At 32.8% G+C, this 60,948-nt stretch overlaps 4 protein-coding genes across 5 annotated transcripts; 2 read left to right on the forward strand and 2 right to left on the reverse strand.

The window, feature by feature from the left end:
- The first annotated feature begins 33,798 nt into the window (after positions 1–33,798).
- LOC139859961 (uncharacterized) lies at positions 33,799–39,288 on the forward strand. The gene is made up of 12 exons (XM_071848746.1): positions 33,799–34,013; positions 34,871–34,998; positions 35,135–35,197; positions 35,306–35,427; positions 35,711–35,826; positions 35,920–36,727; positions 36,938–37,669; positions 37,990–38,211; positions 38,294–38,389; positions 38,485–38,679; positions 38,773–38,886; positions 39,003–39,288. The coding sequence occupies exons 1-12, from the start codon at positions 33,907–33,909 to the stop codon at positions 39,261–39,263; spliced, it is 2,964 nt and encodes a 987-aa protein (XP_071704847.1). The 5' UTR covers positions 33,799–33,906; the 3' UTR covers positions 39,264–39,288.
- Positions 39,289–40,088: 800 nt separating this feature from the next.
- On the reverse strand, positions 40,089–43,941 carry LOC139871041 (TOM1-like protein 9). The gene is made up of 10 exons (XM_071858807.1): positions 43,841–43,941; positions 43,087–43,165; positions 42,736–42,834; positions 42,528–42,641; positions 42,279–42,427; positions 42,055–42,136; positions 41,882–41,967; positions 41,733–41,803; positions 41,028–41,666; positions 40,089–40,690 (listed from the first exon to the last, which is right to left on the reverse strand). The coding sequence occupies exons 1-10, from the start codon at positions 43,939–43,941 to the stop codon at positions 40,089–40,091; spliced, it is 2,022 nt and encodes a 673-aa protein (XP_071714908.1).
- Positions 43,942–46,054: 2,113 nt separating this feature from the next.
- Positions 46,055–51,790, forward strand: LOC139859972 (transcription factor MYB3R-1-like). 2 transcript variants are annotated; one of them, XM_071848748.1, is made up of 12 exons: positions 46,055–46,158; positions 46,384–46,527; positions 46,864–46,918; positions 47,303–47,360; positions 47,510–47,604; positions 48,027–48,130; positions 48,487–48,615; positions 48,896–50,195; positions 50,293–50,633; positions 50,995–51,103; positions 51,259–51,456; positions 51,613–51,790. In XM_071848748.1, exons 2-12 carry the CDS (start codon positions 46,451–46,453, stop codon positions 51,736–51,738), a joined length of 2,592 nt encoding a protein of 863 aa, XP_071704849.1. In that variant the 5' UTR covers positions 46,055–46,158; positions 46,384–46,450; the 3' UTR covers positions 51,739–51,790. The 2 variants fall into 2 exon arrangements, with proteins under 2 accessions (XP_071704849.1, XP_071704853.1); XM_071848752.1 differs by having other exon boundaries at positions 50,296–50,633.
- Positions 51,791–52,440: 650 nt separating this feature from the next.
- On the reverse strand, positions 52,441–59,234 carry LOC139871105 (ABC transporter B family member 11-like). The gene is made up of 12 exons (XM_071858862.1): positions 58,929–59,234; positions 58,452–58,506; positions 58,182–58,357; positions 57,873–58,094; positions 57,547–57,785; positions 56,608–57,133; positions 55,674–55,947; positions 54,415–55,235; positions 54,058–54,324; positions 53,692–53,955; positions 53,300–53,593; positions 52,441–52,800 (listed from the first exon to the last, which is right to left on the reverse strand). The coding sequence occupies exons 1-12, from the start codon at positions 59,232–59,234 to the stop codon at positions 52,441–52,443; spliced, it is 3,804 nt and encodes a 1,267-aa protein (XP_071714963.1).
- Positions 59,235–60,948: the final 1,714 nt, after the last annotated feature.

Here is a 60,948-nt window from a genome sequence, read left to right on the forward strand (position 1 = left end):
TTTCTCAGCGTACGAAGGGACACTCGAAAAACTGGAACCGGGACATAAGTCGCGTAACAACGTATGACTTATCAGAACAAAAATTACAAGTTAACTATGCATGTGAATTTAATATAATATATAATTAATTATATAAATTAAATATATTATATATATTATTAATAATTATGTCAACAAACAAAAATACAAAAAAAATGTGAGCTGGATTTTGGGGCCATGCGATCGCATGGAAAATAGGCATAAAACCCATGCGATCGCATGGGGTCAGATTTCAGGAAAAGTTTATAAATTGAATTCATTTTGCTTCGAGACACACACACACCAATCCATCTATCTCCCTCTGTAATATATATTTATATATTATTATTATTATTATTATTAATTAATTAATATTATAATTAATTTTAATACTATTAGTAGTATTATTATTAATTAATATTATACATAAAATACTACGACGAGGTCATGAGCGTGTCACTTCAAAACAAGTTTTTCGAGCGGGATAAAGCTAAGGAAACTATGTGTTATAGCTATGGAGGTTAGGGGTAATATTCGTGGGTAATATTCACAAGTCAAACCTAGTGTTTATCATCTCCGTTACATCTACGTACTTTTTTGAAATATTGAATCACAATAATAATACGTAAGCATTTATATTTTATAAATTAATTATGTATCCATGTCTAGTGCTCGAGTATATATATTTATACAGGCTTGTATGCTAAATTTCGTCATTAAACAGTTTATAATGAATCACGAATTAAATACATATATTATTGGTAAAGGTATATGATATACATGTTTTTGGAAAGCTGACAAAAAATCAATAACTTTTCATTTAGAAATCGCGTAATTTCGATGAACGAAACAAAAGATATGGTCAACTGAATTATAATTGACGTTAATTGGAATTGCTTTTGAATCTGCAATTAATATTTAAACAACTTGTTGGTAAGATTGATAAATTGAATTTTTGAATATTACCAACCGAGTAAATGAATCCTTATATAAGGTACGTCTCGTTTTGTTGAACTATTGTCAAAATTGACCTTTCGAAACGACTTTGGATAACTTTTGTATGTCGATCTCGAGCATTAGAATTGTGATACACTATGACCATACCTAGCTTGTTAAACATTTATTGACCAACATATGTTCTATAGGTTGAGATCTACGGTTATTTGGGTATTCCGAGTTTCGATCACATTTTGGTGAACAACTTTATGTGCTGCTAAGGTGAGTTTCATTGATCCCCTTTTACTCTTTACATTTTTGGGGCTGAGAATACATGCAAATTCTTTAGTAACTGTTTTACAATAATTATATGCGTGAGTTTCATTTGCTCCCTTTTTAATTGCTTTTGCAATCTATATTTTTGGGCTGAGAATACATACACTTTATTTTAAACAATGGACACAAGTACATACTAAATTCTATACTGAGTTTGAACCGAAAATCCCTTAGCTTTGGTAACTAGTAACTGCCGGTTATAAGAACTGGTGGGCGCGAGTAGTAGTATATGGATCCATAGGGCTTGATATCCCCGTCCGAGCTAGAGCACTAGCCTTTTAACGGACGTATGCTATTTGAGAAGCGTACACGTTGGTTTGCGTGTATTGTACATGTTGGTTGCATGTATGTTAAAACAGGGGTACTTATTATAGACGTTAAAGCTTAGTTACCAGGGTGCTCAATCTTGTAGAATCTTTTGATAAACGTTTCAGGTGAAACAACTGAAATCTTGTGATCCACCTTTATATACAGATTATACGAAACATTAAAAGTATGAACTCACCAATCTTTGTGTTGACACTTGTTAGCATGTTTATTCTCAGGTTCCCTAGAAGTCTTCCGCTGTTTGCTTATATGTTAGACAAGCTATGTGCATGGAGTCTTACATGGCATATTTTTCAAGGAAACGTTGCATTCACCAAATCATCACCATGTATCTTATTTTGACTGCATTGTCAATGGAAGTACTATTGTAAATTATTATTTATGGTGATTGTCTATATGTAGAAATCATCAGATGTCGAAAACCTTTGATTTAAATATTCATTTATGGTGTGCCTTTTCAAAAGAATGCAATGTTTACAAAACGTATCATATAGAGGTCAAATACCTCGCAATGAAATCGATGAATGACGTGTTCGTCCATATGGATTTGTAGCAATCGTCACAGTTGGTATCAGAGCGTTGGTCCTAGTGAACCAGGTCTTGCATAAGTGTGTCTAACTGATAGTTGTTAGGATGCATTAGTAAGTCTGGACTTCGACTGTGTCTGCATGTCAAAAGTTTTGCTTATCATTTCTTGTCAGAAATTACCTGTCTATCATCTTAAGTCTAAACGCGTCTTATTGCATTGATTGCATAGATAGTGTATAGACAAAATTCATATCTTGGCATATCTATTACAGTAAACTTTGACTGCCATATTCCGAAAATTTCTCCGTAATTTACGGGATTTTGGTATTATATATACATATGTAAATTATGTATTGAAGAGTACCAATCTAAATTCTATAATCTATTTCATATCAAAAATCATCTCTCTAATTATACAAGATGGATCCCGTATCTAGTTCAAATTCCTTAAATTCCGACAGCTATTCCGATATGGATATTCACCTGAAATCTGAAGAAAGTGTAACCGGAATGGATCAACCAATCAGCCATCACCTATTCTGGATGAATTGGGGATGGGTCCGTAGCCTACTTAATCATTGGAGACAAGAAGAATGTGATCCCTTCCATCCACCACATTCACCTCTTGGCGAAGAACCTGAAGCACTTACCGGTGAACCTATTCGTAATACTATTTTCTCTCTCATTTCCAGAGTATCTCATCATGATTATATACTATCCCATATTATAAATCTTATTTATCCGATCGTCCGAACCACCGATCATCCCGGTATAATAGAAGAAGTCAACGAGCTTCGTGCTCGGGTAGTGGCTTTGGAGAATATGGTGCAAGGGTTACGAACACCAGCAGCAGCACCCGCAACATAACCGGTACCACCATCATCCACACCAACAGGATCATTACTACCACCAACAACCACATCCGCATCACACGCCTCAAAATCATAATCTGTACCTCGGATATCAACATCATACGCACCATTGGTACCAAGAAGTACCAGCAACGACAAACGATGAAGTATGGATTCATAACTTCATCGGAGAAACATTCTACGACGATTATGTAATTTTTAAAGTTTAGAGATTATCTATTCTAGCCTTAACCCTAAATCAGATAGAGTAGAAACCCTTATCCGAATGGTTTAAGATACAAGCTAGACTTGTTTACCAACAGCATCAACAGTACCCTTAGCCTCACCAGCACAGTCAGTGCTGTCAACATCGTCAGAATCAGTAGCACCTCTAACATCACAAGCTCCGTCAGTTCAAGAAAGCACCGTGGACATCATTATGAGTCAACAACGAGTATATTGTATCAATGAGTTATGAAGTAATAACTCAATTCATCTAAAGAATTTATATGTATATCTTATATATATATAAATTTTAAAACCATCATGAATCTTTTCGTACTAAGCTATTACGTGTGAATTTTAAGGGGTAGATACTACTCGGTTAATTCATATTACTAATATGCTATGATGTACATCCTTCGTTAACAACTTAACCATCGTTAACTACAAATATCTGTTTCAACTCAATGAATTCCATTTCATAATGAACTTAGTGTATTAATCAATTACATGTTTGATTTTACACTTTTATCTTCGATGTACTCGAAACTTTCTAGAAAACATCATTTATATCTTATGAAGTTCATAAGAATTCCACGAGCATCAACATCCTTCACCGAGGAATAAGAATAAATAATGAAGTATTGATTTCATTAGTGAAATACTCCGCGAAGATTATGTAATCCTTAATGTTTTAGAGATTATTCATTCAATTCAAAAATCAAATGAGCTTAATATGATATTAACTCATCAAATCTGTATTACATCTGAAGAAAATATACATACATATATTTTCATAAAGACGGTAATAAAAAAAAATCTTTTGTACAAAGTATTAATTGTGAAATCTTTAACGGGTAGGTAATACTCGAGAAATATATAAGTTCACAATTAATATGTTATACTGTACATTCTTCAACTTTGATTCAAAAATTATTAACTATGCTTACAGCGATATACAATCGTTTCCATACAAATTCAATTACACATTCTGATTTTGAAAAATCAGAATCCAAGCCAAGATTTAACAAAAAACATCACTCTTAGATTCTTACATCTTTCAAATGCTATACTTTGACTTCAAAACTGTGCTAGAACATCACTTCTATTCATAAACCCAGAAAAAAAAAATTTGTATCGTTCAAAATTCTAGAACATCATATGTATCTTGACAATTACAATCTTCATGCAAACCCTTCAAACTTTTGAAAACACCTCGAATTAATAACTAACGATCCGGTTATGATAACTTTGAATGCTGATGAAGCAGCAAAAACTGTAAACGACCTTAACAGCCAAAAGTTTGATGATAAAGAATAGTGTGTTGGCAAAGCTCAGAAAAAGAGAAGGTTTGTACTGGAAAACGGATTGAGCAAAGTATGAAGGAGGCTGTGGATAAATCACAAAGACTAAACCTGCCTTCTGTGAGGACCCGTCCTTATCCACCTGGACGAAATCTTCAACATTTGGTCCCATTGCGATGATCGACTCCAAACAATGTCCTTAAAATGAGCAAATGCATAGCGGAAGACTTAATTCGTACCTGAGAATAAACATGCTTAAAAGTGTCAACCAAAAGGTTGGTGAGTTCATAGGTTTATCATAACAATCTTTTTAATATATTAATAGACCACAAGATTTCATAATTATAAACATAATACACTCGCAAGTGTATGTAAAGCATTCTAAGTGGTTGAGCACTTGGTAACCATACTTAACATTTAATCACGTCGCATATTCCCTTTATTATGAAATCTCCCTACACTGTACCAAGTGTAGTCACGGAACGAAGTACTGTGCAACCGTTGAATACTGGTCGTCCAGTCCGGTTAGGGTTGTCAGGCCCGATAGATCTATCAACAGGATTCGCGTTTACAATACCCATGCAAATAGTAGTTACCAAGCTACAGGGAAGTATGCCAGTGGTACAACTCAACGTAGAACGTAGTTTTTAGTACTTGTGTCTATTTTGTAAAACATTTATAAAAGCAGCGCATGTATTCTCAGCCCAAAAATATATATATATATATATTGCAAAAGCAATTAAAAAAAGAGCAAATGAAACTCACCATAATGTATTTTGTAGTAAAAATACATATGACATCATTGAACAAATATAGGGTTGGTCTCGGATTCACGAACCTATATTATTCATATATATATTAAAATATATAATCGTGATCGAGCAATTTAGTTATGTATTAAGTTTAATATTCATATATAATTTTATTAATATTCATGATGTATTATAATGCTTACTTGTTATATAATTTAGTTGACTTTATATCAATATAAATAATATTATATCATAATAGTAAGTAATATTATTATACCTATATAATAAATATATTTTCATATAATTTTCTTTTGTTTGCAAAATAATATTTATAATAATACTAGAATAAGTATAATAATAGTAATGAATGCTTTAATACAAATAATAATAATAATGATAATAATAATAATAGTTTTAATAAAAAAATGATGATATTGATAAGATAAAAATGATAGTTTTTATAAAGATAATATTTTTAATAATAATGGTAATTCTATTATAAATGATAGTTTTAATAGCTTTTTAATAGTTATATTAATTATAATACTGATGTCAATGTTGAATGAGAGTTCTAATACTAATAATACTAATAATAATAATAATAATAATAATAATAATAATAATAATAATAATAATAATAATAATAATAATAATAATAATAATAATAATAATTAGCATTAATAAATAATAGAGTAAATAAAAAAAATATTTATACGGAGTATTATCTTACTTATTGAGTATTCCGATTTCTAGGTAACCAATTTACCCCAATTACTTCCACCGGATCCTTCTCCCACCTACGCACAATTACGAACCCTAGAGTCTTCTACCTTATTTCATTCATCAATCCTAAATCGTTTGTTCGTTCATTCGTTCAAGATTCTTCACAAGGAATGGGGACAATTCATAGGTATTTTCCTTTCATTCGTTCTAAATTAATAGATAGTCACTGAATTAAAATACTGAAAAGGATTTTGATTTCTTTGAATCAATTGAAATTCGGTTACCTGATTGAAGGCGATTTAATTTATTAATTATTGTTTGAACGAATTGATTGAATGATTGAAGCAGAATTTTTGATGATGGAGATTTCGGTTTGTTGAGTGACGATTGAGCAAGCAACAACACAGTAGCAGTTTGATTGCAGCTAATAGCAGGTATTGATACTGTTTTGATGATTATTTTTGGTTATGGTTTCTATACGATAGTAACAATGATCGAAAGATGATGATTTGTTTGGTGATGTGTGGAGTGGTGGCGATTGATGGTGGCTTTATGTTTTGTTTGCTTGATCACAGAAAAACAGACACAACGATATTGGTGATGGCTATTTGGTGGCGGTGGTTTTCAAAGAAGACAGTAACAAGAATATAATAGATAGAGCAGTAGCAGTTTTCTTTGGTTCATTGGTTGTGAAGTTCTTCGAATAGTAGTAGCAAGTATAACATAGCAGTAGCTCGATCACAGTGTTTATTGTTGGTTGTGATTAAAAGATTACGGTTTAATAGTTAGGAACTAATGATGGTTTGATGATTATTGATGGTCAGACAGTAAAACAGAAAGCAGCAGTTCATGATGATAAGGTGGTGGTTCTTGGTTGTTTTCTAAATGGGTTTAGATGGTGGAGATGGAGAGGTGATGATATCCGGTGGTACAAGGTGGTTGTGATCAGCCTGTTAACAGAATTAGGAGTGCAGCTACACAACAGTGGTGTTTGGTGTTGACGATTGGTGGCTGCAGGTGATGATTCTGAACAGGAAATAGACGTGATTGTGTGTGTGGTTGGTGATTAACAATGGTGGTTTGTAGTGGTTTGTTGGTAGGTCGAGGTAGACAGACGTGGTGATGGATGATGGGTCATGAAGAAGTAAACAAGAAGAGGATGTGTTTTAAAATGAGTGTCTGTGTATGTGTATAAGTATAAATATATATAAAGAGAAGATTAGCTCGATGGTTTGATAAGTCTTGATAAGAGGGCATCTATTAGCTCGGCTATCATCTTGTGTACCCGATATTATATTTTCATATATTTTAAGATGGTGGGGCTTGTGAAGCTTTTTAAGTAGCTTTTGTAATAATGTGAATTAAAAAAAATATTAGGTGATCATAATAATAATAAGTTAATCAGTTTGTATTTATATTCATCGGATGCTTTATCTGAGTCATGGTTTTGACGGATGGATAAATGTAAATATCTATATCTATTATGTTATTATGCTAAGTGGAGACAAACACAGTAACACAATTATTAGCAAAATATCTAGATTTCACATGGGTAACAGTATGGGTCGTGTTTCAAGAAAACAATAAACAAATTTTGTATGTGGTTTTAGTGAATGAAATGGACAGGTGCATGTATTATATTAACCAAAAGAAAAGATGTGTAAAAAAAATATAATTGTCTAAATTGAATAACTAGTCATTTCTTTAAATAAATCTTAGAGTAACAACACATAATCTAGACTTATGTTCCAATTGTATTATATAATAATTCGTTTGAAATGGACATACTAGTCGCTAGTCTAATAATAAATTAGACTATCCATTAAACTTTAGTTAGTACTAGCGTCCCTTGTTTTAATTCATGATTTTAATTTATGTGAAGACTTTGCCACATTTTCTCAAAGCTACACGTAGTCATGTCCATCTAATAGGTCATCCCTTTAATTATAAATGAAATTGTACTATTAACAACAATACATATTTATTTACAAACAATTGTCCGTGAATCGTCGAGAACAGTCGAAGGTCAAATGCATCTATGAAAACAGTTCACAATTTTTGAGATGCAACCTAACAGACTTTGCTTATCGTGTCAAAGATATTAAATCATATCGAGAATTTGGTTTAAAATTAGTTGAAATTTTCCGGGTCGTGACAGTACCCACCCGTTAAAGAAATTTCGTCCCGAAATTTGATCGAGGTTGTCATGGCTAACAAAAAGAATGTTTTTATGACAAATATGAGTTGATAAATAGAGTTTTATCATTTTCGATTAATATGGATAAAACGATTCGATCATGCGAAGCGTACGAGTGAAGCTATCGGAAAGAGTGAAATGAGAAATAAAGATTTGTCTTGACTTTTGACGTAGTCATGGTTGATTTCCGGAATTCAAGGAATTTAAGGAAATCTTCTAATCAGAAAGAGAATGTAATAGCACGATTTATTAGCAACTGTTGGAATTACGGAAAAACAGAAATATAAGGAAATATTTCCGTGATATGCTTAGAGATTAAGTAGAATGAAAGAGTCGTGTAACACGGCACATGATGAGGATAAGGTATGTGAACCATCATCACATTCCATTAGAAATTTAGCATGACTTACTGTAATATAACCACGTTGGCCCGGCGTCATTATATTATACTAACTCATGCTTCAATTTCCAACACTCCTCTAGGAAATCATTCATAATTTAACTTGAATTTTTAAAGAATATAGAAACTAAAACAGTTTCTTTTAGGATATAACACAGATAGCACGAAAAGATAGATATTTTTTGACAAAGATATTTATGAAGGTATCTTCAGAAATATCGAAGATATTTATAACGAAAAATGCGATGATATCTTAGAATTTAAAATATTTAAGATCAGAAGATGATGAAGAAATTTGTCCGCAAGGATTTAGAATAAGTAAGGGATAAGGTATTCGCTAAAGATTTCATCAGAATCAGAATTATCTGGATTCTTTAAGTACAGGTTTAGTCCTGGTGATTTGTCCACAGCCTCCTTCATGGTGTGCTCAATCCGATTTTCAGTACCAAATTTTCTATCGAGCGTTCCTAACACTTCCTTCTTTATCATCAACTTTTGGCCATTAAAACCATCTACAACATGCTGCTTCATCAGCATTTTCAAAGTTAATGGATCGGGGTTATCGGTTATCAAATCGAGGTGTTTTCAGGAGAATTGCATTTTGAGATGATTAAACGCTGATGGTGATATAGTGGAGTGTAAAAGGTTCCCTGGTAACAATAAAGAGCACACATATATATCAAGGTTATAATAAGGTTGTTTTGGATGAAAAATCGAAGTTGACTTGCTGGGGCTGTGACAAAAACTGGCTAATTTGAAAAGGATTTGCAAAGTTATTTTCGATAATAAAAATGCCAAAGAAGCTAACACGGATATGTGTTAAACTTTTACTCAGGTTCCAAGTGTTTTCAGATGTATAACCATACATGCATCAATCTTTTCTTCCTTAGATGAAGTGCGGTTGGTTCATTTTCTTGATTGAGGTATTTGCAAGAGTTATGAAAGGTTGAACATAGATAGGAATCGTCAAAATACAAATGAGGTTTATGATGAAATCAAGTGGCAAACTTGAAGAATTGTTTAGTTTCATATGTTATAATCAATATTTTAATTCATTTTAATATGTCCAATATTGATAGTCCTCAGTTGATAGTCCACAGTTAGCAATTCAATAATTCATATATATATAATAATCGATTTAATTGATACGTATCGTGACCCGTGTACCAGTCTCTGTATTGATCACAACTCAAACCATATATATATTTTGGAATCAACCTCAACCCTGTATAGCCAACTCCAACATTCACATATAGAGTGTCTATGGTTGTTCCGAAATATATATATAGATGGGTCGATATGATAGGTCGAAACCTTGTATACGTGTCCCGTTATTTAAAGTGCGTAAAATAAATAAATATATATCATGACCCATGTACAACGTATTGTCTCAGATTTAATCCGACGTATTGTGTACATGTGTCCCGATTTAAGGTGCGTAAAAGTAAATAACAGAAATTAAATGACGATAAATAAAATTGCGAGAATGTAAATTGCGATAATGTAAATTGCGATAAATAAAATGTAATCAGTTAGCTGGGAACAGTTAGCTAGGAACAGTTAGCGTGGATCCTTAACAATATTTCAATTAATTAATCCGTTTGTTTCTAACAAATTTTATTTTATTCAACGTTTTCTTCATTATGCCACTTGTTGGATTCTGATAGGTCAAAATCCAAATATGAAATTGAATTTGAATGAAAATAGTTTTTTTTTTTTTTTTTTTTTTGTGAACGGATACGTACATGTGTGGATTTGAGCAGTATAGTTAATGATTGTTGAATCTGAGTTGAAGAATGTACAGTGTAACATATTAATGTGAAATCTAAATATTCCTCGGGTATTACCTACCCGTTAAAATATTTTCATCATTAACAGTTTGTACAAAAGAATTTTTAATTACAATCTTTGTGAAAATATACATACATATATATTTTCTTCAGATGTAATCATGAATTTAATGAGTCAATAAGATATTAAACTCATTTGATTTATCGTTAGTACTAGATTACATAATCTCTAAAACTTTAGAAATTACATAATCGCCATGTCAAGCGAAGATAATCAATGTAGAACGATATGTAGAACGAAGATAAAGTAGAAAGAACGATACGTAGAACGATGATTATGCTCGAGGTACAGAATGAGATGTTGAGGCATGCGATTTTGAAACTTGGGTTATTGGTGGTACTGGTGTCGATGATGTTGCTGGTGCTGGTAAGTTTTGCACCATATTTTCCGAAGCTACAACTCGAGCGCGAAGTTCGTTGACTTCTTCTATTATTCCGGGATGATTGTCAGTCAGAACGAGCGGATGAATAAGGTTGAGAATTGTAGATAGAAGATAATCGTGACGAGCTACCCTGGAGATGAGGCTAAAAATGGTGTTTCGGATAGGTTCACCGGTACGTGCTTCAGGTTCTTCGCCGAGGGTACAGGTTGGTGGGTGGAAAGGATCGCCTTCTTCTTGTTTCCATTGGTTAAGTTGACTACGAACCCATCAGATGAATTGGGGATGGCTGATTGATTGATTCATTCTGGTGACGCTGCTTTCGGAGCTTAAGTGAGGCTTCATATCAGAATCCAAGGGATTTAAACTAGTGGTGAGTTCCATTGCGTACGATTGAATAAAGGATTTTTCGATATGAAATGATTTTCGGATATCGGATGATATTATAGAATACCTATATTTAGTATAGAAGATCTCGTGGATTATGGAGGGAATTAAGGGAACGTGTCAAGCAAAGTTTACTGTAACTGATACGCTAGGATATGGATTTATCTATACACTATCTATCAAATAAGTGCAGGAAGTCGTGTCTAGACTTAGGAATACTAAGCAGAAATTTTCCGCTAGGAATGATAAACAATACTTATAATATACAGCTAAGGTCGAAGTCCAGACTCGCTAATGTATCCTAACAACTATCAGTTAGACACACTAATGCAAGACCTGGTTCGCTAGGACCAACGCTCTGATACCACCTGTGAGGACCCGTCCTTATCCACCTGGACGAAATCTTCAACATTTGGTCCCATTGCGATGATCGACTCCAAACAATGTCCTTAAAATGAGCAAATGCATAGCGGAAGACTTAATTCGTACCTGAGAATAAACATGCTTAAAAGTGTCAACCAAAAGGTTGGTGAGTTCATAGGTTTATCATAACAATCTTTTTAATATATTAATAGACCACAAGATTTCATAATTATAAACATAATACACTCGCAAGTGTATGTAAAGCATTCTAAGTGGTTGAGCACTTGGTAACCATACTTAACATTTAATCACGTCGCATATTCCCTTTATTATGAAATCTCCCTACACTGTACCAAGTGTAGTCACGGAACGAAGTACTGTGCAACCGTTGAATACTGGTCGTCCAGTCCGGTTGGGGTTGTCAGGCCCGATAGATCTATCAACAGGATTCGCGTTTACAATACCCATGCAAATAGTAGTTACCAAGCTACAGGGAAGTATGCCAGTGGTACAACTCAACGTAGAACGTAGTTTTTAGTACTTGTGTCTATTTTGTAAAACATTTATAAAAGCAGCGCATGTATTCTCAGTCCAAAAATATATATATATATATTGCAAAAGCAATTAAAAAAAGAGCAAATGAAACTCACCATAATGTATTTTGTAGTAAAAATACATATGACATCATTGAACAAATATAGGGTTGGTCTCGGATTCACGAACCTATATTATTCATATATATATTAAAACATATAATCGTGATCGAGCAATTTAGTTATGTATTAAGTTTAATATTCATATATAATTTTATTAATATTCATGATGTATTATAATGCTTACTTGTTATATAATTTAGTTGACTTTATATCAATATAAATAATATTATATCATAATAGTAAGTAATATTATTATACCTATATAATAAATATATTTTCATATAATTTTCTTTTGTTTGCAAAATAATATTTATAATAATACTAGAATAAGTATAATAATAGTAATGAATGCTTTAATACAAATAATAATAATAATGATAATAATAATAATAGTTTTAATAAAAAAATGATGATATTGATAAGATAAAAATGATAGTTTTTATAAAGATAATATTTTTAATAATAATGGTAATTCTATTATAAATGATAGTTTTAATAGCTTTTTAATAGTTATATTAATTATAATACTGATGTCAATGTTGAATGAGAGTTCTAATACTAATAATACTAATAATAATAATAATAATAATAATAATAATAATAATAATAATAATAATAATAATAATAATAATAATAATAATAATAATAATAATAATAATAATAATTAGCATTAATAAATAATAGAGTAAATAAAAAAAATATTTATACGGAGTATTATCTTACTTATTGAGTATTCCGATTTCTAGGTAACCAATTTACCCCAATTACTTCCACCGGATCCTTCTCCCACCTACGCACAATTACGAACCCTAGAGTCTTCTACCTTATTTCATTCATCAATCCTAAATCGTTTGTTCGTTCATTCGTTCAAGATTCTTCACAAGGAATGGGGACAATTCATAGGTATTTTCCTTTCATTCGTTCTAAATTAATAGATAGTCACTGAATTAAAATACTGAAAAGGATTTTGATTTCTTTGAATCAATTGAAATTCGGTTACCTGATTGAAGGCGATTTAATTTATTAATTATTGTTTGAACGAATTGATTGAATGATTGTAGCAGAATTTTTGATGATGGAGATTTCGGTTTGTTGAGTGACGATTGAGCAAGCAACAACACAGTAGCAGTTTGATTGCAGCTAATAGCAGGTATTGATACTGTTTTGATGATTATTTTTGGTTATGGTTTCTATACGATAGTAACAATGATCGAAAGATGATGATTTGTTTGGTGATGTGTGGAGTGGTGGCGATTGATGGTGGCTTTATGTTTTGTTTGCTTGATCACAGAAAAACAGACACAACGATATTGGTGATGGCTATTTGGTGGCGGTGGTTTTCAAAGAAGACAGTAACAAGAATATAATAGATAGAGCAGTAGCAGTTTTCTTTGGTTCATTGGTTGTGAAGTTCTTCGAATAGTAGTAGCAAGTATAACATAGAAGTAGCTCGATCACAGTGTTTATTGTTGGTTGTGATTAAAAGATTACGGTTTAATAGTTAGGAACTAATGATGGTTTGATGATTATTGATGGTCAGACAGTAAAACAGAAAGCAGCAGTTCATGATGATAAGGTGGTGGTTCTTGGTTGTTTTCTAAATGGGTTTAGATGGTGGAGATGGAGAGGTGATGATATCCGGTGGTACAAGGTGGTTGTGATCAGCCTGTTAACAGAATTAGGAGTGCAGCTACACAACAGTGGTGTTTGGTGTTGACGATTGGTGGCTGCAGGCGATGATTCTGAACAGGAAATAGACGTGATTGTGTATGTGGTTGGTGATTAACAATGGTGGTTTGTAGTGGTTTGTTGGTAGGTCGAGGTAGACAGACGTGGTGATGGATAATGGGTCATGAAGAAGTAAACAAGAAGAGGATGTGTTTTAAAATGAGTGTCTGTGTATGTGTATAAGTATAAATATATATAAAGAGAAGATTAGCTCGATGGTTTGATAAGTCTTGATAAGAGGGCATCTATTAGCTCGGCTATCATCTTGTGTACCCGATATTATATTTTCATATATTTTAAGATGGTGGGGCTTGTGAAGCTTTTTAAGTAGCTTTTGTAATAATGTGAATTAAAAAAAATATTAGGTGATCATAATAATAATAAGTTAATCAGTTTGTATTTATATTCATCGGATGCTTTATCTGAGTCATGGTTTTGACGGATGGATAAATGTAAATATCTATATCTATTATGTTATTATGCTAAGTGGAGACAAACACAGTAACACAATTATTAGCAAAATATCTAGATTTCACATGGGTAACAGTATGGGTCGTGTTTCAAGAAAACAATAAACAAATTTTGTATGTGGTTTTAGTGAATGAAATGGACAGGTGCATGTATTATATTAACCAAAAGAAAAGATGTGTAAAAAAAATATAATTGTCTAAATTGAATAACTAGTCATTTCTTTAAATAAATCTTAGAGTAACAACACTTATGTGCCAATTGTATTATATAATAATTCGTTTGAAATGGACATACTAGTCGCTAGTCTAATAATAAATTAGACTATCCATTAAACTTTAGTTAGTACTAGCGTCCCTTGTTTTAATTCATGATTTTAATTTATGTGAAGACTTTGCCACATTTTCTCAAAGCTACACGTAGTCATGTCCATCTAATAGGTCATCCCTTTAATTATAAATGAAATTGTACTATTAACAACAATACATATTTATTTACAAACAATTGTCCGTGAATCGTCGAGAACAGTCGAAGGTCAAATGCATCTATGAAAACAGTTCACAATTTTTGAGATGCAACCTAACAGACTTTGCTTATCGTGTCAAAGATATTAAATCATATCGAGAATTTGGTTTAAAATTAGTTGAAATTTTCCGGGTCGTGACACCTTCAAAGAATCCAAATTATTCAGTATCTGCTGAAGCCATTAACGAATACCTTGCTTCCGAATCTAAACCCTTGCGGACAATATTCTTCATCATCATCATTATCTTAAATATTCTAAGATATCATCATATCTTTCATTATAAATATCCTCAATATTTCTGAGGATAATTTCGTGACTATCTGAAATTATTCATTCCTTCACGCTATCTGTGTGACATCGTAACAGAGACTGTGTTAGTTTCTAAATTCTGAAAAATTCGAATTTAAAATATGAATGTTTTGAAGTAGTGTTGGGAACTGAAGCATGAATTAGTATAATATAATGACACTTGATCAACGTGATTATATTACAGTAAGTCATGCTGAGTTTCTAATGGAACGTGATAAAGGTTCACAGATCGCACCCTCATCATGAACCATGTTACATAACTCTTTCATTCTATATAATCTCTAAATATATCAAGAAAATATACTTCTTGATGATTCGGTCTTTTCCAGATATTCTGGTAATTTGACAAATCAAGATCGTGTCATTACAATTTATTTCTTAGAACATTAATTATGTTCATCTGAAATTCATACCTACAAATTCTGAACCATTATCCGCTTGACATAAGGTCGAGAAGAGAAATTGAAAGCATGGAGCTCTGAAATAAAAAGGAGAATATAAGCCCGATAACAACTCTGAAATTTACAAACCGTGTATATCAATGCGTATAGCAATATAAAGACACGGAAGAATGAAAAACACTATAACCCCAAGGTAATGGTAAAAGAAAGTATCTTCCTCTGGTGGTAGATGAAAAAGAAGAATGACAGATATAAAAGTTAGGAGTATATCAAGAATCAGAACTGGATGAAGCATTTCACAATCTTTTGGAAGTATGAAATGAGGAAGAAGATGTAGGAGTGGTGAAAATAATGAAACAGAAGAGGTCAATTTATAGCGAAATAACAGACAGAGCAATCAAGACAGATGACCGCATATAATTAAAGAAGATCTTAATCTCCTTAATTCCCGAAGAATCAAATCTTATTTAGATTATGAAGACTTTCTATTCCTTAAATTCCAGAAATCAATCGTTACTACGTCAAGAGATAAGACGCATCTCTATTCTCTATTTCACTTTATTACGATAACTTCCCTCATACGCTTCAAGTAATTGGATTGTTTTATCCATATTATTCAACGGTGATAAAACTCTATTTATCGACTCATATTCGTGATAAAAACATTTTTATTGTTAGCCATGACAACCTCACTTAAATTTCGGGATGAAATTTCTTTAACGGGTAGGTAATGTGATGACCCGGATAATTCTGGCCAAATTTAAACTTAATCTTGTATGATTAACGTTTCCGACACGATAAACAAAGTCTATGAAGTTAAATCTCAAAATTTTGAACTGTTCAATTAACCTTCGATTGTTCTCAACGAAATGCAAACAATTATATATAGATACATATATTATAACTTGAAAATGTAACAAAGTGTTGAGGATATGATACTGTGCATTAAACTTATTGGTTTGATTATCTGATTGATATATTTAACTACAGAGTTAAAAGATTATGCCAAATGATTCTAGTAAAAGATATTTACTGAGTCTCTTAAGAATTATGATATTATTACATGTCTCTGTTGAGAGGTCCACGTTGATTTGAGAAATCATTCATTTTTAACGGTATTTGGAATAAATGGTGAATTATTTGTTTAAATAACGTAATTTGGACACATACAATAATAAGGAATATTAACTGATAAGAATTAATTATATGAATAACTTGCGATACGTATTTTAAAACGTGTTTATAAATATTGAGAATAGATATTAACTTGGTTATGAAACGTTTGATAAATACTATTATATTAATAAATAACGAGACAATGATTTATAGAAGTAAATGACCAAAATACTCGAAAGTTTAAGATATACTTTGGGTGGTATAATTTAGGGATAATTTAAGGCTATATTTTGACAAAGGTGCGTGTCCGAGAATGTAAATTACAAGTTTTCTCAGCGTACGAAGGGACACTCGAAAAACCGAAATCGGGACATAAGTCGCGTAACAACGTATGACTTATCGGAACAAAAATTACAAGTTAACTATGCATGTGAATTTAATATAATATATAATTAATTATATAAATTAAATATATTATATATATTATTAATAATTATGTCGACAAACAAAAATACAAAAAAATGTGAGCTGGATTTTGGGGCCATGCGATCGCATGGAAAATAGGCATAAAACCCATGCGATCGCATGGGGTCAGATTTCAGGAAAAGTTTATAAATTGAATTCATTTTGCTTCGAGACACACACACACACCAATCCATCTATCTCCCTCTGTAATATATATTTATATATTATTATTATTATTATTATTATTATTATTATTATTATTATTATTATTATTATTATTATTAATTAATTAATATTATAATTAATTTTAATACTATTAGTAGTATTATTATTAATTAATATTATACATAAAATACTACGACGAGGTCATGAGCGTGTCACTTCAAAACAAGTTTTTCGAGCGGGATAAAGCTAAGGAAACTATGTGTTATAGCTATGGAGGTTAGGGGTAATATTCGTGGGTAATATTCACAAGTCAAACCTAGTGTTTATCATCTCCGTTACGTCTACGTACTTTTCTGAAATATTGAATCACAATAATAATACGTAAGCATTTATATTTTATATTTTATAAATTAATTGTGTATCCATGTCTAGTGCTCGAGTATATATATTTATACAGGCTTGTATGCTAAATTTTGTCGTTAAACAGTTTATAATGAATCACGAATTAAATACATATATTATTGGTAAAAGGTATATGATATACATGTTTTTGGAAAGCTGACAAAAAATCAATAACTTTTCATTTAGAAATCGCGTAATTTCGATGAACGAAACAAAAGATATGGTCAACTGAATTATAATTGACGTTAATTGGAATTGCTTTTGAATCTGCAATTAATATTTAAACAACTTGTTGGTAAGATTGATAAATTGAATTTTTGAATATTACCAACCGAGTAAATGAATCCTTATATAAGGTACGTCTCGTTTTGTTGAACTATTGTCAAAATTGACCTTTCGAAACGACTTTGGATAACTTTTGTATGTCGATCTCGAGCATTAGGATTGTGATACACTATGACCATACCTAGCTTGTTAAACATTTATTGACCAACATATGTTCTCTAGGTTGAGATCTACGGTTATTTGGGTATTCCGAGTTTCGATCACATTTTGGTGAACAACTTTATGTGCTGCTAAGGTGAGTTTCATTGATCTCCTTTTAATCTTTACATTTTTGGGGCTGATAATACATGCAAATGCTTTAGTAACTGTTTTACAATAATTATATGCGTGAGTTTCATTTGCTCCTTTTTTAATCATGCACTTTATTTTAAACAATGGACACAAGTACATACTAAATTCTATACTGAGTTTGAACCGAAAATCCCTTAGCTTTGGTAACTAGTAACTGCTGGTTATAAGAACTGGTGGGCGCGAGTAGTAGTATATGGATCCATAGGGCTTGATATCCCCGTCCGAGCTAGAGCACTAGCCTTTTAACGGACGTATACTATTTGAGAAGCGTACACGTTGGTTTGCGTGTATTGTACATGTTGGTTGCATGTATGTTAAAACAGGGGTACTTATTATAGACGTTAAAGCTTAGTTACCAGGGTGCTCAATCTTGTAGAATCTTTTGATAAACGTTTCAGGTGAAACAACTGAAATCTTGTGATCCACCTTTATATACAGATTATACGAAACATTAAAACTATGAACTCGCCAATCTTTGTGTTGACACTTATTAGCATGTTTATTCTCAGGTTCCCTAGAAGTCTTCTGCTGTTTGCTTATATGTTAGACAAGCTATGTGCATGGAGTCTTACATGGCATATTTTTCAAGGAAACGTTGCATTCACCAAATCATCACCATGTATCTTATTCTGACTGCATTGTCAACGGAAGTACTATTGTAAATTATTATTTATGGTGATTGTCTATATGTAGAAATCATCAGAAGTCGAAAACCTTTGATTTAAATATTCATTTATGGTGTGCCTTTTCAAAAGAATGCAAAGTTTACAAAACGTATCATATAGAGGTCAAATACCTCGCAATGAAATCGATGAATGACGTGTTCGTCCTTATGTATTTGGAGCGATCGTCACACGCATAATCTGTATATAAAGGTGGATCACAAGATTTCAGTTGTTTCATCCAGAAACGTTTATCAAAATATTCTACGAAGTTAAGCACCCTGGTAACTAAACTTTAACGTTATAATAAGTACCCTATTTTAACATACATGCAACCAACATGTACAATACACGTAAACCAACGTGTACTAAACTCAAATAGCATACGTCTGTTTTATAGTTCATGCTAGGGTTTCTATACCTGGAACAGACGGGGATGTCAAGCCCTATGGATCCATATATAACTACTCGTGCCCACCAGTTCTTATAACCGGCAGTTACTAGTTAACAAAGCTAAGGGATTTTCGGTTCAAACTCGGAGTAGAATTTAGTATGTACTTGTATCCATTGCGTTTAAAATAAAGTGCATGTATTCTCAGCCCAAAATATAGATTGCAAAAGCAATTAAAAAGGGAGCAAATGAAACTCACCTTAGCAGCACATAAGGTCATTCATCGAAATGTGATCAAAACTCGGAATGCAAAACAATCGTAGATCTCAACCTAGAGAACATATGTTGGTCAATACATGTCTAACAAGCTAGGTCAGGTCATAGTGTATCACAATCCTAATGCTCGAGACCGACATGCAAAAGTTAACAAAAGTCTTATCAAAAGTCAACCTGACCCAATATGATATTTAAATCTATACATGTTTATTATATTAACATAGTATAAGTCTTGATAATTGAACGAATTTATAGTTTATCAAACTCAAAATATTATTTATTTCAGGAGCTATATTATATTTGAATTATCATGGCAATCGAAAATATTTTATTATTTCACATAGTTTTCCAATACTTTAAAAATCAGATTATAGTGTTTATAAAGTTTTAAAACATGATAAGACAGTCAACTTTGACAATTGTTCAACAAAACGAGACGTGCCTTATATAGAAATTCATTTACTCGATTAGTAATATCTAAAAATCCAATTTATCAATCTCATAGACAAGTTGTTTAAATATTAATTTGTAGTTTCAAACACAATTTCAATTAACGTCAAACATAATTCAGTTGACCATATGTTTTAATCCGTTCATCGAAATCACGCAATTTCTAAATGAAAAGTTATTAATTTTTCGATAGCTTTCCAACGACATGCATATCATACACTTTATATTAGTAGCATATGTATCAAATTCGTGATTCATCATAAAACTATTTAACGATGACATTTAGCATACAGGCATGCATAAACATATATACTCGAGCACTAGACATGGATACCCTATTAATATATAATAAAAAAAAGATATAAATGCTCACGTATCAATATTGTGATTCAATATTGCAGGAAAGTACGTAGACGCAACGGAGATGATAAACACTAGGTTTGATTTGCGAACAATACCCACAAACATTACCCATAACCTCCATAGCTATAACCCATAGTTTCCTTAATTTTGACTCATTTGAAAACTCGGTTTGAAATCATTTGAGCAGTACTTCGTCGTAGTATTTTATGTATAATACTAATAATATTAATATTAATACTACTGATAATAATAATAAGATTAATAATAATATTAATCTTAATAATAATAATAATAATAATAATAATAATAATAATAATAATATATTTTAGAGAGCAGAGAGATGAAAGATTAGGAAAGATTGAATGAATTCGTGCAAAATGATCGAGCTTTATAGATGTGGCCTGGACCTGGCTGTCATGCGATCACATGGCTTCCAAGGCCTTTTCCCATGTGATCGCATGGGGGTGTTTTACAGCTCACTTTGTTTTGTACGCTAGCTTGTCGACATAATTTTATAATACATATATATTATATATATAATTTATATTAATTATATATATATATATTATATTCTATTCTCGTAAATTGGTGACTTGTAATTTTAATTTCGATTACTTGTATTTGTCACTTGACTTATGTCCCGGTTCCGGTTTCTCGAACGCATTTTCGTACGCTTAGAAAACTGGTACTTTATGTTTCGTGTAATGTACTTTTATACATAACAAGACTCAAATTAATGAAAAACTATCCCACTCAAAGTGTAACTTATTCATTTGAGTGTTATGGTCATTTGCATCTATAAATTAACGTCTTAATATATAATAATATTATTTTAAATCAAAACGTTTTATATCTAAGTTAATATTATATTTTATAACATTTTTAAAATATACATACATTTTCATTTTGAAATAGTGTTTAACTGTAGCAAAATGATTTTTACTGTAGCAAATAGTGGTTTTCGAAAACACTGTAGCTTTTCGGGCACTGTAACAATTCGAAAATACTGTAGCAAATTAGTGTTTTACTTGTTCATCTTAAACGTTTTAGTTAACTTATCTAAATATCAATCGAATAAATAAACGAATGTTACTATCGTTTACTAAATAACTTGAAATTATATATATATATATATATATATATATATATATATATATATATATATATATATATATATATATATATATATATATCTTTATTTAATATACATAAATCAGTTTTTAAATACACATTGCAAGTTATTTATAATTAATTTTCCAACTTATTGTGTATATATATATATATATATATATATATATATATATATATATATATATATTTACAAATAGATATTCGTGAATCGTCGGTCAATAGTCAAAAGGGTAATTGATTACATGAATAAAATTCCAAAAATTTTGAGACTCAACATTACAGACTTTGCTTATCGTGTCGAAATCATATAAAGATTTAATTTAAATTTGGTCAGAAATTTCCGGGTCGTCACAAATATTCAAGCATCAAGATGCATAAAACCCATTTAACCTCAAAACCCAATTTCAAGCAAGAATCATTACACGAATATGAGTAATACTAACCTTATGATGATCACTAGTATACAAGGAACTGATTTCTAACTTGGATTCCAACAAATTAACAAACCTTAATCTTATGGTTTAGAGATGAGGAATGATTAGGTACAGAGTACTTGTTTTCTAATTTAGGGAAATGAGAAGAAACCTCCAGAAACATACATATAAATGGGTTATAAACCCATACCCCATATCACACAGGTATTTATCAGTTATCTTATAACTTAATTACTTCGTTAGGCGGTCCTAACGAAGTCCAAATCTAGCAAACAAACTTGTTTTGTGACCCTTATCACAAACTGGTCTTAACCAAATAATCAAATAATCAAAAATATACAATTATTAAAATCACTTTTAATGACACTTAAGGGCAAAATTGGTCTATTTCATGTAGGCCCGATCACAGGATGTTACAATAACAACTCTCAAAAAATAGCTTGAACCAAATGGAATTCGGTGCTCGTGGATATAGACAAATACGGGTTGGGGATTAATAGTCTTAAATCTTTTAACCATGCCTTACTTCTAAAATGGCATTAGAGGATCGTTAACAACCCGGACTCATTGTGGGCCAAACTCATTGTTGCAAACCATGGTGATAATGTTGGTTTAGATGATCAAGGATGCCAAACCAAATGAATATGGTATGATATTGTTACTGTTTTAAGTCCAAGTTATCATTAAACCACATTCCATTGAACACTCTTTCTTGTGTCCTTAGCAACGGTACTTTTACAAAATTATGTTTCGACTAATGGATTAATAAGATACCCCTTGCAGCTAAATTTTCTAGATTGTTCATACTTGAGGTTAATCCTAATTGTTTTATCATTGAAAAATGGAATGGTGATGGATGGTTACGGGAGTGGCACCGCCCTCATAGTACTCGTACTCTTTTACAGTTTTATGAGCTTCATGAACTTTTTAATAATTTCATCATTGGAGACGTACCGAATTCATGAGGTGGAACTTATGTACATATGGTGTTTTTACGGTTAAAGGTACAAGAGGCTGTCTACATAACATTCTACTGCCATCTACTCACAACGCTGCCAGATGGCATCGTTTCTTTCCTATGGATTAACATTTTTGTGTGGCATCTTCTTCTAGATCGCATCCCTAATCGGTCCAAATTATTGATGTGTGGAATTGATATTAACTCCATCATTTGTCTCACTTGTAATGTGGGAGGTGAATCATCGAATCACACATTTTTAACATGTAAAATGGCATGCTCCTTATGGCATTGTGTGAGGTTATGGCTAAACATGGATTGGCCTACAGTTATCACCATTAACGACCTCTTCGAATGGCTTGAGCCATATTTGGCTTCGATTACAAAAAAGAGTCGGCTTTATTGCATCTTCGTGGCTACTTTATGGTGGATTTGGCGCTACACAAATGACAATCACTTTGGTAACGGGTGCATCAAGAGAAACAACATTTTCGATCGTATCAAATTGTCCACGTATTCTTAGTTGAAAGCTAGAAGCAAGATAGCTCCGGGATGGACGAATGGGTTCATTATCCTTTGCAATTTTCTTTTATTTCATGTTTTTTGTTCTCTATGTGCTGATATTCTTTTCTAGCGCCTTGCTAGTTTTTTATATAAATTAATAAAATTATGCCGTTAAAAAAACCAATAACATTCAATTCTTATTTATATATTTATTTTTTCTGTTATATCTTATCTCATTTGTTGGTCGAACGTCCTTTGAAAGCGATTAAACCACCTTTAGATATAAGGTGATTAAACTTTCTCTAACTCGTAGATAGAGTAACATTTTTCTGTACACATTGGTAGAAAAACAAGTAAATGAAATATTGTTAACATCCTACTACGAATACTTCACACCTTAAATGTGTGAGATTTGTTATTGTTGTTATATATTAAATTATTTATCTTAATCTTTTTAATTATTAATTATTATTATTATTATTATTATTATTATTATTATTATTATTATTATTATTATTAATATTATATTATATATTATTATTTGTTATTGATAATTAATAATACTATAAACTAAAAAAAAAAAAATATGGCTCCTGTTATAATTCAGTAGGCTTATAACTACCTTTAGTGGTTTGATTCTTATGTTATAATTCAGTAGGCTTATAACTACCTTTAGTGGTTTGATTCTTGATTAAGAATACTAATAATGAAGTGTGAAAATAAATATGATAATGGAGAGAAAGAAAGAAACACTTTGTAAGTATGAGAAATGGTGCAAGTGTTTTAGCTTGCAATACATGACTATTTATACAAAAATAAAGCTACCCAATATTGACTAAGTATTGGTACAAAATTGACTATCCACATATAAATAATATTGTTATTATTATAACACTCCCCCTTGGATATCAATTTTGTTTTATTGAAGATCAACTATAAGTTACTGTCTCGTTAAAAACCTTGCTAAAGCAAACTCAGTGGGAAAAAACTTTAGCTAAGGGAAAAAGAGTGCAGCATGGAGTTGACTCCCCCTCAAGTAGACATCGCTTCAGTTGTTACATCTTTTGAACATGTCTCATGCCAATGTTATGAATGTGTGTTCTGAAAATAGCAGTTGGAAGTGCTTTGGTGAAAAGATCAGCAGAGTTTTTGCTGGATTAAACATATCTCATTTCAATCTGGTTATCCTTGATGAGATCTAGGGTGTATGAGAAGAATCTAGGAGGTATGTATTTTGTTCGGTCATTTTTGATATACCCTTCTTTCATCTGTGCTATGCAAGATGCATTATCTTCATAGATAGTTGTTGGACTTTTATCGCGTTCTAGTCCACAAGAATCAGTAATGAGTTGTGTCATTGATCTCAACCAAAAACATTCCCGAGTAGTTTCATGTAATGCAATCACTTCGGCATGATTTGATGATGTTGCAACAAGTATTTGTTTTTGAGAACGCCATGATATTGCGGTAGCTCCATTTAGGAATACATATCCAGTTTGAGATTTAGCATTATGTGGATCAGATAAATAACCTGCATCTATATAACCAACCAAATCTTGTTTTGAATCGTTAGAGTAAAATAATCATAAATCAGAAGTTCCTCAAGGGTATCGAAACATGTGTTTGATCCTATTCAAGTATCTTTTGGTAGGAGCAGAGCTGAACCTTGCCAACAAATTAACTGGAAAAGAAATGTCAGGTCTTGTATAATTTTTAAGATATATAAGAGTCCCAATTTCACTAATATATGGAATTTCTGATCCGTTAAGATCTTCATGATCTTCACAGTGATAAAATGAATCAGTGTCAATATTGAGTGATCTAACAACCAATGGTTTTGTCTTTAAAAATGTTTTAAAATCTTTTCGGTATAAGTTGTTTGATGTACAAGTAAACCATTAGGCATATGATCAATTTGCAATCCAAGTCAATACTGATCTCTTTATTTGTTCATATGATGTTATGATCATTGACATAAACAACTTACAATCACATATCCGGACATTGTTTTCTTAATAAGAACACGTATGCAAATAAGATTATTTGTATACCCCTTTTTTCTTATCAAGTAATTACTTAACTGGGTATACTATATGCGATCCGATTGTTTCAACCCATATAAAAATCTTTGTGATTCAATGGAATACATTTCCTTATGTTTTTGCATTAGATGCTTATGATACCTTAAACCCTTCAGGTATATTCATATATATCACTATCAAGTGATCCATACAGATAAGTAGTAACAACATCCATGAGATGCATTTAAGTAACTACTAGATTGATTAAGTATCTAATAAGTAATTGTATCCATTACAGGAGGATAAGTTTTCCTCATAATTCATTTCTGGTCTTTGTGGGAAATCTTGAGTTACAAGTCTAGTTTTGCCTTGTAACTTCATTTGCATATTTCTTTTTCTGATAAAAAATTCATTTGTATCCCATATGTTTCACATCTTTAAAAGTAATAACGATTGATCCAAAAACTTTTCTTTTATTGAGCGATTCTAATTCAGCTCATATTGCTCATTTCCATTGAGCTCAATCATGTCTATTTTGATATTCAATGACAGATTTTGGTTCTAGATCATCATCTTTATTAATGATGTCATTGTAATATTATATAAAAATATCTCATCAAGATTTTTCATTTCATTTCGGTTCCATAATATTGCATAATTTATCGAAATTTACGTATTGACATCATCAATCTCCTCTGCAGAAGGAGTATTGATTTGTGGTTCTTCTTGAACACTTTCTTTTACCTCATTATCAGCTGATTTTTTTTCAAGGATTTTTATCTTTGAAACCAATTGGTCTCCCACGTTTCTGGCGTGACAAAAACTCATGAGTGACATTATTGTCAGCTTTTAGAATTTCAATTCTAGCTGAAGCATTTATTGCTAGTATATATGATTTAGTCACTACTTTTTGTATATGTAAATACATCAGGTAATTTATTTGCAAGTTCTTGCATATGTATTATTTTTGAACTTTCTTTTCGCATTCTTTTGTGCGATGATTAAGATACATTAATTTATGTTTACATCATGAAACATCTTTTTCTTTATTTATCATTTCTCCCCCTAATATAGGGAACAATTTTTCATTATAATGACAATCAGCAAAATGTGCTGTAAAAACATCACCCGTCATGGGTTCAATATATCTTATAATTGAATATGTTTCATATCCAACATATATTCCCATCCTCCTTTGAGAACCCATTTTAGTGCGTTATACACTGCACAATCAAATGTCTTAATGGTGTGAAATATTTGGATCTTGGCCAAGATCAAGTTGTAGAGGAGAATATTTATTAGTCGCACTTTGTTTAATGTGAAATAAAGTCGCAACATGTAAATTTGCATGTCCTCATATAAATTCTTAGAGTTATGTACTCATTTTTAATGGTCTAGCTATTAGTTGCATGCTTTTAATTATTGATTCAGCTATACCAATTTTTTTTATCCACATGAGCAACTGATGTTCAATAACAATCCCTTTAGACATATAATAATCATAAAATGTTTGAGATGTTGACTCACCAACATGATCAAGTCTCACCCTTTTAATGTTGTAATCGAGAAATGTGCTCTTAATTTAATAATTCGAACAACAAACTTTCCTAATGCCACATTTTGATTTGATGATAAACAAATATGAGACCATCTGTTAGATGTGTCTATTAGAACCATGAAATATCGAAATGGTCTACATGATGGATGTATTGATCCATATATATCACCTTGAATTCTTTCAAGAAACATTTGTGATTCCTTTTCACAATATACTTTTCATTAATCACCACATGTGCTTTTCATTAATCACCATATGAACTTTTTCATTAATCACTATATGCGCTGCGCTTTTCATCATATGCGCTTTTCATCATATGCGCATTTAATCATATGCGCTGCGCTTTTCATCATATGCGCTTTTCATCATATGCGCTGCGCTTTTCATCATATGCGCTTTTAATCATATGCGCTGCGCTTTTCATCATATGCGCTTTTTATCATATGCGATGCGCTTTTCATCATATGCGCTTTTGGCGCTTTTCATCATATGCGCTTTTCATCATATGCGCTGCGCTTTTCATCATATGCGCTTTTAATCATATGCGCCGCGCTTTTCATCATATGCGCTTTTCATTAATCACCATATTATTATATGAAACCTAATGTTAAGTTTCTTCATAATCTTCAAATGCAAATCATTTCTAAGATACAATTTTCGACTCCCTGACTCGGTTCGTTAGTATAAACCAAATTTAACAATTATTTGATCAAGTATCCATCTTTAATCATATAACAGTACTTGGGTATTAAAGCTACTTTTATAAGCCACCCAAATGTATATTCGTATACTTTTAGCTATATCAAACTAGACCAAGTAACAAATGAAAGATGATTTTGAATAAAAGAAAATAAACATAATTTGTCCAGGGCTCAATAATTTTAGGGGCCCAATATCTATTTATATTTAGACGGCCCAATATATTTATATTTTAGACGGAAGTTACCAAGCTCAAAACTTTTATGTTAGTACAGGGAAACAAATTCTTATCATAAGGACTTCTTTATTTATATAATATCTTCTTTCTCTTTATCACCGATGTGGGATTTAAAAAAAAATAGCTTATCATTACTCAATAAATAATAATACAAATCCTTATTATCTTATTTAACTCGCAAACTCATTTCATAACTTGTGATCAGTCTCACTATTTTTATGGTTACATATAATATATTTTTGTTTAGTTTAGAAGAATCTATTACATACGGAGTAACTTTAGTAAACTATCTGTAAACTGTAATTTTATAGTTCTAGAAAACTTACAAGATATACTTTATGAGTTAAGTTAAAATTTAATAATTATAGAGACATAAAATCAGCTATAATGCTATTGAAAATTCGTAGTTAGTCTAATTCAATATGACACGTTACATATAACTAACATAACTAAAATCCTACTTTAAAATGCTGTTCTTCACTTAGAAAAGCATAAACTATTTTTCGAGTGATCCTTTTTTTTATTTTATATTATGATTCAAAGTTTATCATCTTAGTCTAAAGCTATGGGGCATATCTCTATATTTTCGCTTAGGGCATCAAAATTCGTAGGACCGGCCCTGAGAGTAAGTACTTACAAATCTTCGGTGGACGGATCGACATCACTTCCCACCATATAAAAATTAAGAAGCTACCTAGCAGAATTAGTAGAGCTTCAAAGAATATAAGTTTTAAGTTTTTAACACAACTTCAAGTTTCTAAAGAAGAAACTAAAACAAGGTGGGAAAAAAGGGTGTTTGTGAAGTAAACGGAAGGTTAAGTGAACAAAACAATAACACGGATCTCAAGAGAACAGGGACAAATAAATGATACACAAAACCACACAATGCAGTATATGTTTATGTTTATATGTACTCCGTATGTGTTAATATTAATTTTAATAAAAGAATTTAATTAGTATAAATACGATTATTATAAATACATTTAGTATAAATATGTTTAGTATAAATACGAAGATTAAGAGAATAAACATATTATGCATAAATAATAAATTTTAAGAATAAACATTAGTATGCATGAAATAAATAATGATTAATTGCATAAGTAATCATAAATGTTAGATAACATAAATATAAATGTTAGTGAAGTTAATAAGAGTTAGATTACAGAAATATAATTCAGGCGGTATAACCGACCATATATAACATAAATATAAATGTTAGTGAAGTTAATAATAGTTAGATTAAAGAAATATAATTCAGGCGGTATAACCGACCATATATAACTTAAATAACATAAATATAAATGTTAGTTATGATGATAATAATATTTACCTTATTAATAAATAATAGAAGATATCGTTAAAATTTTTTTTTTATTATTACCTTGATTAGTGACTTGTGCTTGCTTAGATAAACCTTGATTATACGGAGCACTTCGTGCTGATAACGTGTTATAATTCAGTAGGCTTATAACTACCTTTTATGGTTTGATTCTTATGTTATAATTCAGTAGGCTTATAACTACCTTTAGTGGTTTGATTCTTGATTAAGAATACTAATAATGAAGTGTGAGAACAAATATGATAATGGAGAGAAAGAAAGAAATACTTTGTAAGTGTGAGAAATGGTGCAAGTGTTTTAGCTTGCAATACATGGCTATTTATACAAAAACAAAGCTACCCAATATTGACTAAGTATTGGTACAAAATTGACTATCCACATATAAATAATATTGTTATTATTATAACAGCTCCTCCTTTTTTCCTCCTTTTTTCTCTCAATCTGTACAGAGGTGTCTTCGAGCATAGGCAAGATAGGCAACCGCCTAGGGCCCAAAAATTTAGAACCAAAATTTTAAATATGTAATTATTTTTCTCAATATATTTAATTAAATCTAATAAATAATTGTAAATTAAAGTAAAAATACCTTGTTTTTAATAGTTAAATACAATGTAATTAATTAGATAGATAAATTAGAGTATTGTTTTTTTATGCACAGTAAAAAAAAATTTAACGTATATGTGCGCTCATCTTTATTTTCGTCTAGGGCCCTTAAAATGTTGAGACGGCCCTGAATCTGTACAACTTCCAAATCCAAACTTTCAACCTACTTTACCCAATTAAATCCCTTTTAAAAATAACCATTTCAAACATCTGTGACGACCCGGAAATCTCCGACCAAATTTAAACTTAATCTTTAAATCAATTAATGTTTCCGACACGATAAGCAAAGTCTGTAATATTGAGTCTCAAAATTTTTTGGAACTATATTCATGTAATCAATTACCCTTTGACCATGCTCGATGATTCATGAACATTTATATGTATAAATATGTGTATATAATATATAGTTATATTAATTGAAAACGTTAACAAAGTATTAGATGAATAATACTTTACATGAACGTAATTGTTTCAATATATGTTTAATATATTTATCGACGAAAATTAAAACATAATATCAGATGATTGAATTATCAGATACATTGTGATATGATTATGGGTCTCTGTAGTAAGGTCCACTATGATTTAAGAAATCTGTTCTTTTTAACTGTATTCGGAATAATTGGTAGAGTGATTTACAAGTAAGGACAAAAGTGTCAATTAACGAAAACTAGACAAGAGTTAGTGGAGATTCCTGTTTGATTTCCAATTCATAAGTTCAATTAACCTTTGGACTCTATCTCACGCTTCATCAATATTTAGTAATTTAAAAACTTGAAACCTATTATATATGATTTTACTTTTCAAATACGTTTTATGATATAATGATTTCCATTATTTCAACCTTTTAAAATGATTCTTAAATATATTCAGTTTTGAAAAACAAATTATCATATTTAGTTAATTTAGTTTCAAACGTACAGAAACGTTTTCAGTTTAAAAAGAACCTTATTACTAAACCGTTTTATGAGATCATTTGTTTATGAGATTTGAAGAACTTAATTAAAGTTTTGTATTATAAACTACAAATATATATATATATATATATATATATATATATATATATATATATATATATATATATATATATATATATATATGGTTTCAAAAACGTAAGCGTGATATGACATAATATTTTTTTTTATTATCTAAATGATTTTAAAATGAATTTTGAAATATAATTAGTTTTCAAAAACTAAATATTATATTATGTACGAACTATATATATATTTTACAATGTAATAAAATATAATATTAAAACGAAACGTTTTGATTTAAATTAATCATATATATTTTATTAACGAGAGATGAATTATTGAAGCAAATGACCATAACACTCAAACGTACAAGTTATATTTTGAGTGATATAGTTTATCGATGTTTTAAGTCTAATTATTTTTAAAGATACTTGTCGCGTAATGTAGAGTGCTAGTTTTCTAAGGGTACGAAAATGTGTTCGAGAAACCGGAACCAGGACATTAGTCAAGCAGCAACGTACAAGTCATCAGAACTAAATTTACAAGTCAACTATGCATGTAAATATAATATATTATATAATTAATTATATAATTAATTATATAAATTAAATATATTATATATATATATATATACATATATATATATATATACATATACATATATATATATATATATATATATATATATATATATACATATACATATATATATATATATATATATATATATATATATATATATATATATATATATATATATATATATATATATATATATATATATATATATATATATATATATATATATATATATATATAAAACTGCGGCCGCCCACGTTTTGTTTAAGATCGAGTGCTAGACAGGCAGTCCATGCGATCGCATGGAGTTTGGCCTACACAGTCATGCGATCGCATGGCTAGAGGGGACAGACCACATTATAAAGCTCGATCAGTTTTGGACGAAATCATTCACATTCAATTTCTCTCATATCTCTCTGCACTCTCTATATATTTATATAATTATTAATATTATTATTATTATTAATATTATTATTATTATTATTATTATTATTATTATTATTATTATTATTATTATTATTATTATTATTATTATTTAGGAGTATTATTATTATTATTATTATTATACATAAAATACTACGATGGAGTGCTGTTCGAGTGATCTAAAACGGGTTTTCAAAATGGGTTTAAGCTTTGGATTATGGGTTATAGCTATGGAAGTTATGGGTATTGTTCGAGGGTATGCTCGTGAGGTCAATCTATTGTTTATCATCTCCGTTATGTCTACGTACTTTCCTGCAATATTGAATCACAATATTGATACGTGAGCATTCATATCTTATCGTTTATATATTAATAGTGTATCCCTGACTAGTGCTCGAGTATATATGATTTTGCATGCTTGAATGTTTAATTTTGTCGTAGATTGTTTACGATGAATCATGAATTTAATACATATGCTACTGAGATAAGATATATGATATGCATGTCGTTGGAAAGATGGCGAAAAATTAATAACTTTTCATAGTCTCTCTCCAAGAAATAACTCATCTTCTAAACAATATTCTATTGTTTCTGGTAATAATCCTGTCCAAATCAACAACAGAAGGTCTTCTTTTGCTGCCAAATTGAAAACCAAGGTTGTAGTTCCAGATGATTCTCATTGTCATGGCACTAGTTGTCGTGAATCCTGTGAAAAAAATAAGATCAAGATGCCTTCCAAAGGATACCATTAGTGAACCTTTCTTACAACCAAACGTAGGTGTTGGTTCGAAAAAACTAAAGGTCATAACAAAAGCTGGTTTGATGATATCCCAGTAATAGCCGACATGTTTGACACTACTAGCGAAATCAGTCACATAGTTGGTCAAAATTCAAAACAGAATCACCAAAAACCAATCCACCAATTTAGCGCCAAGAAGCTCACTTACAAGGAAGAATTACAAAATTTTGTTATTCTTATGAGCAATATGGCAGATGATGATACACTCATTAAAAACTTCAAAACCAAAATCATGAGGCTTGCCTCAAAGAACACCCATTCCCTTGCATCTTTCAGACGACTGTTTCATCCCTTTTCGATTGGCCTGGTTTAGTTTTGTTTAATTTGTGGCCTGGTCCTTTTGTTCCATTTGAACGTTTCAATCGTCTTCAATTGTGCCAATTGATTCATTCAATTATTCTGTTTCAATATTCTGCCTTTAAATCGCCTCCTCAATTTGTGTCTTCATTCCGCCTCTTCAATTGGTTCCGTCTTCATTTTATTCAATATCAATGACCTTGATGTGAATAGGGTGATTGTTTCAATGGATCTTTTGTCAAAAGTTTCGATGTTGTGTTTCAATAAGGGTTTCACCTGCGAATTTCTTCGATTTCTTCATAATATTAGGGTTGACGGTGTTTTAGTGATTGAGTGTTTTGTTTGGGCTCTTGAACCCAGTCTTATTTAGGGTTCCTTCTTCGGTTATTCAATGGGTTCCTAAGCCCAATAATCAGTGGGCTTTTTTCGTCAAGAGGAGCTTAAGTCCAGCTATTCAACGGGCCTGTAGCGAATAGGTTCTTTAGCCCATTTCAAATTGGGCTTCGCTTGTCAATTAGATGTTGTTTGTTATTTTGTTTTCTTTCAATTTTCTGTTATTTTTTAGGGCTCAAAAGCCTTTTGCATTGTAATTCGTTTTTATTTAATATACTTCTTTTTCTTTTTCGGGAAAAAAAAAAAGAAAAAAAGAAAGCCGGCGTGATCCAAAATATGGCGTTCTCAGATCCGACGCCCTTTTATATCAAACAAATCCAGTAAACAACTAACCTAAAAATCACAAAACCAGATCAATCGCCATGGTTATGTCAATGGCGATTAAGCTTTCGCTCTTCCTTCTCTTGTTATCATCGTCACTAATCCCCACTTTCTCTCTGTTCGAAGATCAAGTTGGATTCATGGACTGGTATAATTCTATCCAATTCAGTTTCTCTACTATACTATTATACATTTACACTCTGTATCTATATTGATCTGACGCAATTTTTTAAACTTACTTCAATTGAGTTCGTGTATTCATTTATTATATATAATTAAATTAATAACATAACGTGTTTCTTGATCTTTTGTGACATAGGAGGTTAATTTTTGATTTCAATATATGTTTTTGGTATGAAATTTCGTATAAGTATTTGCTAACTAGGTTAAAATTTGTTCCAAGCTCTATTTGAGTAATCAATTTCAGCTTTTTACTCTGTTTGATACCAATGTTGAAGTGTGGATATTTATAAATGTAATGGGGGCAGTGTCTATTGTAGCTGAAAAACTAACTGTAAAATACTACGTGTGAATGTAAATGATCGATATCGAGGTTTAAACACGTGCATTTATCCAAGTTTTGAATGAAAAAAATTGAATTTAATGTTTTTCTAATATTTAATTTTTGAGTTGTATTTTTAAACAGGTTGGGAAGGTGAACAAGAACCCAACCTGTTTACTAATGGGGTTATTCTTGTCGATCTATATATGAATTTTTGAATCATTTAGTCCCTAATCGAGACTGTTTATTTCGTCGAGTTCATGCTGTTTAAGGAAATTGCAGCTCTTAGTTGTAACCAGTTAGGCTAATTTAGTTATAGTTTTACATGCCTTCTTTATACCTCGGGTACCAATATATGTAGGAAAGTAGATATTGTTTTCGGTTTTCGTATGAAAGTTGAACGACGTTGCTATCTGCCGATTAGTTTGTTTACATATATACTCTCTCAACTTCTGCTGTTTGACCATGCTAACATGTGTTTATGTCTTCTGTTTATTGTTTAGGCATCAGCAGTACATAGGGAAAGTAAAGGATGCAGTGTTCCACACCCAGAAGGCAGTGCGAAAACGTGTTGTGTTGTCAACTGAAGAGAATGTTATTGCGTCTCTTGATCTCCGTAGAGGCGAGATATGTAAGTTGTAATATCTGTTAGTAATTTAAACTTCAGGTGTTTATTTTTATATTTGAATGCTGAAGGGTTGTAAACTCATAATTTGATTAAAGAGTATATGTGTATGTCAATGCTGATCCTTTTTGGCTATATGCAGTTTGGAGACATGTTCTGGGAGCCGATGATGTTATTGACAAAATTGACATTGCCCTTGGGAAATGTAAGTGTTCATCCTAGTACTGAAAGATAGCCTGATAGCATGCTACTTTTGCTTGCTTAAACAATATAACTTTTTTTTATACCTAAAGTATCATTTATGTTTTTGTAGATGTTATTACACTTTCATCAGAGGGGACCATATTAAGAGCTTGGAATCTTCCCGATGGGCAGATGGTGTGGGAGTCTTTTCTATCGGGCTCAAAGTCTTCCAAGGCATTATTAATTGTTCCGGTGAGTTACAATCTTAGTACGATAAAGTGTTCGTATGCTATTACATTATAAAGCAATATATGTATGAACACCTCAACTCGGCTAATCCTCTACCCCAAACCGACCCAGTGATTATTACTAATTTAATATGATTGGTCATACCAGATATGGTGTGTCTGAACTCTGAAGCATGTTAATCTACTATCGTAAACTATTATTTGCACTCATTACTCTTAACAATTGTACAACATTTGTATCATACTTTTTTATACTGAACTATTCTACCATATAATGTCACTTGCAGGCCAACTTGAAGGTTGATCTGGACAGTCCAATCTTTGTTTATGGTGGTGGAAGTCTTCATGCCATTTCCAGCATTGATGGAGAGCTTCTTTGGAAGAAGGATTTTGCAACCGAAGGGTTTGACCAATTCAACATTTGATAAATTTTTTTTTTTTTTTTTTTTTTAATACTGTTAAAAGCTGATTGCTTTTTTCCTTTTTCTTTTTGCAGGGTTGATATTCATCAGCTGGTTCTTTCTGCTGGGAGTAATGTAATTCATGCTGTAGGAGTTACTGAGTTAACTCAGCTTAACACCTATGAGATCGATGTAAGCAGTGGTGAGATACTGAAACATATTAGTGCATCAGTACCAGGTGGCATTTATGGAGATATTTTGCCTATTTCAAGTGACAAATTTGTTGTGTTGGACACTTCGAGGTCAGTTTTGGTTCTATTAACCATAAAAAATGGACAAGTCCACCTTCAACAGACCCATGTATCCGATCTTCTTCATGGATCATCCGGGCACGCAACTATATTACCTTCAAAGCTTTCGGGTATATTTTCTGTAAGCACGGATGATTGTATCGCCTTTATCAAAGTGACTAATGAAGGAACATTCAATGTGATGGAAAAGGTTGATAAAACTGTTGTTGTTAGTGATGCGTTGGCCCTTTCTGAAGGTGAGCAAGCTTTTGCTCTTGTTCAACATGGAGATAGTAAGATACATCTATCTGTTAGGCTCGTTCATGACATGAGTAGCAATCATCTTAAAGAAACTGTCAAAATGGATCAAAATAGAGGCTTTGTGCACAAAATTTTCATCAATAACTATGTTAAAACTGATAGATCAAATGGTTTTAGAGCGTTGATTGTTATGGAAGATCATTCATTACTATTGCTACAACAAGGTGAGATTGTTTGGAGTAGAGATGATGGACTTGCTTCCATAATAGACGTGACTACATCTGAACTACCTGTCGAAAAGATTGGTGTATCAGTAGCCAAAGTTGAACACAGCCTTTTTGAGTGGCTCAAGGTATTATGAAACTTCTTGAAATGTTTTCAATATAAATACATGTTTTCTTTTCAACAATACAATTAACTTGTGCTTATTATAGATTGATTAACTTGTGCTTATAAATGAAAAGATTCTTGCACATATCTTAAAATTGTGTTTGCATGTGAAATGAACTTAAGGTATTTCAATTTATCAGTAAAAGTAATGAAATTTCTTATCTTTTTGAAGGGTCATATGTTGAAGCTTAAAGGAACTTTAATGCTTGCAACACCAGATGAAATAGCAGAAATACAGAAGATTAGGTTACAGAGTTCTGAAAAAAGCAAGATGACCCGAGACCATAACGGGTTTCGTAAACTGCTCATTGTACTCACTAGATCCGGGAAACTATTTGCATTACATACAGGTGATGGAAGTGTTATCTGGTCTAGCCTAATACAATCTCTTCGGGGATCAGAAAAATGTACTCATCCCACTAGCCTCAAGTTGCACCAGTGGCAAATCCCGCACCATCACGCACTGGATAACAACCCATCTGTCCTTGTCGTTGGCAGATGTGGACTTTATTTGACCTCTCCTAGTGCTCTGGCTATTGTCGATGCGTACACTGGAAAAGAGCTTCAAAATATGGGTCCCGTGCATTCGACTGTGCAAGTTATATCATTACCATTTACTGATTCTACTGAGAAGCAGCTTCATTTGATGATAGATGCTGATAAACGTGCTCATCTGTACCCTAGAACACCTGAAGCTGCAGAGATATTCAAACGTGAGTCTGAAAACGTGTATTGGTACTCAGTTGAAGCTGAAGTTGGTAACTTGATGGGGTATGGAATAAAAAGTAGTTGTAATCTTGATATACCTGACCATTACTGTTTTGAGACTAGGAATCTATGGTCTATTGTGTTCCCATCAGATTCTGAGAAAATAATTGCAGCGGTGACAAGAAAAGCAAATGAGGTATGGCATTTTTCCAGATATGTTAGAGGTGGCAAAATGGGCGGGTTTGGTAACCGGTAAAAATGACTATTATTTTGTTATGGGTTGGGTTAGCTTTAGTTGACCAGAACTGTGTTCCCAACTGTGTTCCCATATTGTTATATATTTCATTTAATCAGATATGTTTGTATGAAAAAGTATAATTTAAGGGCACTTTTGTCTGTTTGGCCCATTAGAAATAGCATGTAGCTCACATCAAAGAAAATTGGGTTAAATTTGCCACCTCTGAAAAAAGTAAATGTCAAAGGTGGAAAAAAACATTATGATATTCTGTTCTTCAGGTGGTTCATACTCAAGCAAAGGTCATTGCAGAAGAGGATGTGATGTATAAATACATTTCAAAAAACATGTTATTTGTTGCTACTGTTTCACCTAAAGCCAGTGGTCCAATTGGGTCAGCAACTCCTGATGAATCAGTGCTAGTGGTCTATCTTGTAGACACTGTAACTGGTCGCATTCTGCATCGCATGACTCATATAGGCTCACAGGGTCCGGTTCATGCAGTGAGTATTCCTTTTCTTTACATTTTAAATAGTAACTTGTTTTCATGGATGAACCATTGTTTATGGAATCTTCGTTTATTAGGTCCTTAGTGAGAACTGGGTCGTCTACCATTACTTCAACCTACGAGCACACAGATATGAAATGTCTGTTATTGAGATATATGATCAGTCTCGCGCGGTACTGCCCTCAAACTTTATGTTTTTCTATCATTGTTTTTACATTTTGTGTATTTTGTTTATAATTTTTTACATATTTCTGATTACTACCAACAGGAAAATAAGGATATTTTGAAGCTGATTATTGGAAAACATAATCTGACTACACCTGTCTCATCTTATTCTCGGCTTGAGGTTATGACGAAGTCGCAGTCTTACTTTTTCACACATTCGGTGAAAGCAATATCAGTAACTTCGACTGCTAAGGGCATAACTTCCAAGCATCTTCTAGTTGGCACAATTGGTGATCAGGTTCGTTAAGAATATTAGTAAATGATATAATGTGTTATGCCTAAAATTACTTATATATGCGTTCTTTCACAATCTCTGATGTTAAATACGTAGGTATTGGCTCTTGATAAGCGTTTTGTTGATCCACGAAGGTCACTTAACCCCACACAAGCCGAGAAAGAGGAGGGGCTTCTACCTTTGACAGACGCTTTACCAATTATTCCACAGGTTAGTGTTTAAAATAGTCAGATAACAAAAACAGTGTATCCTAAATTATATTGTTGAAAAAGTAGTTTTACCTAAGATCTTATATGTGTGTTTGTTCACCTTATTTTTTGTTGCAGTCATACGTAACACATGCGTTCAAAGTAGAAGGTCTTAGAGGCATAGAAACAATTCCCGCAAAGCTGGAGTCACAAAGCCTGGTGTTTGCATACGGTGTGGATCTTTTCTTTACTCGGGTTGCACCTTCAAAAATATACGATTCACTTACAGAGGATTTCAACTATGCACTGCTTCTTCTTACCATTGTTGCCCTTGTTGTGGCCATCTTTGTAACATGGGTGTTGTCTGAGAGGAAAGATTTGCAGGACAAATGGAAGTAGGTAGGTACTTTACAAAGTCCCTTGATCCTATAGGTCATTAATTAGCCTCCTTTATGTACTATTTAGATATTTGTCTTCGTTTTCGATTTCGTGTCTTAACTTGGTAGTGTTAGAGCAAAGTCGTGTTGCATGATAGAGAATTTTACACTAAATTTTGACTCTGTAATTTGTGGGAGAAACGATATCACCACACTCGTAACCAACTTATGTTTCATAGTGGGAACCTGCATTCATTTCTGATCCATGTCTTGCTTATGCAGCTCCGCATACATGTTTTTCATCCTTTCTTTTTCTTATGTTATCATGCACGTTTGTTCAATTTTATTTCTTTTGGCATATGAAACATGAACTATAACCATGAACTTGCACAAGCACAAAACTGGAAAATTGTATGATGACACCAAACACATTTCACCAACTTATCAGTTTAGTATGGGTTTGGGGTTTATAACCAGTTATTTTGTGTTCAACTCCCCTCTACCTTCATTCAATTGCATGCATAAACTAGATCATTTAAAATTACTTCATTTAACATTAACATATACATTCACCGCAGACAATTAAATAATTTGTAGAATGCATAAGTGTCAGCTAGAGACACTGAAGTTTCTACTACTTTTAATAAACAAAAATAAAGTTGCATTAGCTTGAATCTGTAATTTGTAATGTAAATAAGTCTATTAAAAAAATAATTCAGTCATACAGTTGAGAACATTTATGAAGATATAAATAAACTGTTTTACCATGCATACTTATAGATAAATTATTACTTAGCTATGATATCAATGATCAATGAAAACGTATGAAACACAATAAAATAAGGGATTAGAGTTGCATGGTCTCAGTTTTAGCAGTAGTTTTGTTGGGTCTGATGTTTGTAAAATGAACAAGGTCTTGGAATAACTTGTCCTCTGCCACTGATTCCTTCTGAAATGGCATCTGCACATAGGATGCATTATTCGATATAGGAGTAGGGCTGACATAAGCGGTGACAGCCTGGGATCCACCGTCTCTCAGAGACAACCCTGACATCCTACGATCAAGAAAGTATTGATCGTTCTGTAGTGGTGTGTACCCATATGATCTACAACTGTAGCCGCCACCATAGCCATATGTTTGTGACATTGGATCACTATGCATATGTTGATGAGGGCAAGTATAACACATATGTTGGCATGGAAGCCAACCCCTAGTCATGTGTTGTTGTCCTTCAAATTGTTGATCGAGATGGATCGTGTTGTAGCTCAAAGGTGATGGAACATTGTTGGTGATTTGGTGTTGCGCGTACATGCCTGTTGTATGATTATTATTATTATAGTCTCTGCAAATTTGCAACCTTTGAGATCGAGGGTAATTCATGCCATCTGATTGGTTGCTGTCTACTGTATGTGCTTCCCCGTGTGGTAGTCCATGCCTTGTTTCAGCACCTATTAGGGCAACACATAAAAAGATTGAGCATCAGATAACAAAAACACATATTTTCAACAGTAGTAAAAGGTCATGACACTATTTGCTTTTTGGCTACATTTTTTTTTTTAAATTGAAGATAAGATACAATCCAAATAGACCCATTCATAAGTCGATGGGTCAAAATTGCCACCCCCAATTTCCAAGTAAAATCAGAACACCCACAAGTTTCATATACCAAGAGCAGTCTGATGTAAAAAGACAATAGCTGATATGCGTATCCAGGTGTCAGTCTAAAATTAATCAATACGATTACTAGGAATGTAGATCCATGAATCTGAATCCATAATGTCTTACCATAAACAGGTGAAAAACATTGTCGCTGTTGCTGAGAAATATGACCCGCCCATGTAGGATTAGACCCTTGTGAGTAAACAGATGTAAGTGGAACCGTGTTAGGCAAACTTCCATTTTGATTAAACGATCCCCTTTTAGATGGAAATTGTTGAGGTGGACAAGAATATGCTTCGTCAGCTGTACGAGTAAACTCCTGTATGTAAGGATAAGTTTGCTCGTATTGGGGTGGAAACATGTTCGGTACACTTTCAAATGGATTCGTTGAGCGTCGCTGAGGTGGCAAATATTGCGACTGTTTTAAATAAACTTCTCCAGGTTCAGAATTCGACCCATTTGTGGATGAGGACCTCGACTCATATTGTGGTGGAACCGTTCTTTCTTGATTCTCATTTGGATTAAATAACGGTTTCTCCAATGGTGCAATAACTATAGAACTTTCAGAAGTTGTTGGGCTAAAATAATCTCCACTCAAAAGATCAAACATATTTTTGACTTTTTCTGGAGTTGACTCATGATTTTGCTTCTCTTTTTCATGAACAACATCTTTTTCATGAACAACAGAAGCATCAACAGGTACCAACGCTCGGCTACATTCGGGTTTCAACTTATCTGATGTAACCGGAACTTTTGACACAACTGATCCTTCATGTTTAGTTTCCGGGACTATTAACTTTTTGGATGGTGAAGAAGCTTTCGAGACAATTCCCTCATGTTTATTAAGAACCCTCTGCAGGTCATCATTCAAAGATAATCCTTGACGTAAAAGCGATTCATCCCTATAGATTAAAGATACTATTTTGAGCACAATACTTTTAAAAACAGTTTTTATAGAAGAAAGATATACAAGGCCTTACGAAGTCGAGTTAACAAGGTCTCCCACTCTTTTCTTGTATGTATGGCACTGCATCACCAACTCTTTAACAACCTCCTGTGTACTTTCCTGTATTTATCCGATACGTAAAAAAAAGAATTGAAAAAATAAAAAAATAGGTTTATTCCTTATTACAACTAAAGTTGAAAACTTTACTACTTTTGTTTGAGGATCTGCTGAATCCAGCATCTCTTCAAGGACACCGATGATACGGCGTGCATCCTGTATTTCAGTCATGCTGAAAAGGAAAAGGACCAGTTGATATTCTATAAGTTAACAGATTCTGCAGTTTTTTATTTTTAAGAATAAAAAAGGATGAACATAATAATTGATGTGAATTAAAGGATCTTTATGTGCCACATAAAGATAACTCAACATACCTCAAACAGGTTGGAAACTCGGCCTTTGCGGAGGAGGATTCAGCTACTTCATTCCCATTTTGTGGATTACGCTTCAAAGGTTGTGTTTGCAATGGCGTAAATACAGGTGGCGATCTTTCGGTTTTCTTGGGAAATATTATTCCTAAATGCTGCAAAAAGTATACAAGCAAAAACTGGTATAACTGAAGTGTCTTCATAATATGCAAAAAAAAAAAAAAAAAAAAAAAAAAAAAAGTATAGGCATCTAACCAATAACTCATTGTATGCTGCGTAATACAGCGGATACTTTGATCTTGCACCTCCAAAAGCTTCTTGCCAAGTATCAATAAGAATCAAAATCTTCTCTTTTACTTGAAAATCAGGCTGAAATTGCGCACAATAACACAATCAAAGATATATGACTCAAATATGACCATGTAGTATGAATGCCGGAAAGACCGAAATAAAAAGGTCTGACCTTTTTCTTCACTATTTTGACCATGTCACGAAGCAACGCTTTCTGTGCTATATTAATATGGACATAGTCCCCACAGTTCTTCACAATCGTCTCCAATAGCTTAAACAATAAACATAACAGTTTCATTCATATACATAATCGTAAATGAACTTAGCTATTTTTCATGTAATTCTCACAATTTAACTTAAACATTACTTTAACTTTAATATTAAAGAGTAAAAGACATATAAATAAGGTTATGCCGAGTATATCTGACTATATATACTCGCCCTCGTAGTCCAAACAGAGAAAACCTTATCTGTGTACACACAGACACATACAAAGATAAAAGGAGCAAAAAGACATGCTTACCGTTAAAGAAAGAAGTTGAACTTTGGCGTTCTTGCTTCCAAGACACTTTTTTATTCCTTTAACTACATCTTTTGTATGCCTAATCAAAACATATAAAATTTTACCACCGATTCTAGAAAACAAGTACCCAAACAACATTGTAGAAAACTGCATTTGCAGCTGGTCTTGTGTTCATATCTCCGTTTATTCTTTTTCATTATCTTAAAAACATAGTATAAATATAAGCAAGGCCAGTCCCCAATTCTACAAAGCCCTGTGATGCCTTCCGCGAGACAATAAAAAAAATGTCCTTGCTAAAATTTGCATACAAACAACACGCCTTTTTATGGGGTCGGAACTTAGTCAAACTAAGTGTTCACGTTGCTAATATTTAAATAAAACATGTGCATCAATGTTCCCTGTCGACTGTGCAGGCCGGTACCAGGGCTGCCCTGCTAATTGTTCTACTTGAATACTTTTTGCAAATTGTTCTATACCCTAATATCCACATGTGCAAATTAAGAACAAAAGCAAATTGTTCTACAAATCAGCTCAATAGGTAACAAGTGGTTGTATGTTACATAAGTTAGCTGTAAAAGGAATTAAGTGACTGAAAAGAATGTAACATGTGCCATTTAATCAAAATGCATCTGCATGCAAGTACTCAAGGGCATGTATATATAAATAAATGAAATTATATCATATCATAACTCATAATAAATAATAAATGTATATGAATAATGATTAAATCGAGGGCATGTGTATGTATATGTACCGTGGGTCACGATTGCAGATATCGCAGATGCCAATATTGATCGACCAATCAGGACCAACAAGCATCTGGCTTGTGGCTCTTTCTACCAGAGCATTCATCATTTTTGAATAACAACAACAATATAAAATTTATCAGTTGTTTCCTAAATGATGCATTGATGGGGAAGTATTTTATTTTAATGTTAGCATAAACACAAATAAATGAGGGGTCATATGTAGAGTTATGTGGTGGCCTTTCGACAAAAAATGCCCTTTAAACAAAAGAATACACTATTTTCTTAAGGACTGTTATGAGTTACTGATGGGGTTCGAACGTGATGTCGACACCCACCCACCCGATCATTTCCTTTGTACAAACCTTTACAATCCTATCGCCCCTCAGGAGCTAGGAAACCCCACGACGAATCCATACGAGCATCGCGTGTGTTAAAACCCTCTCGGGTGAGGCCCGAACGCAAGACTTCAATCTCCGAGACCCATGAAATGGGCGGTAACAACAAGTGAAATATTGTAGCTACTGAGTGTACTTCGAACCCCTCACCTCTCATATGAAAGACAAGTCACTACCACTACGCCAACTCTTTGTTGTTAATTTGGAGGTTTGAAATCTAGCCGAACCAATCGACTCATACGATACCAATTTTTTATAATTAAATAGAATGTTTACTATATAAAGAGAAACTCCGAATTACAAGTCCATACATCACCTAAAATGATGTCTTTGTGCAATTCTTAAAGAAAAATCATCGATTAATTTTTCACAATCAATACGAGATAAACCCCACGACGAATCCATACGAGTATCGCGTGTGTTAAAACCCTCTCGGGTGAGGCCCGAACGCAAGACGTCCGCAATCTCCGAGACCCATGAAATAGGCGGTAACAACAAGTGAAATATTGTAGCTACGGAGTGTACGTCGAACCCCTGACCTCTCATATGAAAGACAAGTCACTACCACTTTGTTGTTAATTTGGAGGTTTGAAATCTAGCTGAACCAATCGGCTCATACGATACCAATTTTTATAATTAAATAGAATGTTTACTATATAAAGAGATAAACTCCGAATTACAAGTCCATACATCACCTAAAATGATGTCTTTGTGCACTTCTTAAAAAAAATCATCGATTAAGTTTTCATAGTCAACATTCGCTAAAATATTGTTCAATGCTCAACATTGCTAATGCATTTAGCCTCCCCTTACCATTATACTATGTATGTAAATAAGACTTTAATAAATTTAACTATGAAAACTTCTTTTTGTGGATGCTACATTACTAGTATGGTTAACAACATCTTCTATGCAAATAAGACATTATGAAACATATCAATTTTCTTGGTAAACTCCATAGTTTGAATAGATGTTCAAAGTCTTTCTCATGTGTATGCTCTATTCGATTAGACCACTCTCAATGGGAATGTCTTTAGTTAGTGAATGTAGTGTCAATATGAAGTCACCATTGGGAGTGTATTGCCAAAGCAGTGCCAATATGAACTAGTTATCCATTTCGTTAATTTCAAGCATTTCTCATCACACTCTTTGCAAAATTTTGTTGTACAATTTGCATAAAAAGTTATACTGTGTATTTAGTAATTAATATAGTGAAGTGTGATGGTTTGGAGTGGAATGTGATGAGTTAGTGATGGAAAGGAAATTAAAATGAAATGGTGATGTACCGTTGATGTGATAGTGTGTTAATTTAAAGAAGAGCTTCATAAGAAGGGCTTCATGGTTGAGAATGCTGTTATATGTCTTACGAAACATGTAACTAAAAAAAAACCAACTATTGGACATTTAATATAGAGTAATAATTAATAATTAATACTTAGTAATTAATAAATAATACAGAGTAAATAAATGCAACATCATAAAACAACTATTGGTGTGGAAAAAATATTTAATGATGTGTTGCATTCCTTAAAAGAGAAGCTTATCGTAATTAAGATTTTAGATTTTGGATACAAAATAATCAAAACATATATATATATATATATATATATAAACATGTTTGATCTCAACGTTACCCAAAATAATACTACCTAATTACCTAATTCTACTAACATAATACTACTTAACAACGTGCTAACAACAATAACAATTAACAATTAACAATAATGAAATAATTTCAAAGCTGACTTTAACAAAAGTTGCTAGGTTTTAAACTCTTATATCTGCCCCCTCTCTTGTTTTTAAAATTACTACGACCGTTTGTTCTTTCTTTTCAAAAACAAACACATACACTTTAGGTTGCGTGTTTTCAATCGCAGATCTATTAGGGTTTCTTCTTGTAATTCATTCTTTGATCGTCTTCCGCCTTTGTAAGTGATCGATACCTTTCTTCAACTTCTTTTTAAAAAGTTTGCATCTTTATGAAATTAAATCATCAATATTTATGATTCAGTATCAAAATTGTTGCTCTCAATACAAATTTATCGATCTTGTGCTTCTAATTTCACCAGATACCCGATGTTTGTGCTTGTGTAGTTTGTATTTCCTCAAATGGTAATTAGGGTTTTGTTTTTTTGTTATTGGGTACTGTGCAGGCAGGTTTTAATTGCTGTTGATAAGTACTGATTATGCATTTGGGGCAATGTGATATTGATATCAGCTATGGAGAAGGATTCTACAATGATGGATTCTTCTGATGGATTAAATAAAGGACTTCAGAAAATAAGATATTCAAATGGGTAGGTCTAATTTGGAATTATAAGATTATGACGTTTGCATATTGTAAATTACTACGTAATAAATATGTATCAAAAGGTGTTTGAATAAACACTGAAATAGTGATCATCTGTGATTCATGAGAAAACATACGGATTTGAAAATTAGGTTATGAACATGCTATCCTAAGAGGCGATTTTGCAAACACAACCCCAAACGCCTCTGTAAATGTGTATACTAAACCAAAACAGTATATAGTATTTGTATATGTATATATGTCGCAAATTAAATTTATAATTTGATCGAAGCGATCTGTCTTAGACATTGTACAATTAATAAAAGTATGCTACTTTTTGTAGGAGGACGAGTGGCCCCACAAGGCGTTCAACAAAGGGGCAGTGGTCTGCAGAGGAGGTGCGTAAAGTTTACGTTCAGTTTCTGCTTGTTGATTGTATAGTATTATTAAGCAGTAAGCACGTGGTTGGGTTTTCAGATGCTATTTACGTCAATTTTGTTGTGTTGTTTAGGATTAGTAATTAGTGATTAGTAATTAGTAATTTGAACCTTGTTTGTTTGTTTTGTTCTTAAGCCAAATGGTCATGTTTTGCTGCCTTTTCTGTGTGTGATATCATACTGCTTTCGTTAGCAAGAAGCATTTCACCTCTATAAATTATCTTTCTCCAAGGACCTGTATACTTCCTATACATCTTCCCGAATATTCTGTATGTAATAGTTTATTGCTCATGTATATTGTAAATTGGTGGTTATTAACCTTGTGAAATGTTGTTTTAATTGTAGGATGAAAAATTATGTAAAGCTGTTCAGCAGTTCAATGGAAAGAACTGGAAAAAAATAGGTACTTTTTTATGTGTTTAATTTTATAGAAAGTCTACATCTACGTATATATATTGTTTACCATTTGTGGTTGCTTATTATTTACCATGTAATTGTGGTTGCTTATTATCTACCATTTCTAATTGCATTCTAACATTCTGATATATTCAGCTGAGTGTTTCAAGGATCGAACCGATGTCCAGTGCTTGCATCGGTGGCAGAAAGTTTTGAACCCAGAACTTGTTAAAGGTCCATGGTCGAGAGAGGTTTGTTATAATTTGTTTGTTTAGTTACTATAACGATATATTTAATACCACACTTGAAAATATGGAAATAGTGTAACCTTACCTGAATTCAAGATTGATTGTTTGAAATTAAATCAGAAAAACCTATACGGTTCCAGGTTTCTTATCCAACATACCAGGACACTTATATGTACCGTTTTCAAGCTGGGTTTATGAGAATTTTTTGAGAACTGATAATTGCAAAAGGGAAATGAATATATATTATATTATATTTATATTTATATTGGACTGGCCAAAAAAATTTGACACTATTGTATTTCTGAATGGCTTATACCCTATGGTACATGCATCATTGTAATGATTAGCCATATTTCTTGCCATATCATCTCCTATAAAAAACTTGAAAAATCACTCACCAATCAAATTTTTTATAAATTATTCAGGAAGATGAAGTAATAACTCGGCTAGTAGAGCAACTTGGAGCCAAAAAATGGTCTACGATTGCACAACACCTACCTGGCCGTATTGGCAAACAATGTCGGGAGAGGTAAGATTTGTTACATCTCATGCTTTCAATCTCTCCTAAATGATGTGTTTGTCTGACTTGGGTGCTAACCTTAGTGGACAATAGCAGGGTTAACAAATAGTAGGTGGTAAAATGGGTCGGGCTTTGCAATAGATGATTAGTGTACAAGGAAGTATCACATAATTACCGAGAAAATAATTAATATAATCCTAATTGACCTGCTTGTAAGTAAGTGGATTGATAATGACCTTTGAGTATATCACACCTAACTTCATCATATTCCTGTATTTCACTAAAACCATCTATTATTTATTAGATCTCACGGTTTGTTAACTTGTTTAAATGTTTAATTCGTGATGTAAAAACGTTGTCTTTAGGTGGCATAATCATCTGAATCCTAACATCAATAAGGAGGCTTGGAGTCAGGAAGAGGAAATCGCATTGATTCAGGCCCATCAAATTTATGGGAATAAATGGGCCGAGCTGACAAAATTTTTGCCTGGCCGGTATGCTTTTTTTCTTCTTCTTCTTTTTTTTTTTTTTTTTTTTATTATAAATATAATTCTTCTAATAAAGCAAATTCTACATATTTATTCTCCAGCTAAATTTTTTTCAATATCTATTACACCTGTTAGAGGTACTTTTTTTTTATAATGATCTATTCTATTGTACCCACTCAAAATTATTAATTTCGTTCTATATAAATTTAAGGGTATCTTTTAATTATAATATTTATTTATTTAAATTTAATATTTAGTAACTTTTTGTTACTGATGCGATTCTCAGTTCGGACAATGCTATTAAAAACCATTGGAATAGCTCGGTCAAGAAGAAACTTGACTCCTACTTGTCATCCGGCTTGCTTCCACAGTCCGAAAGTTTACCGCATGTCACTCGTACAAATCAATCAACACCATCTACTTCATCATGGGTACAACAATGTAGTGAAGATGTTACAAAGTCCGAGGATATCTCAGATTGCAGTCAAGGTTCTATGTTCGTGGGACCCACTAGCATCTTGCCAAATGTAACAGTCGTACACGCTACTCAAAACGAAACCAAATCACTGGATAATTCATCAAATATGGATGATGGACAATATTTATCACACGAGTGGATAACTACATGTACCGATTGGCAGATTTCTTCCGACGAATTACTACAAAAAGTTCCTTCACTAGAGACGAACAACGATTCAGAATTTATCAGCTTAATAGATGCTGATCAAATACAAAGATCGGGAAACGTGGGCGGTGTTTGTGATGTAGCCGAGAATATGTTGATATGTGAAGATACGTACCAGTGTCCAAATACCGACCAAGAGTTAATTCCTAACGATGATGTCACAATATTAAACTCACAATCGTATTATTCTGACTTGTTGTTAACATCGTGTTATGAGTCTATGTATATACCAATAGGCGGTGAGCTCCATGGCCCTCCAAATGAGGCTAGCAATTCTCATTTATGTGATGACGTTGGGCCACAAAATAAAAAAGATCAAGTTAATAACAACTCCATGCAAATTAACGACATTCAAAATCAGATGATGTCAGCGGATGATGATGCTTCAGAAAACAATAAAGGAGTTTTATCTTATGATCCTCCTCGTTTCCCGAGCTTAGACATCCCGTTTTTTAGCTGTGATCTAGTACCGTACAGTAGTGGTGATATGCAATATGAATATAGCCCTCTTGGTATTCGAAAGTTGATGATGTCATCTACGAGTTGTTTTAGCCCATACAGATTATGGGACTCACCTTCACAGTCTGACAGCCCAGATGCTGTACTGAAAAGTGCTGCCAAAACATTCACGTGCACACCGTCTATATTAAAGAAGAGAAATCGTGACATCTGTTCACCGTTATCTGAAAAAAGATGTGAAAAGAAGCTCGAACGTTCGTTTTTTTCAAACTTGGCCCGAGACTTTTGTCGGTTAGAAGTTATGTATGATGAAAATAAGTGCCAGGTGTCGCCAGCATCGAGTGATAAACAAGATTCTGGAGCGTTTCTTGAAGATAAAGAAAATTTGATTCCTGCTGCTGACGTGGTGGAAAATGAAGGTGTTGATGGCACTGAACTGAAAGTGAGTGCAAAACTGAAAATTTGATTTATTGTTTATATTTCAATTTGTTAATTATAATTTTGGTTTTTTTATGTGGAATAACAAAATATTGTTTCAGAAGTGTCAGGTGCGAGAGTCATCTGGAATACTTACAGAAAGGAACATGGACAATTTGTCATTTTTTTCGCCTGATAAAATTATCAATAAATCTGAAACACCCAAGGGACCAAGTGTGAAAAAATCTGGAATAAACAGCTCCAAATGTTCAGAGGTTTCGTTAACGGAAGTCAATACGGAGGCGGTTTTATGCGATAATCCACGTGAATCACTTGTTAGTCCTCGTACCATCACGGGAAAGAAGGCGGGAAGTTGTCTTGTTGCATCGATGCAATCTGCTCCTTCATCACTGATCAGTGTTGAAAATTCTGCAAATGATACGTCTGTCGAAACGTTTGGCATGTGAGTTTTCTCAATTTCTTAGTTCAATCTTAAAATTAAAGTTCATATTCTTCTCTTTAATTTTTTTTTTTTTTCTTTCTTGAGATTTGGTAAAATGGGCAGGTCAGCAAGAGTGGGTAATGGGTTATGACGGGTTTGAATAGGGTTCAAATATATATACTTTCTGTTGATTCAAGTTTTAAACATTTTGACATGTTCCTTATCTAACCAAAATTTTTTCTCAACCATTTGACCTTTTGAGTAAAAGTAACCCAGATAAGCGTACGATTCAGAGGTAGATTTGTAGAAACTGCCACCTGCAGTTTTTTAGGTGAATTTGGTTCTAAACTAATTAATATTTCTTGTTTGTTTTGCTTTGTAGTTTTGGCGAAACACCCTTAAAGAGAAGTTTTGAATCTCCTTCTGCATGGAAATCCCCTTGGTTTTCTTTTCTGCCTGGCCCACGGGTTGACACAGATATTTCGATTGAGGTATGATCAAATGTTGCATGTTTGAATTGAACGGTAAAACCCAACCCAAATCGACCCATTCATAAATAAGTGGGTTGGAATTCTCTCCTCTAGTAGAGAAGTTATGAGAAAACGTTTATATGTCGTGTATAAATATGTGGAGATGGTGGTTGCAGGATATTGGTTACGGTTACTTTGCAAGCCCAAGAGAAAGAAGTTATGATGCTCTCGGGTTAATGAAACAGTTAAGTGAGCATACCGCTTCTGCATATGCCACTGCCCAGCAAGTCTTAGGTGACGAAACTCCCGATTCCATATTAAACAAGAAACTTGCACAAAAGGTCGAAAAGAGACGGCAAGAATCAAATCTCTTGGTACACAATTTGTTTATTTTCGGCATCTGTTCAAATTTTATGTTTTCATAATGTGTAAATTAGGTTTTTGTACTATACATTTATATTTATATATTATATATTATACCCTAACAAGAACAATATTTTTAATTGAATTAGTACTTTTAATATTTGCAGACCGAGAAACGGGTATTGGATTTCAGTGAATGCGGAAGTCCTGGTAAAGGACTAGAGAATGTGAGGCCGTTAACAGGTTCAAGTTTCTCAAGTCCGTCTTCGTATCTGTTGAAGAGTTTCAGATGATCTATCTATAGCATGCCACATACAGTAAGTTTATACATGTGTATATGTATATATATATTCATTACAATGCCTCTCATATATTACCATTGTATTAGTGTTGAATGGTCTTTAATTTAATTGTAATTTTGTTGTATTGCAATCTTCTCTAGTTCGAGTTGCCAATGAAGCACACCACCCGACACCACCCGGGGTCAATTCCTGTCTATGCCAAATTGTTTAAAAAGGGAGTTTGACTAGAGGGTGCGCTCGGGGTCTTCATTACCCGAGGTTTTACCTTCTATGGGTGAGTCAATGTGCTCGTTCATAGGAGAGTTTCCTCGCTTACCCAAAAAAAAATAATTAAAAAAAAAAAAATCTTCTCTTGTTCGTCTCTATGAGTTTTATAAAATTGAAGTGGTGTCTCTGCATTTCAAGTCATATCTTAATAGGTACGCGTATATAAACCAAAACTGTTTAAGAAAGTATGTAAATATACTCGTATATAAACAAAAACTGTTTAAGAAAGTATGCAAATATACTTGTATATGTTAATGTTAATAGATATGCGTATATAAACCAAAACTGTTTAAGAAAGTATGTAAACTAAATTTTTTTTCTGTAGTTGTATATTCATCTAAAGAAAATATATATAGCTTAAAAGAACATAAGATCAATCGAATATGAAGTTCAAACAATTTAAGTTAATCTGATGTTGCTGTCATGTTATGAAGATGAAGAAGCAGTGGTATGTAATGCAACTAAAGAGGCATAAATGCCATCTTTGATATTGAGAAGTTCCTCATGTTTTCCTTTTTCTGCAATGACTCCATTTTTCATGACAACGATAACATCTGCTCCCTGAATTGTGGACAGCCTGTGGGCCACCACTAGTGTCGTTCTGTGTACAATAACTCGATCAAGTGCATCCTGTACGACTTTCTCGGATTCAGCATCGAGTGCACTTGTCGCCTCGTCAAGTAACAAAATCTTTGGAGCTTTAACGATGGCTCGTGCTATCGCAACTCTTTGCTTTTGGCCTCCGGATAATTGGATCCCTCGTTCGCCTACATACGTATCATACCCCTGGATTCACATAAAAATGTTTTAGACTTACTGGATCCATTTGGGTAATTTTTTAATCTTAAATGGGTCAATTTGAAAAGCGTATAAGTTCATTGGGTCGAACAAGTCAAATGAACTAACTATGCTCAAAGATAAATTTTTTATTACTAATTCTATTTAATGAATCAATGATGATACTTCTAAAGCTGTAAAAGACAGAAAAAGTACAATGTAGTGATGATATTTTTAAAACTGTGTATTTTTTTGTTTAGGGACAATTAATATGTGACAGAGGGAGTAGTAATTTTATAAATCTTTTAAAAACAGATAAAAAATTCACTTTGGGTCAAACTAAATCAACCCGGACTAAACAAAATGACCCGTTTCGACCCAGAACTGTTATCCAACCTGTTTGACCCAGCATCCTTCCACCCATGTTTCATTATACTTAAAATGTTTGTCTACACGGTTCAGGGTTGTGCATGAATGAATCTGAAAGATAAAGGTCGAATATATATACGTTGTGTAAGCTACTGATGAATTCATGGGCATTTGCCAATTCTGCAGCCGCTATGACTTCTTCCTCCGTCGCATTGCCTTCCTTACCATATGCAATGTTTGCACGAATCGTATCATTAAACAATACTGGCTCTTGGCTAACTAGACCCATCTGCTGCCTCAACCATTTCAAATTTAGCTGTCGGATATCGACTCCATCAAGCGTTATCTGTCCCGAATCAATATCATAAAACCTTTGCAACAGAGAAACAACTGTCGATTTTCCACTTCCACTTTCTCCAACAAGAGCTACGGTCTAATCAAATATAAAACATAATTGTTTTATTAAACATGAAACAAATAAGCTTTTTAAGGTATAAAAAGAAAATTTTGAGAAAAAAAAAAAGCGGTTACTTGACCAGGACGAATTTCTAAACAAAGGTCCCTGAAGATTTCAACGTCGGGTCTTGAAGGATACTTGAAATTAACGTGACTAAATTCGATATCTCCTTTCACGTTTTCTAATACGGTTCCAGACTCGTCAGTATAGTCTATCTTTGACTTTTGGTCAAGAAGAGCAAAAACCGAAGCAGCAGCAGATTTGGCCTTTCCAGAATCAGGAACAAACGATCCCGATTGAGCGATACCCATTGCTGACATACTCAATCCCAAAAATACCTTCAAATACAAAAAAATGTCTCGGGTCAACTCAAGTCAACTTAGACCTTTAACCCACCCGTATGACCCTCCTAACTTATCACATGAGTGTGATCAGCTTACCTGGAACACTTCAGAGAATGTAGTATGACCCGCTTCAACAAAACGAGCTCCAACATAAAAGCTTGTTGCGTAAACTAAGAATAAAAAAAACATGGACGACCCAAAACCAGCACCGCTAACAAAACCCTGTTTAATTCCCGCTTTTCTAGGTCCTTCACATTTATTTTCATATAGCTTCATCACCTTATCTTCAGCACAAAATGATGAAACTGTTCTAATGCTTCCTACTGCATCACTCGCAACTTGACTTGCATCCTCGTATAGTTTCTACAAGCGAACTTAAACCAGTTTACTAAAGGTAGCATTTTCAACCCATTCAATTATAAGTAAAACCATATAATGTAACAAGTGACTCACCTTTGTATCAGCACTGAAACCGCTAATGAACTTCATCTGCAGGTACGTATTAATTACTAATAACGGTAACAAAAGTAAAATGATAAAAGCCAATTTCCAGCTTCCCAAAAACGCAACGAATAAACCGCAAATTGCAGACGATGTGTTCTGAACGATTAACGAAAGGCTGTCCCCAATCAGACCTCTAACAGAAGCTGCATCTGTAGACAGCTTCCCGCCTATTACACCGCTTGAATTTTCCGTCTTATCGAACCAGCTTATCTCCATTCGAACCAATTTCTCAAAGCATTTTAATCGAATCCTCCATATTAACTTACTCCCAGCTATACCAAAAAAGTAGGTCCTAAATGGTGCTGATATTAATATAACGAAACCGAGTACGAAAAGCATCGACGCCCAGAACGCTGTTTCCTCTCGAACCTCGTGAGCCGGCTTAAAGAAATCTTTTATAATAAACGAAAGAAGATACCCGAAAATCGGTAAGATTGAACCACTAACTGCAGCAGCTATACAACCTAGTAGTAAAACTGGGATTTCGGGCTTGTTCATATACGCCAATCGAACAAGCGACTTACTGGAAGCCGTATAAGAATCTGAACGATTATCATTATCAAGTTTACATTTATCAGAACCAGTACTGTTACTGATTTTAGATGATTCTTGGCTTAAAACAGAAACGGGATGACTTGAATTTTTTCCAGATGTCATGTTAATATTATGATCATCATCTTCTTGTTTTGGTGAACATTTGTTGAGTTCTTGTAATCGTATTAGCTGGCAGTACGCACCTTCAGGATCTTGTAATAGCTCAGTGTGTGAACCTGCAAGTTGATTAGTTATAATCAAAAAACAACATGTGTTGCAAAGAAATTAAAAACTAGCTATTGGTGCCCAAATAGGCGGGTCAGATGAGTTGGGTAATGAGTCAAAACGAGTTATGGCTAAACAAACAGCATCAATATGGGTCGACATACATACACAAATTTTTCCGTATTTCAAATGGTATTATTCAATATAAATACAGTAACTTTTATGTATATATAGCATAGAAAATAGTTTGGGTTAATTTTACTTATTTGACCAGTCCCCTTTTAAATAACATATAAAAACACAACTCAAATTGACACACTTATTATTCAAAACGCGACCATTGATAAAAGTCAATGCTACACTACATGACACATGTGATACATTTTCCGAAAAAAACATAAACATTAGAAAAAACATACGAGGAAACAGAAAGTAAGTAAAAGAAGGACCTTTCTCTACAATCTTGCCATCTTGAATAACAGCAATAACATCAGAATTAATTATCGTGGTCAAACGATGAGCTAGAATAACAGTCGTGCGATTAAGCATAATTCTATCGAGTGCCTCTTGAACTATCCTTTCCGATTCTGCATCGAGAGCACTCGTAGCTTCATCCAATAATAAAATCCTCGGGTCTTTTATGATCGCCCGGGCTATCGCAATTCTTTGCTTTTGCCCTCCCGACATTTGTGTTCCATGATCACCAACCATTGTATCTAATCCCTGTTGCATATATATAATTAGAGGTGGTAAATTGGGCGGGGCGGGTCAAAACAGGTAAAGTTGACCAGAAAACACTTTTTCCATGTTTTGTGTCAATAGTTCATGTGTATACAAATTGCTAATTATATATAAAAAATATTGTAGACGTTGAAGGATCTTAGAATCAATCTAACTCGATCTAGAGGCGGAATAACACTAGAACGGGCAATAAACCGAATATCCAAGGGTTTCGGGTTCGTACGAGTCAAACCAAGATTACATCTTGATTAACACGATGCTAGATTGATATTCTGTGGTATTTTGGAAGTAGGGACTGAGTTGCAGGCGACTTAGGGTTGATATGATGCGTAACCTAATAAATGAGGCTTAAACCCGTTTATCTACTCTCTGCAGTGACAGTCAGTTGACCGACTGTCTGTTGAGTCGATCGGAGATCAACTTACACCGACCCGGACTGTCGGTCGACGATGACTAGACTAACTCAGTCAGTCAACTGTCAGGTCAGTTCAACTATTGATTTGAACGTTTACGTACATTAACTAATATTCAATAGTCACACACATAGTTAATTATTACAGACCGAGTTATACGTTAAAGAATAGAGAACTAGGGATTAACGAATATGCATTAACAAATATACAAATGGATTTTTAAATGAACCTTGGGGAATTTGTCAATAAAAGTAGCAGCATTTGCCAGCTCAGCAGCCGCCTTGATTTCATCGAGTGTTGCATCATCCTTCCCGTAAGCAATATTATCTTTAATGGTGGAACTGAACAAAACAGGTTCTTGGCTAACAAGACCGATTTTTCCTCTAAGCCATTTTAGTTGGTAGTCTTTGATATTAATCCCATCGATAAAAACTTCACCTTTTTGGGGGTCGTAAAACCTTTCAATGAGACTGATTACGGTTGATTTCCCACTTCCACTCTGTCCAACTAACGCTGTTGTCATCCCACTTTGTATCACTAAAGAAAACCCATTAAAAATGTTTTCTTCGGGTCTTGTTGGATAGCTAAAAGTAATATCCCGTAGTTCGATATCACCTCGAATATCATCCGGTTGTTGACCGCTGATGTCATAAGGATCTATTTCTGACTTTCTTTCGATTATCTCGAATAGTTTAAACGCTGCTACTCTTCCGGCAGTGAACGCAGTTAAACATGGTGATACCTGGCCTAAAGCACTAGTAAAAACATTTTTGTCAATATACAAAGTTATTTGTTTATAACTTAAAAGCGAAACTGAAAACTGAAACAAGAATCTGAAAGGTAAAACGCAAATCTGAAAATTGAAACGTGATACTGAAAACTGAACGCGTTTACTAAAAACACGAAGCTAAAAATTGAAATATATATCACGAAAATTCAAGAAACGGGTCCCGGCGACCCATTTGGAACCTACCCGTTCGAATTTTCTAAAAATTCCAACCCGTCCGACCCAAAACCAGTTAGGTCTCGACCCAACCCGACCCATTTGGCCCCTCTAAAAATTCTGGCCCGTTCGACCCAAAACCCGTTTGGGTATCGACCCAACCCGACCTGTTTGCCGGGTATAATTATAAGTACTTATTTAAGAAGTTGAGCAGAATGCACTTACAAGGATCCCATCAAAAAGGCGATGACTATGTTAATGACCTGGCCTCCGGTGTAACCTTTTTCGACAATCATTATACCACCAAACCAAATGGACAAAGAGTAACAACCGAATACACAAAACATAAATATTCCCGAACAAACTCCAACAACCAGACCCTCTTGAACACCAGCCCGATAAGTTTCCTTAAGAGATTTGTTGTACTTGACGATTGCTTGTTTCTCCCCTGTGAATGACGCAACCTGTATATAAGTATTAGTATTAAAAATTATTAATAAGAATTAATTATGATAATTTAGATAACATAAAGTGACATAATTTATTCTTACGGTTCTAATAGAACTAATTGTTTGTTCAACAACAGCTGCTCCAACAGAATAAGCAGCTTGGCTTCTTGACATTAGCTTTGTCACCATTAAAGTCATAAAACCAGCTGATATAACTAAAGGAGGAACCGTAGATACTAATACAACCGAAAGTAGCCACCCTCGTGAAAACGCAATCACGAGCCCTCCAATAAATGTTGAAACTACCTGTATGAATTTTCCAACCTGAACATTCATCAAGAAAACTTTTTTGAAACTTGATTTTATTATATTAATTCTAAGCATTTTAAATATGATACAAGAACAGTTTACCTTTTCTCCCATAGCATCCTGAATAATAACGGTATCACCAGACATACGTTCGACAATTTCTCCAGTCTTGCTTTCTTGATCAAAGAATCCCACATTTTGTCTAAGTATAGTTTTCAAGTATAAACTTCTGATTCGTGCAGCCTGCCTCTCTCCGGTTACCATCCAACAAACCACCTCTACAAATTTATTAAATATTGTTAATTAATTGGTTTATTAAAAAATAATAAATAAATTTAGTAAAGAAGCAGGAAATTAGATTAACAAGCTTACGAAAAAAGGCTGCAGCGCCGGCCCCTAGAGCCAAGTAGACATATTTGAGAGAAACCTAATAAAAAAAATTTTGAAAGTTAGAGGATGATACATAATGCAATTTTCTATATCTCAAAGAAAGTTATAAATTACGGAGTAATAAATAAGTATATTAATCCTGATTCCTATATGTATGTTACTTATGTTCAGGCTCGTCAACCTGTCAAAATGGGTTACATTTTGTATGGGTTGGGTCGACTCAAAATACTTATTTCCAAGTAGCAGTTTTTCCATATAAAGAGTGTCAAATTTGTTTACAAAAGATATAGTATTTTTGAGTAATCATCTGATTATTTGAAGGTAGTTAAAGATAGTGACTTTCCACCCGTTTGGACAATTTTTAACCAAATTTTAATATGCCACCTTTTTTTATATAAATTTTTTTTACAACTTTATGTAATACAGTAAATTTCTAACCAATTTTTATAAATGTTCTACCTTTGAAATCTGATGAACAAGGAGCTTGTTATCTGTATTATGTCCAAATATGTCAATTAGCTCCCCAAGTATCACTGTCTGCATAGGCATGATAATCCCACTTCCAATTGCATTAATCGTTCCAATGATCATAAGAACATAGTCGATTGAGTCTGCAAAAGTAAATAGCTTGTAATACGGGACCACATCATGTGCTGTAATCTTCTGCTTAGCAGAATCTTTTGGTTTCTTAGATATTTCTGGAGCTTTCGATGTAACGCCTTTTTCTGGCTTCATGTCTTTTACAGCACCACTTTCAACATCCATTCTTCGTATTTTAATCACCGCCTAACAAAAAAGAACCGTGAATCTGATACAAGAGAATATAATGTGATCGATATGAACTCACGTACATGGATCTTTCTTACTGCACATCTTAAAAGGTTTAAATATTGTCTTATATATTTGACAAGGAACAAATAATGATAATGAAACTAGCCGATTCATACATGGAATATTGGGATCGGAACATAAAAGTTTGGTAAAAACCAAGTTTACTCTTATACCAAGATATGAAACACATTTAGCTTTTTTCATTAGCAACAATAAAGCCAAATGATCGAAGCTTTAAAGAATATGCCTTAAATGTCTGTCTAGTGAAATCGGTCTTATTCAACTAACAAAATATTATCTAGACTGAAATCATATATGTAAAAGAGAAAAATAAAACAGTGATTATATATGACTGTAGTGACCCGAATTTTTCCGAACCTTTCTATGATTATATGTTTAATGAAAACTATATTTACATGATTAAATGTTTCCAACATGTTAAGCAATCAAACTTGTTAAGACTTGGTTAATTGAAACGGAAATTTTGTAAACGTCTGATTACCCAGTTTGACCAATGATTCACGAACGCTATAAGTTGTATATGACATGATGATACATAAATGAATAAATATATATGTTTAACATGATATAATGATCATCAAGTATCTCATTAAAAATAGTAACAATAAGTTATATACTTAAAAAGGAGACTATTGACGTATGAAACTCGAAACGATACATATAACGATTATCGTTATAACCACGTCTTACTAAATATATATGAAGCATATTAATACATTGTTATATTATATATAACATGATAATATGATAATTAAATATATCATTAAGTGTATTAACAATGAACTACATAAGTAAAAACAAGACTACTAACTTAAGGATTTCGAAACGAGACATATATGTAACGATTATCGTTGTAACGACATTTAAATGTATATATCATATTAAGATATATTAATATATCATACTATCATGATAATATAATAATTTAAAATCTCATTTGATATTATAAACTTTGGGTTAACAACATTTAACAAGATCGTTAACCTAAAGGTCTCAAAACAACACTTACATGTAACGACTAACGATGACTTAACGACTCAGTTAAAATGTATATACATGTAGTGTTTTAATATGTATTCATACACTTTTGAAAGACTTCAAGACACTTATCAAAATACTTCTACTTAACAAAAATGCTTACAATTACATCCTCGTTCAGTTTCATCAACAATTCTACTCGTATGCACCCGTATTCGTACTCGTACAATACACAGCTTTTAGATGTATGTACTATTGGTATATACACTCCAATGATCAGCTCTTAGCAGCCTATGTGAGTCACCTAACACATGTGGGAACCATCATTTGGCAACTAGCATGAAATATCTCATAAAATTACAAAAATATGAGTAATCATTCATGACTTATTTACATGAAAACAAAATTACATATCCTTTATATCTAATCCATATACCAACGACCAAAAACACCTACAAACACTTTCATTCTTCAATTTTCTTCATCTAATTAATCTCTCTCAAGTTCTATCTTCAAGTTCTAAGTGTTCTTCATAAATTCTACAAGTTCTAGTTTCATAAAATCAAGAATACTTCCAAGTTTGCTAGCTCTCTTCCAATCTTGTAAGGTGATCATCCAATCTCAAGAAATCTTTGTTTCTTACAGTAGG

This window comes from Rutidosis leptorrhynchoides, chromosome 1 (assembly GCF_046630445.1).
Source record: "Rutidosis leptorrhynchoides isolate AG116_Rl617_1_P2 chromosome 1, CSIRO_AGI_Rlap_v1, whole genome shotgun sequence".
NCBI lineage: Eukaryota > Viridiplantae > Streptophyta > Magnoliopsida > Asterales > Asteraceae > Rutidosis > Rutidosis leptorrhynchoides.

Bases quoted from the DNA above. Each gene is read 5' to 3' on its own strand.
- LOC139859972 (XM_071848748.1), top strand. From the start codon at position 46,451: ATGGAGAAGGATTCTACAATGATGGATTCTTCTGATGGATTAAATAAA. The intron at 46,528-46,863 runs GTAGGTCTAATT...TACTTTTTGTAG, and splicing joins AAAATAAGATATTCAAATGG to GAGGACGAGTGGCCCCACAA. The intron at 50,196-50,292 runs GTGAGTGCAAAA...ATATTGTTTCAG, and splicing joins TTGATGGCACTGAACTGAAA to AAGTGTCAGGTGCGAGAGTC.
- LOC139859961 (XM_071848746.1), top strand. From the start codon at position 33,907: ATGGTTATGTCAATGGCGATTAAGCTTTCGCTCTTCCTTCTCTTGTTA. The intron at 35,198-35,305 runs GTAAGTGTTCAT...ATGTTTTTGTAG, and splicing joins TGACATTGCCCTTGGGAAAT to ATGTTATTACACTTTCATCA. The intron at 38,887-39,002 runs GTTAGTGTTTAA...TTTTTGTTGCAG, and splicing joins CTTTACCAATTATTCCACAG to TCATACGTAACACATGCGTT.
- LOC139871105 (XM_071858862.1), bottom strand. From the start codon at position 59,234: ATGGATGTTGAAAGTGGTGCTGTAAAAGACATGAAGCCAGAAAAAGGC. The intron at 57,134-57,546 runs GTAAGTGCATTC...TGTTTTTACTAG, and splicing joins GCCTTTTTGATGGGATCCTT to TGCTTTAGGCCAGGTATCAC. The intron at 55,948-56,607 runs GTTCATTTAAAA...TATATGCAACAG, and splicing joins TTATTGACAAATTCCCCAAG to GGATTAGATACAATGGTTGG.
- LOC139871041 (XM_071858807.1), bottom strand. From the start codon at position 43,941: ATGATGAATGCTCTGGTAGAAAGAGCCACAAGCCAGATGCTTGTTGGT. The intron at 41,667-41,732 runs GAATTGTCTCGA...AACATGAAGGAT, and splicing joins GGTTCTTAATAAACATGAGG to CAGTTGTGTCAAAAGTTCCG. The intron at 40,691-41,027 runs GTAAGACATTAT...TTGCCCTAATAG, and splicing joins ATGTTTTTCACCTGTTTATG to GTGCTGAAACAAGGCATGGA.